Source organism: Salvia miltiorrhiza, chromosome 6, assembly GCF_028751815.1.
Source record: "Salvia miltiorrhiza cultivar Shanhuang (shh) chromosome 6, IMPLAD_Smil_shh, whole genome shotgun sequence".
In the NCBI taxonomy this organism is placed as follows: Eukaryota; Viridiplantae; Streptophyta; class Magnoliopsida; order Lamiales; family Lamiaceae; genus Salvia; species Salvia miltiorrhiza.
In genome coordinates, this window is record NC_080392.1 from 14274855 (window position 1) to 14346943 (window position 72089).

Here is a 72089-nt window from a genome sequence, read left to right on the forward strand (position 1 = left end):
CTTCTACTGATTGATGATTGTATTTATTATCTACAAACTTGACTTGGTTATGTAATGGACTTCTAATATTCTAATTTTAATGCTTTCGGGCCTGTGTGCCTATGAGTCTGCTCTTTGTGGACGATTTTCCATATCTTTCTTTTCCCCAAGTATAAGTTTGTGCTAGTTTGATAGCCAAGCTTAGACTTAGTCTATACTACTATGTAACTCGAAAATTTCCGGTTTGGCCGGGCCCCGAGATTTTGCCCTTTGTATTTAATCGAGTTGTAATCCATCTAATTGTGTAACACTTATTCCTGATATTATCTAAGTGTTGGAGCATAATAATGGTAGCAAAAGTGATAAGTGTTGGTTAATGGTGTATGTAGGGCTTTGTTAGGTCCGGAGGGTCTCAAATAGGTGTATGGAGGGGGGAGTATACACCTTTTGGCTATTTTTCAAAAGCAAGATCTCAATACAGAGATCAAAAGCGAAACTACAAGCACAAACTCAGACACCTGTTTACTGAGAAGAGTTTTGACCAAAACAGGGTTGACGACTGATACTGAAAGACTCTTCAGTAAGGAGTTATCAGTTAAGTCACAAGAACTTAACTTATGCACGTAAAGCTTCAGTCGAGTTTGATAAACAGAGATGTTATAAATCTTATTGACTATCAGAGGACAAATCAGTCAGACTGATAACACACGCAGCGGAAAACTTTTGTTTCACAATAGCCTTTTGGGTTGAGCACGTTGTTAGTCTTATGTTTCTCTTTGCGATTAATCAGTTTTCAGTTGAAGAGAGGAAGAGCATAAGTAAGAACTTAAATACTGAAAGCTGTAAATAATACAGAGATTTTTACGTGGTTCAGAAAATACTTCCTACATCCACGATCGGTTGATCAGACCAACAACTTCACTCTGCAAGTGTTTACGGGTGCACTACAAACCGATGCTCGTGCTTACAGGTGCACAGCAAATCGAATCGTGTGCTTGCGGGTGCACACAACCGAAACAACTGAAGATCCAATCTTCAGTACCAACACACCTTGTCGGATTTCTCACTCCTAGCACGAAATGGCACTAAGACCTCACGGAAACAGAGTACCTTCCTGAACTCTTTTGCAACTCAAACACTTGATTCTATCGGTCGAAGGAATGTTTGAAATCTTGCCAACTGAACTTCAAAGAACAAGTTCTTTGGAGTTAGTTTGACCTACGCTTTGGATAATCAAGGTTTGCCTAAGGTCTAAGAGAATCTATGTAATCAGCAGTGACTGATTTTTGGCTTTGGGATTCTCTTCTCCGATTCAAGCTTTGAGGAATTTGAGTTTTGGCTGAGAAGCAATTTTGACAGAGCTTCAGCTTATGTTGTTGAATCGGTGAAGATTGAAGTGATTCTCGAGCGCTACTTATAGGAGAAGTCTTGAATAGATCCGTTGGCGGAGAAGGTCTTCAAGATTTCTTCCGTTAGAGAGTAATTTGAACTTGGGCTGAGGCTTCAATCTTCGAGGTTCCTTGTTTGGTGAGAACGGCTATGTTGAAGAGCAGGAGATGTGACGTCTCTGATAAAGTAGTCACCAAATAGGAATGACCTCTGCAGAGAAAGGACGATCCTGAGATCTCTGCATTTAATGCGGCTGTACTTCTGGAGTATGTGGCTTCCATTGAATGTTGGAGGTTCAGTCCGAGGAAGAATGTTTAACTGATACTTGTCTTTAGTATTAGTCCACTGATTCCACGTGGCTCGCATTAAGTAATCAGTTCTAGACTGATTCTTCAACTCCTGCTTCAGTCGGTAACTTCAGTCTTCAGTCCTTCGTTCTTCAGTCTTCAGTCTTGAAAACAACAACTAAACTAGAAAAAGAACTTTAACACTTGAGTTCGAGCAGTTCTAGTCTATTACAAATGAAACCTATGGATTTTGGTATCATCAAAACAAGGATTAGAATATTCCATAAAGTTCCCAACAGGCTTGTTTGGTTGGTCGGGGTATGTGGTTTAAAACGAGTGTGTCCCCTGAATGTAGCATATAGCTAAATATTGCATTAGCTAGAAACTCAAAGTCGATGTTTAGTATGTATGGTAAGGATGATTGGTTGGTAGGGGTGGGGGACTACGCTCTGCCTACATACCCTTTGAAGGAATCAATCCCGAATGTAGTTCTGACCTGCATAGAAAGGTCAGTAATCGTATAGTAGGTTGAGTGGGTGTCGTGAGACCTAAAAAGTAAAGGAGTGTAGAGTTAGACGTGATACTGCTTGAGATGGATTGCATTCTAACTATTATTGATGTCGCGTCCGTCTGTCGTTTGTAACTTGTATGCCCCGTGTCCGACTACTTTAGTGATCAGGTAAGTGTAGGCGCACAAATTTTCACAGAAATAAAAAATATTTTATCAATTTTATATCTTTATTTATTTTGGAATCTTAGTTGATGATTGATGATCCAAATTTCGCGGTTGATGAAGGAAGTTCTTTAGATCGGCTCTGAATTTAGGGATTTCGACAATGGATTTTGATTTTTCCCCTTCCTCGTTGAAGATGAACTAGATCTAGAACTATTGTTTGGCTGATTATGAGAAAAGGAATTACCGCATATTCCCCAACCCTTTCTTGCTCAAGTTACCCAGACATATATCTATATTGTTTAGAATTTCTGCCCCCAAAGATCTACCATGAATTTGGGAGATATAACAGATCGAATATAGAAAAGAATGTATCCAAATTATTATCGATGAGGAATTGGATTAGAACCGAGAATTGCTACCCGCAATGGAGAAAGAATTCCTCAATTTTCATCGATGAAAATTGAGATCCGAAATTGACCTTAGAAAAAATCTTCAGCTCTTGAAGAAAACAAACTGATATCCCTAAATCCGAGAGACCCATGAATCGAGAAAAAGTTGCCGAAATCTGGAAAACCCCCCACACGATCTAATTTTTCCTAACATAAGCTCGCCGAAACTCACGACGTAGCTTCGATTCTTTCCCACAGACGTCACCAGTTGATGAAGCAGAAAATATCATCCAAAGATAAAACGTGTATGAATATAAGATAACTAGAGAATTTAACGTGGTTCGATCTTTAAAGATCTACATCCACAGAAATCACCCGAGTAATTCCACTAATTTTAGGGAGAAGTTTACAATTACAAGTGAAGTAGTCCGAATGAATCCCATTTTCCATATACAAGAGCCCTATTTATAGATGACTAATTAGGCCTAACCCTAAAGCCCATGAAACAGATAAATGAAGCCCAAGTCGGTGGCAAAGTTGGCTCTCGGCAAAGCTGGCTCTGGAAGCGCTGGAATCTGGCAAGGCTAGAATCCAGCAAGGCTGGCTCTGGAAGCGCTGGAATCTGGAGCTCGACAAGCTGGAAACCAGCAAGGCTGGAGCCCAACAAGGTTGAAAACCAGCAAGGCTGGAGCCCGACAAGCTGGAGACCGGTAAGGCTGACATTTCCACGATGTACAGCGCTGATGCATATTTTACTCCTCATCACTCTCACTCCAGCAGCCTCCACCTGCACTTTTATTGTATTTCCCTTGGTTTTGGTAGATAGAAACACGCTTAGAAACATTTGGATTCCGTTAGATAGCTTCGGATCATCATCCACATTGAACATTTGTAAGAATTCTTCATTTAGTTATTATTTAGTATGATTCTTGATTATTTACTTTTGGTTGCTTATAGATTAATTTGATTTATGTTTTTGCTAATCTCGTTGCCTAGATAATTGTTGCTTTATTGATGCTGATTTTATTACTGCTTTCTGGAGTGCTAGATTAGAACCCTAGCTCTTTATGCTTTCTTATTGTTTTCTTTGCATGCTTCCTATCTTTCGCCTAGATAAATTTATATGCTTTATTTTAATTACGCATTAGTTAATCGGAGAGAGAGTGTCAGACCCAAACTTCTAATTAGAGTGTTTTTATTTCTTATTTTCTGTGCGTAACATGATCAGAGCCCTGTTTAGCCTTCCTTGAGAGACGACTTGGGTTAGCTTATCACACTAGGATGACCTCGTACGATTGCGAGTCAATCCCTTAAGGGCCTGTTTGATATGGGTTTATAGGTAGGATAAATTAAATTAATACAGATTAGTGTGATGTTTGATATCATGTGCAGTTAATATGGTCAACTCCTACTTAATCCCACTTCTCCATGCTATTTTGTGGGAATAACCCATACTAATAATCCGCCCCTCCCCCCTTGGATAACTTTAATACTGCGAAGTTGGATAAAAATTATGCTACCCTTCCTCACGCATATCGATGCAAATGCCCAAGTAATGGTGGACACACATGGTATTTTTAAAATTATATGAGGATAGTTTTGGTATTAGATAATATAATCCAACATAATCCTATGGATATCAAACACAATATAGGATTAAGTAGCCATGATATCAAACACCCATGAAATAGTATAAATCCACACTAATCCACACTAATTTTTCAAGATAATTTTAATCCTAATCAATCCTAAACTGCAAATCAAACGGACCCTAAGTGTTTTGGGTTGAGTCAAACGTCATGACTTTGACCATATACCAAGAGTTCAGGATCGGACCACTCAAGCCAACGCGAATGGTAATTCAATTGGTGGACAGGTCAAGTGTATACGCAAAGGGCATATGGGATGACGTTCTGGTTAAAGTCCATAACCTCATTTTTTCAGCCGATTGTTACGTACTCAACATGGGAGATTCCTGGGCAAAGCCAACTGTGGTGCTTCTGGGCAGACCATCCTGAAGACGGCTTGGACCTAGATCGATTGTGTAACCGGGAATCTGACATGCTAATTCGATGGAGAGACATTGACTTTTGACTTGTTCAAGGCAACTAAGCATCCACCAGATGTTGAGAATATGGAGTTCGTTGACATAATGGATCGAGTAGTTGACAGTGTTATGCTCACAATGCACAGGCACATGGAGTATGACCCAGATTGGGAATTGGAAGACACGGAGGGAGCTCTACCCATAGCTTTGGAGTATATGCAAGCAAAGCCAGATGTCCACCGACCACTGTAGATTCAGACCCTGGATGAATGGGATAAGATGTTGCCTTCCCTTATCAGAGCACCCAAGCTCGAATTGAAACCTCTCCTAAACTGAAATATATCTTCTTGGGAGAGAACCAGACTTTGCCCGTTATCATAAGCACGGAGCTAACCCCAAAGGAGGAGGACAAAGTCCATCAGCTCATAAAGAAATGAGACTGCAACATCTAACGCAATCAATGGAACTAACTAATTAATTAGTTTGACAGGGTCATGCAATGACTCATCATCATCATCATCATTCATATTCATCTAGCCAACCTCAATCTCTTGAATTTATCATGGAAATTAATCTGCTTCTTCCACTTTCTCAACGGATCCATGCTACAAACTCTTCAACATAAATCTTCTGTGCTATTCATTTGTCAATTCTTTAGAAGCGTGTGCATAGATTTTGTCTTTACCCACCTCATCTTTATCTACGGGTAAGTATGATCGTTGACCGTGTATGACTGTCCCTTGTTGTCCCTAATCTTGATCGTGCACTGTTGCACCTTGTTATTCCCAAGTTGTCTAAGACTGTGAAACAGTGTTCTGCCACTCTTTTCCATACGCGATTGTTTGTGGTTAATCAAGTATCCTCATGGCTATGATGCAGTGTGCTGCCAATCTTGACCATTCACGAGATTTTGTTGTTAATCCTAAGGTGCCTAAGACTTTAATGCCATGGTCTGTCAAGAAATGGTATTCTGCCACCTTCTTCGCCATTAGCCAACCAATTCACCGAACCATGTCTCTGAATTGTTTTCAACCTTTCATCAATCTACTATGAAAATTGTGAATCATATCCATACCCAGAAGACTGGGGGCATTCAAATGAAGGATACAGACTTCCTATCTCGACTATTTCACGACTGTGCTCTCGTTTGGTCTTACATGTGACCCTTCAACATTATAGTGATCAACATACATAACAAGATATGGTTGAGAAATAAATAACTGCGCCAAATCCTCATCCGTGCTAATCCAATATTTCCTTAACCTACCAAACCAAGACTTTGATAGATAAAACATTTTGTAAGTTGATGATCGTTATTCTTCAGGCAATACATGATTAATGTGGTATTGCAAGCTAATATTACATCACTAAATATAGTTACCATCGGTGTGCCCCGTTAACGTAGTTACAGTCCTCAAATTCACCTAGGTATCTCACTATGACGTTTTTAGGGAGTTCAACCATCTACAAATAAGAGAAAACAAATATAAATCTACAAAATTTCAATTAATTTTACATCAGTTTTGCCGAAAAAATAGATAACCGGTGGCAACCCGCTGTCAGCTAGCTGTCTGACAGTAGAATTTCCGACCGACTACCAATTTTTATAGAGAAATTAACATATAATTTCTTTAACTTTATAATCACGACAATTATTTCTATGGACACGCTCATCAAATTATTTTGGTTACACGAGAATATCCTTGTGTTTATGACTAATTCAATAAAACAAAAACAAAAGATAAACATGTTTATCCTTTCAATAATTCAAACCTTAACATCAATTCGTTTAATTTAAGCTATAGTATGGATGATTACCTTTTTTGGAGTGAAAAATTAATGTAAAAATGAGGTGAACTCTTCTTGAATATTGTTCTCCGGTAATTGAATTTATGTTTGCGTTTGAGTGCCAATGTCCGAGTTAGTGATTTTTTGTATAAATTGTTAAAATTATTGTATAAAATTTAGATGAATAACATTGTAGGAAATGTGACTACACACTTACGTCCATTTAAAAGCCACATGCGTGCAAAAAATGTACTACTTTAATGGATTCTCAACAAAAATCGCAAAATCGCAAAAATAATTAAAAACCAAGCTAGCCTACCGGCGACTAGCTCATATCGCCGAACGACTACTTATTTTTTAGGTTGGAAATTATATTTCATTACGAAAAATGAAAATTTCAATATTTTTTTCATAAGTAATAAATTAGTTTAGAATTTTAATGCATTGTTTAATACTCCCTCCGCCCCACGAAACTTGAGCAGTATTCATTTTTAGGTTTCCACAAAACTTGAGCACTTTCCTTATATGACAAAAGTTTTTCCCTTTATTCATCTTTTCATTTTTTCTCCTACCACACTTAACACACAAAATACTAGCTCCTTAAAACCCGTGCCGAATAGAAATTGCTCAAATTTCGTGGGACGGAGGGAATAATTTAAATAAAACTCACAAATAATTCAATGGTATTGACTGAAAGTATTGTACTTCAACATTGATGAGGAGTAAATCTTTATCAGCGCTGGTTACCATCCTATTTATATTATATTATTATATTCTTTGAATGAGTTTTCCAGCATAGGTATAATTGAATATCTCATATGAATAGACGGGAAACCTACCTGCGCAGGTGAATGAGAAGTCAACATAGAAGAAATACATGTGTCAGTGAAGAAAAGTCTTATCCTCATACGTGAGTTCCGAAGTCGCTTCAGGGTACCTGCGTAGTCATAAAGGACTCATCTGCATGATAACTATATGAACACCCTAAACTGAAAAGCTGCAAGTTAGTTGATAAAGGACGAATTTCAGAAGACAAAGACATCGATCAACACCTATGCATGAGGAGTACGTGAAGAGTAGAAAAGTCTAATTTATCATTCGCCCTCGTAACCTCTATAAATACTAAGAGGATGAAATTTTAGAAATGAAAATTATGAAGTGTTTTAAAAGTTTCGCTCTGCTCTGAAATACTCTTATTAGTCTGAATCTGAAGCACTCAGGTCTGAATCCCGTTCTTATTTCATGGTTATTATGTGGTAAAGTTTTTAGTTTCATCAAATATTTTTTTTTACTTGTATTGTAATTCAACAATTATTGTACGTTTTTCTTACATAATTGTACTCCGAGTCCGCTTCCCCCGCTCCTAGTGCGCGGTTGATTTTGGTTGGACGTGTGCAATGCACGACTCAATCAACGAATTTCAATAAAAAAAAATTCAAACGGTAAAATACAACAGCTTTCTTCAAAAATATCTTCCTCCAACACCTCATCCAATAATTCTTCATCGAATTCATTCGACGAAGAAGTTCACAATCAAGATCACCTTCTTTTTCCTTATCCAAATATTAATCACGGTGTCTTTTTCATGCATCTTGCCACCAACTTCATGCAAGTGGCGAGTACTATCAATTTCGATCCTCCTAAGGAAAAAAAGAACCGGAGATACATTCTCCTTGATCGTGAAAGCGGTGGAGATCGACTTCATCGGGATTACTTCACCGACGAGCCTGTATACGGTGATTCATTTTTTTGCTGACATTTTCGTATGAGGCGGTCTCTATTTTTGCACATTGTGAGTGCTGTGGAGGTTGATCCATACTTCCAACAATGCGACGACGTAACTGGGCACCCAGACTTCACACCGATCCATAAATGTACTGCAACTATTCAGCAACTAGCGTATGCCATTGGCGCAAATCATTGCGATGAATACCTTCGTATAGCGAAATGCACGACTTTGAAGTGCTTGAAGTTTTTTTGTCGAGCTGTTGTTCGCATTTTTGGCGGACAATATCTGAGAAGACCGACCATCGCCGATTGCCAAAGGCTACTTGCATTGCACTAGGCGAAGCATGGGTTCCCAGGAATGTTGGGGGAGCCTAGATTGCATGCCTAGACTTGGAAAAATTGTCCAGTGACATGGCATGACGCTTACACTCGAGGGGATCACGGTGAGTCCACTATTATACTTGAGGAAGTGGAATCCCAAGATCTTTGGATCTGACATGCATTCTTTGACATCTCAGGCTCGAACAATGACATCAACGTCCTCGGCCAATCGACATTGTTCAACGACGTTATGTTGGAAAATGAAGCAGCGGTGCACTTTGTGGCCAACGACGCCCACCATACTAGGGGCTACTACTTTGAAATCTACCCAGAGTGACACGTGCTCGTGAAGAGCTTCACATTCCAGGCGACGAGAAGATGATGAGGTTCAAAGTGATGCAAGAAGTTGCACGGAAAGATGTAGAACTAGCTTTCGGTGTTCTCCAAGCTCGTTGGGGCATTATCAAAGGTCTGTCACATTTATGGAAGAAGGAGGTAATAAGTGATATCATGTGTGTGTGCATTATTTTGCATAACATGATAATCTAGGACAAATGAGAGCATGCCACTGATTGGGACGCTGACACATGTGGTTAAGGATCAAGCACTGGTCCTCAAACGGAGTTCAATTCCAAAGCACCACCGAAATTCGTCGCCTATATGGCCCGAAGCCAAAACCTTTGCGATAGCCGTTTACACGCTCGTCTCCGAAATGATTTGGTGGAGCATATATAGGCACAATTTGGACCAATCGAGCCGTAAATATGTTTTACATGCAATTTCCACTCCTTTATTGCGTTATTCTTTAGTGTTTTGGGCGTTTCTTATTAAGTTGTTGAGTTGTCTATGGTTTAAATTGCATATTTTTATGGAATAGACTACTCGTCCGTGCTCGTGTTGTTTTTACAGGTTTTGGACTCGATTTGAGATGATTTTGAGGATATAGAGAGAAGTACATGAAGAGACGAGTCCGTAGGCAAAAACGAAGGTCGATTCGGACACCGGACGAGGAAGAACTAGAGTCGGGAAGTTCGCAGGTCGGAGCGCACGCGCTGGAGGTCGTGCGGTCCGGGCATGCGGCTGCATGCCACGGCCGCGCGACAGAGCAGGACTCGCTGGACAGCACACGCAGGCGCGGCACGCAGCCGCGCGAGCTCACGCGGGCTAGCCATGCGACCGCGCGAGTCATGGTGTCAGTTTCAGTTTCATGAGCCTCCAAGTGTCAACGCAAATAATTTTGAGCTCAAGACTGGTTTGATCACGATGGTGCAGCAAAACCAGTATGGAGGCAAAGTCGTGGAGGACCCTAATGCGCACCTGGCACAATTCCTGGAGTTGTGCAGCACAGTTAAGATGAATGGAGCCCCTGATGACATTATACGACTCCGTCTTTTCCCATTCTCACTCAGGGATAAGGCAAAGTCGTGGTATCAAACTCTACAGCTAGGAGCTAATCCAGTATGGGGGGATTTGGCGGATCTTTTCCTGCGGAAGTTCCATCCTCTGTGGCTTACATTGAAGTTAAAGATAGATATTCTCCAATTCCAACAGTTCGATGGAGAGACACTAGCAGAAACATGGGAGAGATACCAGGAAAAGCTTAGAAAATGCCAAAACCATGGATTTGATGAAGGCACACAAGTAGTTATGTTTTATAACGCTTGTGGGGAGCGCACTAGGATGTTCATGGACACAGCTGCAGGGGGTTCCTTGCTCAAGAAGGGGAGTTCTGAAGCAATGGAGATCATTGAGAGCATGGCCACCACGAGCTATCAATAGCCATCCGAGAGAGTTCACTTGAAGAAAGTTGCTGCTACCTCCAGTTCGGACCCTATGGCGTTGATTGCTACTCAGCTGGCAGAGCTGAATTCAAAAATTACAGCCTTGGCTATTGGAAATCCTGAGCCGGCTGTAAAGATCCCGACAGGCGTAGAAGACGCTAACTACATCAATGGCAGAAACTATGGGAACTTTCAGCATGGGCAACAGGGCGGATACAATAGTGAATAACAGTTTCATCATGGAGGGCGTTCACACCCAAACTTAGCTTATGGGAATCCCTACAATGCAATTCAACCTCCACCAGGCTTCTCGGTAACCAATGGAGTGATAAATGAAGAGAAGAAGCCGAATATAGAGGAGTTGCTGATGAAGTTCATGTCCAAATCCGACGAGAGGATGGAAAAGTTAGAGTCCAATGCCGTTGCTGTGGGGACTCAAATGAAGATGTTCGAGACCCAATTGGATCAAATAGCCACCGTCGTCAACAAACTCCAACAGTAGGGTAATCTCATAAACAATGCCAAGGTGAAGCCAAAGGAGCAGTGCATGGGCATTGGATTGAAGAGTGAAGCCACCTCTGAAGGCAGCCATGGATCTCGTGAGTTGGAGAGAGAAGAGCTCTCGTGGAGAGTCCATGAGGAAGGCCGGCGACTTCCACCTCATCTGTGTCCTCCTGGGTCGATGCCGTTTCCCCAACGTCATTATAAGATCATTGATTTGCCGAGCGGGACCACACAAGAAGAGGCCAAGATGGCAGATTATGAGAGTGCACCCCCAATTAAGGAAAAAGCTGAGGAGGTCACTGTTGAGATTTCTGGCAAAAAGAAGGATGAAAAGCAGAAAGCTACTTCGCCAGCAACTGTGACTATACCATTCCCTCAGCGCCATAAGAAAGAGAAGATGAAAGAGCGGCTCTCTAAGTTTTTAGAGATCTTTAAGAAGGTGAACATCAACATTCCGTTAGTGGAGATGTTACTGGAGATATGCAATATGCCAAATTCCTCAAGGACATAGTCTCGCGTAAGAAGAAGTTGGGGGAGTTTGAGACCGTGAGGCTCAATGAAGAATGCAGCGCGATTCTGTAGAGGAAGCTACCGACGAAGGTCAAAGATCCGGGCAGTTTCACACTTTCCTGCATTATTGGAGGCCAGCATTTCGGGAGGTCACTCTACGACCTGGGGGCAAGCATTAATCTCATGCCTCTATTTGTTTTTCAGTAGCTGGCGATTGGGCAATTGAAGCATACATCTATGAGGCTGCAGATGGTGGACAGGTCGGTCACTTATCCTCGTGGAATTGTGGAGAACGTGCTCATGAAGGTGGGGGATTTTATTTTCCCTGCCGGTTTTGTGGTTTTAGACATTGAAGATGACAACAAAATTCAGCTGATTTTGGGGCGCCCGTTCCTTGCAACGAGAAGAGCTTTAATTGATGTGGAGAAAGGAGAGCTCACGCTGCGAGTTCATGATGAAAGCCAAACTTTCTATATCTATGAACCATACTGCATCCACAAGGACGAAGTGTCCAAGAAAGCAAAGGATCCGGGTAAGGTAAGTGTTGATGTTTTTAATATATTTAATGAGGATCAGTTTTCTTGGCAGGATCCAGGTGATCAGAATTCGCAGGAATGGAGCATGGCTGGCAAAAGTGAAGGAGGGAGCAGCTATTCGCAACACTGCTTGTACCAGCCTCCTTGAAGAGTTTGTTGTTCTATCGAGCTAACAACGTTAAAAATAGCTCTTATTGGGAGGCAACCCAATCTTGGTTAGTTCGTTTCTTTTTGTTTAGTTTGTTTGTTTTCGTGCCCCACAATTCCTTTGCAAACTTATTCTCCTTAGTGGTGAATAAGTTTGGGGGGATGTGTCTTTGTGGGTGTACTGTTTTTTTTTTTTTTTTGTTCTTGTCTCTGTTTTGGAGTTGAGATGTCAGTCTTGCTTTTGACAGTTTCTCTGTGATGTTACCTTGATGATGATATGAGCTGTGCAGGAATTAGTTGGATGATTGGCTTATGATGATTTCTGCTTTAAAATTGTGAAATTGCATGCGTTTGTGTTGATATTGTTGAGATTGAGCATGAGTGATGAACGATAAGCGTGGTCGCTGTGTGTTTGCAATCAATGAAATAAACTGTGAGATTTGAGCCTTGACTGTCATTATTTTACAGTCTTATTTCTTATTCTTGAGTGATTGTTCGAGCATGCATGTTTCTCACTAGAACTTGTCTTGGTTTCTCCCTCGAGGTCACATAGTGTGCTTAATAACTTTGAGATGATAGAAGGCCATCTTTGCTAGCCTATTTATCCGATGACTATATATGATCCTAGTTCACCCCCTTTGAGCCTTATTTTTCCATATTCTTTGATTTAGCTATGGGTGGGAGCTTGGAGATTATTTGATAGGAGATAATTGGGTTGTGGAGATGAATGATCATGAGTTATGTTTTGTGGTTTTAAATTGAAAATTTTAGTACCCTACAAGTTGTTGAAAAAAAAATGGTGAAGAAAAGAAAAGAAAAGAAAAAAAAAGAGTGAGAAAAGAATTGAAAAAAATGGACACATAGGATGCATTAGAGAGACATAATATTATGAGAAATAATTGTTGAGTTGTGATGGTTCTCGTATTTAAAAATCTGGTTTTATGAGAGGTGGAAGATGGTATGGATTAAGAATGCTATAAGGTTGGTGATTGTGCTACATTGAGAGTATCTATGTCACTTAGCCAAATTTATCCTACCCTACCAAATAGCCTACATTACAACCCTCAATAAAGACCTTTTTGATCTTAGTTATAAGAGCACACATTAAGTGGTGGAGAGGTGAGACGATTGACAAGCTTATGGTTGAGTACTTGTTTTGCTTGAACTGAGTGTAAAAACGTCCATATCTTTGATTGATACACTTGAGAGTTGAGAGTTCTTATATTCTTTATCTTTTTGGTGAGGATTGCAAGTCATTGAGACCACTATTTGAAGTTTGTCATGAGTGTGATATCTTGGTGATCATGTTGTTATTTTTGTTGACAAATCTGAAACCACAATGTTATCCACTTTTCTCAACACTCTTGTTGATTCATTCTTGGTTCATCTTTATTTTGTCCGAGGACGGACAATGGTATAAGTTTGGGGAGTTTGTTTTACATGCAATTTTCACTCCTTTATCGCGTTATTCTTTAGTGTTTTGGGCGTTTCTAATTGAGTTGTTGAGTTGTCTATGGTTTAAATTGCATATTTTTGTGGAATAGACTACTCGTCCGTGCTCATATTGTTTTTACAGGTTTTGGACTCGATTTGGGATGATTTTGAGAATATAGAGAGAAGTACATGAAGAGACGAGTCCGTAGGCGAAAACGAAGGTCGATTCGGACATCGGACGAGGAAGAACGAGCGTCGGGAAGTTCGCAGGTCGGAGCGCACACGCTGGAGGTCGCGCGGTCCGGGCATGCGGCCGCATGCCACGGCCGCGCGACAGAGCAGGACTCGCTGGACGGCACACGCGGGCGCGGCACGCGGCCGCGCGAGCTCACGCGGGCTAGACATGTGGCCGCGCGAGTCGCCGAGTTTCCGCCCAAAAGTCCGTTTTTCAGCTGTATACGCGATTTTGGGGTATTTTTGAGTCCTACTTGACCTAGGGACTAAAAATACTCCCCAAGAACTTATTCTCAGGACTTCTTTATCACCTTTTATCACTTTCATGAGAGCTGTGAGAGACAGAGAACGAAGCCAGAGCAAGAACTGAAGATTCTCAATTTCACTACGGTTTTATTGTTGAATGTTTTTATGTTTTATTGAGACTTTGATTCTAGTTCATATGTCTATGTGTGGCTAGAATCCCTTTTTCCCAGGGTTTAGGGAGTAGACATGATTTGAATTTCTGACTGTTTGATTCAATTAATTGAGATTGTTATTCATTTTTATGTTCTTGCTATAATTGTTTGCTTTATTGCTTGATCACCAATTTAGCATAATCATAGGTAATAATTTGAGATCAGGAGATGATGATTTTTACCTTAACTAAGAACATAAAACACATTTATTTTAATTCTAAAGGGAATTGATAAGTGTGAGGGCATTAATCCTAGGAACTTTTAGGAGTTGCATGCTAGAAGTGCGATCCAGGGATGGCAGTCTTGCGTGTAATCAACGGTTTGTATGCCACGAGAGTGGGTATGAACTAGCTTAGAGATTGCCTTAGGAATCATCTTATTAATTGAATTGAACATGTTAGTTAGGAGAATCTGTTGAAACCTCTGCCTTGGGAAATCTTCTCTAATCTGATACTCCGCATTTTCATAGTTGATTTATTTTCTTTCCAGTGTTTATTTATTTAATTTGTTTTCAGAACCAAAACTCTTAATTTCGTTTGTCCAGATAGAGTAGAATAATTTAGGATAGGAATTGGTTAATTCAGTCTCTGTGGATACGACCTTACTTGCTACTGTACACAATTGCACCCGTACACTTGCGGCGTGGCAAATAAAATAGCGAACAAAATACGCTTTTTAATTATTGAAATATTTTTTTTAATTAGTGTTTTCTTTTTATTAATGTAAGGTTTGATTTTAATTTCAATGAAAGTTTAATTATTAAATTAGATGTCAAATTTAATTGTAAACAACATTAGAATTAAATATAAAATAAAAATTTAAATTTAAGAGTCAATGTGCAAGCTCTCCCATTATGGGGAGTGAGCTCTTAAATGATGAGACCACTTTTAATAGCTCAAAGCATCTCCAAATGAGACACTAATATAGCGTTGAATGCTATTTTGCAATGGAGATGCTCTCCTGTTAGGTCCTGAGGGTCTCGAATAGGTGTATGGGGGGGGAGAATACACCTATAGGCTATTTTTCAATCAATCTACTGACCTCAATCAGAGGAATCTCAGTCAGAGATCAAGACGAAACTTTGCATGCAAACAAGGACTCCTGTTTTACTGAAATCAGTTTTGACCAACAGGATTGACGACTGATACTGAAAGCTCTTCAGTAAAGAGTTATCAGTTAAGTTGCTGGAACTTAACTGATGCAAGTAAGGGCTTCAGTCGTGTTTGCTAAAACAGAGATGATATCACTCTTCCTGACTATCAGAGGATAGTTCAGTCAGACCGATATCATACGCAGCGGAAATTAAACTTAGTTTCGAAATAGCCTCGGTGGAGCAAGTTGTTGGTTATGGTTTTTCTTTGCAGTTAGTCAGTGTTCAGTTTTATCAAATGAAATATCACAAGTAAGAATGTAAAACTGAAAGCTGTAAACAACACAGAGACTTTTACGTGGTTCGGAAAAACCCTTTCCTACATCCACGGTTGGTTGATCAGACCAACAATCCACTCCGCAAGTGCTTAACAGGTGCACTGCAAATCGAACTGTGTGCTTGCCGGGTGCACACAACCGTACACTGAAGAAAACCCTTCTCCAGTACCCGCACTTCACTCGCGTAGGATTTCCCTTGCTTAACACAACTCGTGCTAAGACTCTCAGAGTCAGAAAACCCTTCTGACCTCCGAATCGCTCAAAACACTCTTATGTGGGGGAGGTTTGAACGAGTGCCAACTATACTTGCAAAGAACAAGTTCTTTGAAGCAAGTTTGACCTTTGGCTTTGGAATTCTCTTCTTCGATTCAAGCTTTGGGGAGTTTAAGCTTAAGGCTGAGTAGCAATTTCAGCAGAGCTTCAACTTATGTTGTTGAATCGGTGAAGGTTGAAGTGATCCTCGAGCGCTATTTGTAGGAGAACTCTTGAATAGATCCGTTGGCGTAAATCGTCCTCAAGATTTCTTCCGTTGGAGAGCAATTCGAATTTGGGCTGAGGCTTCAATCTTCGAGGTTCATTGTCTGGGTGGAAACGGCTCTCTTTGATGGACATGAGATGTGACGTCTCTGAAAAGTAACCACCAGATAGGTATGACCTCTGCAGAGATAAGATCCTGAGATCTCTGCATTTAATGCGGCTGTACTTTGTGAGTACGTGGCTTCCTCTGAACGTTGGAAGATCAGTCCTAGGAAGAATGTCCAACTGATACTTGACTTTAGTATCAGTCCTTTGCGCGCATTAAGTAATCAGTCTTCAACTGATTCTTCAACTGATACTTCAGTTGGTATCTGCAGTCTTCAGTCTTCAGTCCTTCGTTCTTCAGTCTTCAGTCTTCGACACCGCAAACTAAACTAGAAACGAACTCTAACACTTGAGTTCAAAACAATTCTAGTCTATTACAATTAAGTCCTATGATTTTTGGTATCATCAAAACAAGGGTTAGGATATTCCACAAGGTTCCCAACAATTTTCCCCTTTTTGATGATGTCAAAACCACACAGCAGTTCTAGACAGCAAAAAGACTAAACTCACAGTACAAGTTCTAAAACTGGGGTGAAAACAGTTCCCCCTTAACAATAGAACCTAAAAACTTGTACTTAGAGTTAAGAACGAAAACAGTTCTAAAACAGAACAAGGAGAAGACATAAAAACATAATCAGAGCCTGGACAAAGAGTCATTGTCTTCAGGTTGAGATCAACAAGAAGTTCTTTTAATTAAAAAAAAAAGAGACTGATAAGTCATCAGTCCAAGTTACAACTTGAAAACAGAAAAGAACAATACTGAGGACATCTAAACAACTCAGGGTTTCTGATTGTAAAGATTGAAAACTGCTTCCCTGATCTCTCTGTCGTCCCTGGAGTCTGGATGAATATTCCAAATCTTGCATAAGGCTCTGACTTCTTTCTTGATCTTTTCTCTGTCGACTCCATTCTTGATCCTTGGTGGAGTCACTATTTTCTTCTGAGGGTCAGGAATCATTTTTCCATATATTCTCTGAGCGTCTTGCATTTGAAGAACTTTTTCTCATTCTTCCAGTTGCAACAGAAAATACTTCCAGGCTTCATTCCTGTATTCCCCGTCACCTTGGACGTTTGCAAAAACCATCCATTTGGTGTAGCATTCCTTGGTTTTCTCCCACCAGTCATTCAACTCTGACGGTATCCATTTGTCTGGTCGCTCAAACTTCTCCAAATATGATACAATCAGTCCATTCTTAAAGTAGTGTTCGAGCTTCTAACCTTCCTTTAGAGTTGATATGAAGTAGATTTTCTTCTTCTTCTGTTCTGGCTCATTTGAGGAGCTTTCTCTGCTTCTCTTTCTGTTGGCTTCGACTGAGGCAAAAGTAGGAGCAACCCTTGCGATGATCTCTTCAGCCCTGTTTTCAACCTCATTAAAAATAGAGGGGATCATTTTCGTTTCCCTTCGTGATCCTTCGTGATTTTGGGGAGACCTTTCTTTGGATCAAGCATTTCTGCCTTGTATTTGATCAGAGCAACTTCTTCTGCTCCCATCCGATGTTGGAGCTCATTGATCAAGCCGGCATGATAGACCATGTCTGCGGTTGCCTGTTTCTCGACTTCTTCAAGTTTCTTCACAAACTTTTTACCATATATATGCTGTAGTTCGAGCTCGTGTCGGAGTAAGTCGATTTCAAGCCGTTGATCAGCAAGCTGTTCAAGCAGTGCATCTATCGGTTTTTCAACATCATCAGAAATCCGTAGTAGGTTTCTATGTGGCCGATTGTGCTTCCAGACGGTAAGGCGCTCGTCAGTTTCTGAATCTGAATCAAATAGAACAGGTCCTTCTGAGCGAGGAAGCTCTACGTGTTCTATTGGAATGTCTGATTCGGCAGGAGAATTCTACGCTTGCTGACGATCTTCATGGGCTTTGGATGTGGATGCCTCGGCTTGATTCGTTGAGGCAGGATGCTGTGCTCTTTCTTCTGCAGGGGATTGAGAATTTGATTGCTCTTGACTGATGTTCTGGCCTTCAGTAGGAGTAAGCTCATCAGTGTTTAAGAGGGGTGTTGACGAAGGCGGAGGAGACTTGGAGAAATCTTCAACTCGTTCTTCAGAAATTAGGTGATCAGTATTGTCAGCTGATCTTTGTTCTTCTACTGATAGAGGAGCATCAACTTCAGTGATGCTAGCCTGGTCTGCTTCAGCATGAATTATTGGAGGAGTCGATGGCAAAATCGGCTGACTGATAGAATCAGTCATTGGTTGTTCAGCATCGACAAGATCAGCAGTAGATTCCGCCGGTTGAGCAGTGTCGTGTGCTGGTGAGCTGAGCACATCAGTTACTTGTTCGATGATGAGAGGCTCTTCAAGTGCTCTTGACGTTCCAGCATCGTCGTTGAGTGACATGAGACGTCTGAATTGTTTGGAAGAAAACAAATAATTCATGGCAAATTTGTCAAAGTCATGAATTACATCCCAAACACTTTCAATTTGAAAGAGGCTAATTAGGGAAGCCTCTTCCATCTCGAACGAGTCTTCGGCTTTAGGGCTGTGAAGACTGCTGATTCTTGGGCATGGCGCCGTCTTCAGGAAGGTATACGTAAGGAGTCTATGAAGGTTCCGGTAGACTCCTAATGACGTATCAACATCACCAATTATACGTCGGAGATGATTTGTGGCACTTTGTTGAGCTTCAGTCTGAAGTTCAACTGCTTCCTGAGTACCTTTTGAAATAAAGATGGAGGCTGGTTCTGGGACAGCTTCCAACACTGCTTTGCCTTTGGATTTTGGAGAGAGTTTCCAAGACATCTCTGTTGATCTTTTGGAGGGTCTTTTAGGGAGGATGGTACGAACTCGGCGTGGCACATTCGTGTGAGCAGGAGGATTTGATGGCGGTGAATCAGGTGTATCATCAGAGTCAGATGATGGTGGAGATGAGATATCAATTACCTTCGTCTTCGGAGAAGGTTTGGGATCTCTTCTTACCAGTTTGAAGAGACGAAGGCTATCTGTGAATTCGATCATCTTTGGCCATCGCACAAACTTGTGCTTCTTTGTTCCTTCTATGATGATTTGGGAGACCCTGTTTCCTTGTCGCACCATCGTCGCCTGCCTCGTGTTGTGAGCTTCATTGAAGAGAAGCTTCAGATAAGCTTCTTCCCAGTTGTAGGACTCATTCTCCATAAGAGCTGCCATGACATTCTTCTGTGGTTGAGAAGCTTTGTCAGGAGTTCCGGTTGCACCTATCCAGCACTTCTGGATAATTTTGCCCAGCATGGCAAACTCCAGATGAAGATGGGAAAGAGTAACTTGACTCTCCGTTGATTCGGATTCATCCTTCATTGAAGACTTGAGAGTTTGGTTTGCGTCCTTATCAGTCAGTCTGGAGAGGGAAGACCCACTGTTCGGGAGATTGAACAGTTTTCTGACAATCATAGAGACATTGAGAGTTTCTTCGATGCAGTTTGGCCCGTCGATGATACTGACTTTTGAGATCAGTTCTTCGGAATCGTTGAACTCGAGATCCCTGTAGAATTCTCTGACAGCGTCGTCGAGTAGATACTTTGGTTCACTTGTGATAAACGACGTCCATCCGTTCCGGTGAAGTATTTTTGAGACCTTTGCAAATTCCGGCTTCTTTTCGAATGATTCCTTGTGCACAGACTGCTCATATCTGACTTATTTCTCTCTCGATGCCTCCTTCTTGTTGTTATATTTCTTCATGTTGGTCTTGGCCATTTCGAATAATAAATCTGTGAAGAAAATTTTACAGGAAGGGATCTCACAGTAGAGTGCTGTGGATTTTGAAAGTTAGAGAGAATGCAAAAGTGATGGAAGATTGAGGAGTGGTCGTAATGGAGAAAGTGTGATCGTGGGAGATGAACAGTTTCCTAGGGCAATCGAAAAGACGTGGGCGGTTTGAAATCTGCGCGCCAAATCAATTTTAATGAAATTTGACGTCCATAATTAATGCCCGTCAGATGAGTGCCTTGAAATAAGAGATATAAAAACAGATATGGAATATTTGGCATTATCTCTTACTGAAAATAGCAGCGCACAAAGCGTGCTATGATTTGAAAAGATATGCATAAAAAGGGTTTTTTAGAATTTGAAAGTCCAATGCAAAACGCAATGTCGACAGTTAATCATTATCACTCATATGCCCTATTTTCTTTAATAGTCAAATCAAAAAGTGAATACGAATAAGTTCCCAACAATCAGTCAGGACAACAGTCAAGTACTGAATAAGCATAAACAGAGTTCCCCCTAAATAGATAATCCATACTTAACTCAAGTAAATATAGGCAAAGAGAACAAAGACTGAATGATCATAAATCAGCTTGAGATCAGTAAAAGACAATGTATCAAAAGTTGTGCAGAAGAACATAATAAGGAAGGATGAAGAACATAATAAGGAAGGATGAACTAAGACAATCTAAGAACATCATATACAAAATAAAGAGTTTCTGATTAGATGACATTCCTTGATCTTCCTTAGTCCTCAGTTGATGCGGAGTTGTTTGCTTGGCTTCCTTGGAGGACTTCTTTTTGGTTCTTCAGTCATCTTTCCTTTTCCTTTCTTGTCTTCTTCTCGTTTGTCTTTGTCATCAGACTCAGGAGCCTCACTGAATTTGTTTTGAATTTCCAGTTGCTGTTGAAGATGAGTGACTGTTGATTCAAGAATCGCTATTTTGACTCTCAGCTCATAAGATGCTTCTTCTTGAATGACCAGCCTCTCTACCAGCATTTCAAAACTTTCATCAGCGCTAGGTCTTGCAGATCTTTGCTCTTCAGCTGGTGTTTCTTCATCTCTTGCGTCGGCTGGAGCCGTCTGAGGCGGTGGAGATTCATGGTGGACTTCGGTGTCCTCAGCATCATCTTCTTTGAGGAGACCTCTGGAAGTGAGGTACAGTCTGAAGTTGGGTGCCCAGTCGTGAATAGCATCCCAAACATTGGTGACTCTGAATTTCTCAAAGATGTTGTTCTCCAATGCTTCCATTTCCCCTTCAGTGAGAACTTCATCAATCTCCCTGTATTGAGATTTGAGCAGGGTTTTGACGAAGATGAAGAAGAAGTAACTGACAAGAGCCTGGAACTCTTCAGGATTCAGGGAAGCTAAGACTGAGGGAAAAAGGGTTGTGACACAGTGTTCGGACAGTTGTGTCACGAAGTTTTTGAGAAGGGCAGTTTGATTGACAGTGTCTGAGGATGAGGATGCGGCATTGATGTCAGCAGGTTCATCAAACTTTGCCTTCTTGTTGAACCCTTCAAGACAGTAGTGAAAGAAACCTCTGAGAGGAAGTTCTTCAGAATCAGTTTCTCTGTCATTGGTTGCTTGCGTCTCCTCTGGCTGTTGATTTCCTTCATCTTGTGGAGGAACAGTGAGAGCCTGTTGCTGAGTCGTTTCAGTGCTTGGAATTAGCACTTCTTCTGAAGCTTTTGGTGCAGCTTCTTCATGATCCTTAATGAGATTCCTCTGAGGAGTGTCAAGTGAGATCTTGACTGGAGATGACAAGCTGTCGAACTTTCTTTTGATTGAGCCTCGAGTTTTGTATCGTGGCTCTGAAGTGAGGAGAGGGATTTCAGTTGAAATACTGACACTTCCCTTTGACTGAACTTATCTGTCCTTCAAACAGGTGGATGGTGGAAGACACTTGAGTGGTGTTCTTCCAGAAACATGGTGTCTCCTTTGCACTATAAAGTATGAGAGCCAAGACTCTGGTTCCTTGTCGTAGATGCTTGGTGGAATGGGATTCCTTCTTCTCTTCAGCAAGAATCTGAAGGTAGGCCTTCTCCCAGTTGAATGGGCCTTTCTGAAGCAGGGCGATCAACACCAGCTTGTGTGGTCTTGAGAGATGACCAGGGGATCCAAGAGTGCCAAACCAGCATTTCTTGATCATTTTGGCAATGGGTCTGAGATGATGATGTATTCTTGAAATGCTCAGAACATTGGTGATGATGCGGCCGGCAGATGTATTGCTCATCAGAGCTTCTCTCATGAGCTCTGTGGCTTCATCGTTGGTGAAGAATGGGGCTGGTCCATCAGTTGGGAGGCTGAACACTTCTCTTGCCGCTTGAGAGATGTTGATGGAAATCGTTGTTGAGTCTGAGAAGTCTTCATTAGTGAAAACAGAAATCTCTGTTTTGAGTTCACCAGTCGATTCATCAGTCTTGATGTTGTCGTAGAATTCTCTGATGATCAACTCGTTGAGAAGAAACTCCGGAGAACATTGAATGAACTTCATCCATCCATGTCGTTCTAAGATCTCGTTGATCTTGTTGAAATCAGCAAGATTCTGGAATGACTCCAGTGTTACAAAAGATTCGTAACAGACAGCTTGTTGAGATGCTGATTTTCTCATTTGAATTTTTGAGAGATTTTCTGCAAAAGTTTGTAAATTGGTTCTCACAGAGATTGAACTGTGGATTCTAAATGTTAGTCTTGCAGAGAAAGATACACTCAAAGAATTTTTGCACAAAAGATTTCTCTGAGATTGAGTAAATCTTTAGTCGAAGATGAAATATTTTTGAAGAGAGTGAGAGAGTTCGTGCATGAGGCGGTTTCAATAAACGTTTGAAATCCGTGCAAATGGAGTCGTGACACGTGGATCACTCCGCTTGTTAGTAAAAAGGGCGGGATCGTGTGATCGTGTGTCAACCGTTTTAAAATAAGTTTGCACGTGTCAATAAAAAAAAATTAAGAGAGTAAAAAGAGTGACACGTCAGACTAAGCACAATTCAGCCGAAAAAGAATAAAGAAAAGCAGTCATAGATACAAGTGAAATCGTTCAGAGAAGCTTACACAGTGATTATCACTAGTTACATCGTTGTTTGAAGTGCAAGTTCCCCCTGAGTTTTATGACTGATTCTCCTTTGATTTCAAGTCCGTTGGCTGTTGCTGCACGTTCCTTTCACGTTTCATCTTTCTTCTGTGCTGAAATGATTCTTCACGAATCACTCCTTCAAAAACTTCTGACGCCTGTTTGAATTCTGTCTCTGTTTTCTTGAGACGTTGTAGAAGTTCTTGTTTCTGAGACTGAAGAAGTTTCAGTCTGTTGACCAGTCTGCGCTCCTGTACATCTCTTTTGTTTGCTTCGTCTTCATCCGAAATGAAGTGGCGCATGACGATCCTTCGAGCATCTTGCACAAGATCAATCTCTTTGATGATCTGTTTGTGCTCCCTAAGGAGATTTTCAAATCTCATTCTTAGGTGTTGATACTCTAGTCGTGTTTGATCATATCTGCTCGTTCCTTCTGATTGTGAGTGGGTTGGACTCTGGTTTTCTTCTGGAAAGATGAATATTTCTTCTTCATCAGAATCCAATGAACCCATCTCAAGTCCGCTGATTCCTCGAAAATATGTATGAACATAATCGCTGGACGAGTCTTTCTTGTTCCTGTACATTGTTAGTGAAAACAGGGAGAAGCACACAGGAAACAGGAAACGAACACGGAGCAAGCAATCTCAAGAGGAATAAAAAAAAAATTGATCAAAAACAACAATTCCCTCAATAGGATCTAGTTCAATTAGAACCTAGTCAGATACAGGTAGTTCTTGCGAACAACCCGCTCTGATACCAATTGTTAGGTCCTGAGGGTCTCGAATAGGTGTATGGGGGGGAATACACCTATAGGCTATTTTTCAATCAATCTACCGACCTCAATCAGAGGAATCTCAGTCAGAGATCAAGACGAAACTTTGCATGCAAACAAGGACTCCTGTTTTACTGAAATCAGTTTTGACCAACAGGATTGACGACTGATATTGAAAGCTCTTCAGTAAAGAGTTATCAGTTAAGTTGCTGGAACTTAACTTATGCAAGTAAGGGCTTCAGTCGTGTTTGCTAAAATAGAGATGATATCACTCTTCCTAACTATCAGAGGATAGTTCAGTCAGACCGATATCATACGCAGCGGAAATTAAACTTAGTTTCGAAATAGCCTTGGTGGAGCAAGTTGTTGGTTATGGTTTCTCTTTGCAGTTAGTCAGTGTTCAGTTTTATCAAATGAAATATCACAAGTAAGAATGTAAAACTGAAAGCTGTAAACAACACAGAGATTTTTACGTGGTTCGGAAAAACCCTTTCCTACATCCACGGTTGGTTGATCAGACCAACAATCCACTCCGCAAGTGCTTAACAGGTGCACTGCAAACCGAACCGTGTGCTTGCCGGGTGCACACAACTCGTGCACCCGCGCTTCACTCGCGTAGGATTTCCCTTGCTTAACACAACTCGTGTTAAGACTCTTAGAGTCAGAAAACCCTTCTGACCTCCGAATCACTCAAAACACTCTTAGGGGGGGAGGTTTGAACGAGTGCCAACTATACTTACAAAGAACAAGTTCTTTGAAACAAGTTTGACCTTTGGCTTCTGGGTAAACAGATATATGCCTAGGGTCTAAGAGAATGTGTGTAATCAGCAGTGACTGATTTTGGCTTTGGAATTCTCTTCTTCGATTCAAGCTTTGGGGAGTTTAAGCTTAAGGCTGAGTAACAATTTCGACAGAGCTTCGGCTTATGTTGTTGAATCGGTGAAGGTTGAAGTGATCCTCGAGCGCTATTTGTAGGAGAACTCTTGAATAGATCCGTTGGCGTAAATCGTCCTCAAGATTTCTTCCGTTGGAGAGCAATTCGAATTTGGGCTGAGGCTTCAATCTTCGAGGTTCCTTGTTTGGGTGGAAACGACTCTCTTTGATGGACAGGAGATGTGACGTCTCTGAAAAGTAACCACCAGATAGGTATGACCTCTGCAGAGATAAGATCTTGAGATCTCTGCATTTAATGCGACTGTACTTTGTGAGTACGTGGCTTCCTCTGAACGTTGGAAGATCAGTCCTAGGAGGAATGTCCAACTGATACTTGACTTTAGTATCAGTCCTTTGCGCGCATTAAGTAATCAGTCTTCAACTGATACTTCAGTTGGTATCTGCAGTCCTTCGTTCTTCAGTCTTCAGTCTTCGACACCGCAAACTAAACTAGAAACGAACTCTAACACTTGAGTTCAAAACAATTCTAGTCTATTACAATTAAGTCCTATGATTTTTGGTATCATCAAAACAAGGGTTAGGATATTTCACAAGGTTCCCAACATCTCCAATCATCTCCTGTCCGCTACTCTAAATTGAAGTTTGTGAACAGTGTCCCGCCTCATGTAGCGGGCACTGTTCACTCCTTTATTTTTTTGTTTTGTTTTTCATTTTCTTTTTTTTGCTTTATTGTATTTGTTTTTCCTTTTATCTTTAAAAAATACTTATCTTTACTTGATTTAATTTGTAGAATGTAATTTATTAGTTTTTATATTATTTATATTTTTAAATTAACATAAATATGTATAATATTTAAAATATATTATATAAAATTTAAAAATACAATAACATGAAATATAATATAAAAGTATATTAACATAAAATTACAACAACATAAATTAAACATAAATTACAACATAAAAACACTAGAGCATAAAATTACAACCACATAAAAATACAAGAACATTAAACTAATAATACAATAAATGCTTTTTTAACGAGTACTCTTTTTCCTCGTCTTGAGGTTTTAATGAGGCTCGGCCCTTAGTTTGCTCTCTTGTGCTTTCAAGGGTTTTTTGTTTTTTGTTTTTCTTTCTCTTCTAATAAAATCCTAATTTACTTAATAATACAATAAATGCTAGTAAGGTCCAAGATCACTTCCAGATCCTCCAATGTCGCTTCCTGATCCTCCAAAATCTTGAAAATTTCCTCCAAACGTCGCTTCTACAATATTTAAATATAGCACTTTATTAATTAATTTTTCTCAAAAATATTTAAATTAATTTATATTTGAATTTGAATTTTAATTATATTTAATTGAATATAAATATAATTATTTATAAATATATATGATATATAATAATTAAATTAACAAAATAATTTAATAATAAAGAGCATAAAAATGAAATATTCCATTGTAGAGGGAAATGTAGAGTTGATTGTTGGAGATAAAAATCCAAAAACTCTACATTTCAACTCTATAATAGATTGAAGGGCCCTCTAAAATAGAGGAACCCTTGGAGTTGCTCTCACATTGGCTCTCCACTCTAAATGCTCTTAGACCATTCGCTTAAATTGGAATACAAAATTAGTGTTTTTATAAAAAACACTTTTCATTATAATAACTTAACTATTTTTTTAGGTTCTTTAATAATCACTTTTACTTATTAGCACCTTTTAATTTAGAATTTAGACACACATTAGATACTCCTACAAATTGTAATGCACATACATGATACATATGTAATTAAGTAGATCAATCAAATTTCTCCTTAAGTAAAGTTACTTTTTGGGCTCTGCTAATTAATTAATGGTATGAAGTCACGTGTAATTTAGTTTAACTTATAGTATTGCTATTTGGATGGTTCCAATTTATATCAACATCGACGATAATACATTAAGTCATGTATGATCGTGCAAATTAAAATCACAAAATAATTGTGGCATTTTATAATTAAAAATTAATTATATGATGAAAGTAAAAGTAATATATTTTTTTAATAAATTACATAAATAAATAAAGAAAGACGCGACGGAAGACTCAAACTCAACACTTGAAGTCTTGGACATTAACATTCTATCCCTAGACCAACGCACACACATATAGTAATATCACTATTAATTGATCGTTACTTGAAGAATATTATTAGAATTTTCTAAATTATGATTCGTAAATTGAACTTCATAGTCTAAAACAAGATATTACAAATTTATTGAACTTTAAGAAATACTAATAATATATTGAGATAAAGAATGGGGAAATTTAATACGCATTGAATAAAAATGCACTTAATATTTGGAACCAGTTAAAAAAGAAATACTATATTTATGAATGCGGAGGAGTTTGCCTTAATGAATTATAACTCACATTCAAATTAAGTAAACTTGCCCTCAAAGAAAAAAAAGTAAACTTACACTACAATATAAATATTCACAAATATCAATAATGAATATATACTCTTTTAAAATTAAGGATACAAAGTATCTTACTGTATTATTTCCTATATTTTCCAACACATTTAAAATCTAAGATAAATTTTATTACATGACTAAACCCAAACACAAACGATAAGCCTCGACGCGAGATACACGGAGCCGGCACGTGCGACATCCCGACCAAAGTCCTGGCACGCGTGACGTGGGCCCCACAGTAAAAGAGAGAGAACAAATTACACACACTCAGAAAGTACAAACACACCCACATATACATACATTCCCACTCCTGAGCAATAAAAATAAACATAAAATAAATAAATTTCACACAGTACACACACAGTTGGGTTCGGTGGCATTGATAAAGCAGATTCATCAGATCTCGCCCAGTGTCCCCCACCACCCTCTTTATTTTTTTTTCCTCCCCTTTTTTAATTTGTGTGAAAGAGAGCAAGAAAATATCAAAAAAAAAAAAAAAAACCAAAAAAAACAAATTGCTCTTAGGAGCTCTCTGGTTTTGTGTAATTGCTTTTTCTTTTCTCCTTGATTCAAAAAGGCAACAAAGAACAAAACCCCTTCTCTCCTTTATTCCCTTGCTTTTTCTTTTTCTTTCTTCTTCTGCCCTCAGTTGTTTCAATCCATCTGCTGAAGAACCTTATCATGAACCTCAAGGTATATTCATACATCTCTCTCTTTCTTTTCACCTTTAGCTGTATCTTTATTTAAAGCCCTTTGGTTATTTGACTGTAAAACCACAAAACCATTGATGGTCTGAGGAGAGAAATATGAGCTTTGGATGTTTCACTGTTTAGGTTGTTAGCTGCATTTATTGAGCTTGGCGTTTCATATGGTTTTTCTTTTTCTTTTTTTTCTTTCTTTCTTTGTTTTGGTAGGTGGGTGGGGGTGGGGAATGTTGCTGTGGTTTTTATTTTTAAGATCTGGGTCAAAAGTTTTTTTTTTTTTTTTTTTTTTGGGAAGTGGACTGCAAAGACTAAATTATGGGTAGATAATGAGTTGTTGTTTAGAATGATTTTTAGGCATTCTACATTTGTGCTTCAGATGTTCTACTCATGTGTCTTAGAGAGATGGTGTGTGTGTGTGTTTTACTTTTTAAGTTTTTTCTTAGTTGTTTACTTCTGTTATCTATTGCTGATCGGCTTCTGTGTTTGATCTTGAGTTTCTTTCTTGTTGTTCCACAGGTTTTATTAACTCAGATCTGAAGCTTTGAGTATATGTTTTGGGCTTTCCAGAATCTTCTTCACAAGGTTCTGTACTTATCCAACTTTTGAAAAGATACTGATTTTGAGGTTGTTGTTCTTTGTTTCATATGATTATCTGGAAAAATTGCTATTTTTGATGCTTCAATGAGGACTGTATTTACTTGTGAAATGTTAATGATTGTGCGATTCCATCATAGCTTACAATTGTATTGCTGAGATCTATTGATTTCGGGAATGGGAGGGTTTCACATTTGGGTAAAAGGCTTTATGTGTGTGTTCGTTTACGTTTTAAGCTTTGTGTATGCTGATACTTGCTTTCTCCTTTGTGTTGGTTGCGCTTATGCAGCGTGCTAATTTCTATTTACAGTATCCCCGTTTGTTCTTGCTTTCGTTCCACAGGTTTGTTGAAGCACTCACAGAATCATTATTTCAAGTTTTTTGTCTTACACAATTTTTCTATATCATGTTTCCTTTCTAAACTAAAAGAATAGTCTTAAGGTGTTGTGTTTGAATTTATACTTTGTCATTTCAGTTTGCTCTTTGAGATTAGCTCTATCTGTTATATTCGAAGGACTTATCAGTAATTTCTGCTATGATCTGAACTTGAATTTACTATCTGTAACCTGATTCCGGATTCTGTACTATTACAGGTATAAAGAAGGTTGAAAAAAATGCAGAGGCCGCCGCAGGAAGATTTCTCGTTGAAGGAAACCAACCCCCACCTTGGTGGGGGGAAGGTTACCGGAGATAAGCTGACGAGCACCTATGACCTCGTTGAGCAGATGCAGTATCTCTATGTCCGTGTTGTGAAAGCAAAAGATTTACCCGGAAAGGATGTTTCTGGTAGTTGTGACCCATATGTTGAGGTTAGGCTCGGAAATTATAAGGGCACAACACGTCATTTTGAGAAAAAGTCAAACCCCGAATGGAATCAGGTGTTTGCCTTCTCGAAGGAGCGGATCCAGGCCTCTGTCCTTGAGGTTTCTGTGAAAGATAAGGATGTTGTGAAGGATGATTTTATAGGCCGGGTTATATTCGATTTGAATGAGATCCCGAAAAGGGTTCCTCCCGACAGTCCCTTGGCCCCGCAGTGGTATAGGTTGGAGGACAGGAAGAGTGAGAAGGCCAAGGGCGAGCTCATGCTGGCTGTCTGGATGGGTACACAAGCTGACGAGGCATTCCCTGAGGCGTGGCATTCGGATGCAGCGACAGTCAGTGGTGCTGATGGTCTTGCAAATATTAGGTCGAAGGTCTATCTCTCGCCTAAGCTTTGGTACCTGAGAGTAAACGTGATTGAAGCGCAGGACTTGCAGCCAAGTGACAAAAGTCGGTTTCCCGAAGTTTATGTGAAGGCCATTCTGGGAAACCAAGCACTAAGAACTAGAGTTTCAATGAGCAAAAGTATCAATCCTTTGTGGAACGAGGATTTGATGTTCGTGGCTGCGGAACCATTCGAGGAGCCACTGATTTTAAGTGTGGAAGACCGTGTTGCTCCCAACAAAGACGAAGTTCTGGGAAGATGTGGTATCCCGTTGCAGTATGTGGACCGGAGGTTGGATCACAAGCCTGTTAATACGAGGTGGTTTAATCTGGAGAAACATATAATAGTCGAAGGTGAAAAGAAAAAGGACATGAAGTTCGCCAGCAAGATTCATATGAGAGTTTGTCTGGAAGGCGGTTATCACGTCTTGGATGAGTCCACTCACTATAGCAGTGATCTTAGGCCGACTGCTAAAGTGCTATGGAAGTCGAGCATTGGTGTTCTTGAGTTGGGGATTTTAAATGCACAGGGGCTTTCTCCGATGAAAACAAAGGATGGACGGGCGACAACTGATGCCTATTGTGTTGCCAAATACGGACAGAAGTGGGTTAGGACAAGGACAATCATCGACAGTTTTTCTCCAAAGTGGAACGAGCAGTACACTTGGGAGGTGTACGATCCTTGCACTGTCGTAACTATCGGTGTATTTGACAATTGTCATTTGCAAGGAGGGGATAAGGCCGGAAGGGATTCAAGAATCGGGAAGGTCAGAATTCGCCTTTCCACTCTGGAAACGGATCGTGTATACACTCATTCCTATCCTCTTCTAGTCTTGCATCCTTCGGGGGTGAAAAAGATGGGAGAAATTCATTTAGCCGTGCGGTTCACTTGCTCATCTCTGGTAAATATGATGCATCTCTACTCCCAGCCGCTGCTGCCCAAAATGCACTACATTCACCCATTAACTGTCAGTCAGCTCGACAGCTTGAGGCATCAGGCCACTCAGATCGTCTCCATGAGGCTGAGTCGTGCCGAGCCACCTCTCAGGAAGGAGGTGGTCGAGTATATGCTCGACGTGGGCTCTCACATGTGGAGCATGAGAAGAAGCAAGGCTAATTTCTTCCGGATCATGGGCGTGCTGAGCGGGTTGATAGCTGTTGGGAAATGGTTCGATCAGATATGCAACTGGAAGAACCCCATCACCACCGTTCTCATCCACATCTTGTTTCTAATACTCGTCATGTATCCAGAGCTGATCTTGCCGACGATCTTCCTCTACTTGTTCTTGATCGGGGTTTGGTACTACCGATGGAGACCGAGGCATCCGCCCCACATGGACACTCGCCTCTCCTGCGCCGACAACGCCCATCCTGACGAGCTTGATGAGGAGTTTGACACGTTCCCGACTTCCCGCCCCGCGGATATCGTGCGGATGAGGTACGACCGTCTGAGAAGCATTGCGGGGAGGATCCAGACCGTTGTTGGCGACCTGGCGACGCAAGGGGAGAGGCTGCAGAACCTGCTGAGCTGGCGGGACCCTCGGGCGACGGCTCTGTTTGTTATCTTCTGCTTGATCGCGGCCGTCGTCCTCTATGTGACGCCGTTTCAAGTCGTGGCCCTCCTTGCTGGATTCTACGTCTTGAGACATCCCAGGTTCCGGTACAAGCTCCCGTCTGTGCCCCTCAACTTCTTCAGGAGGCTGCCGGCGAGAACGGACTGTATGTTGTGAGCAGCTTAGTTCTGGGGCCGGTTCCGGACTGTCGCCGGTGTAGAATATGCCGACGAGAAAGCTTGTTTGCTGTTTTGACGAAGGGCGGGAGATGGAGTTGCTGCTGCTGCTGCTGCTGCCGCTGCCGCTGCCTGTGGTGGTTATGTAAGTTATATCCGATGAGAACTTGAATATTTCTGGATTTTTTAGGTTTATTTATTTTTAAGGATCTGTGGCTTGAAAATGTGGTTATTTTGAGACAGATCCATGCTAATCTCTTCTTCCTAGGTTATTTAATTCAATCTGTTCTTGAACCCTAAATATCCTTCATCTTTATATATGAATTTGGAGTGAGATAAATGTCAAATTCTGCTAAATTTTGATCCTATTTCTTTCTCTCTATTTTGTACAAGTTGTGTGCCAACTTCCTTGTAAATTCTTGCAATTATTTTGTTCTTTCGAATTCGAGTTTATACTATAGGCTCGCAACTATATCTGTTTCTGGTCCATCAGCTACCATATAAATTTTAGGGGCTTTTATTTTTAAGGGTTAATTTAGATAAATAAAAATAGTAAAGATTATTTTTTTAATACTCCCTCCGTCCACAATTTAATGCCCTACTTGCCTTTAAAAATCTGTCCATAATTTAATGTTCTATTATGCTTTTTGTACCCATTTACTCTTCTTCTTTTCCTATAAACTATTCCCTCCATTCCATTGGGCTTGTCCCATTTGGTTTCGGCACGGTTATTAAGGAGAGTATTAATAGTGTTAAGTGTGTAGATAAAGTAGGAAAGAGAATGAGAGAAGGTGATAAAGTAGGAGAGAGAAAGTGATAAAATGATAAAGTAGGAGTGTTATTTATAGAAATGAGACAAGATCAATGAGACAAACAAAAAAGGAATACGGGACAAGATTAATGGGACGGGGGAATATCATTTACCACTAATGGACCCACCTTAAAATACTTTTATCATTTTTATATTCTATATTTACTACTCCCTCCGTCCGCCAAAAGTAGACCATTTTTACTATATTGGGCGTTCGCAAAAAGTAGACCACTTTCCTTTTATGGAAATGGTTCCACCACCCACTTTAATCTTTTATCCTTACAAACATTCTTTATTTATAAAACAATTCACCCCAAATTCAATCTCAACCACACATCTCATAAAGTGGTGGGACCCTTTCTCCACTACATCAAAATCATCAACAATTTTATTAAATCTCGTGCCCAACCAAAGTAGTCTACTTTTGGCGGACGGAGGGAGTACATTTTATCACTAGTGGACCCACTCACAATACCTATATCATTATTACTTTAGTCAATTATCTTTATCACTTTAGTCAACTACCCTTATATTTCATCCACATCAGCTTTTTCAGCTTTATTAGTTTCCGTGTCCACACCAAAGTGAGGCATTAAATCGTGGGGCGGAGGGAATAACATGTAAGGCTAATTCTTATTTAGTTTAATAGATTAGGAATAAAGGTTTTGAATTGAGTTTATCGCGATATTTAATTTTTTTTATTTAATACTTCCTTCGTTCCTCAAATATCTTTCTCTCTTTTTATTTTGGGTCATTCCCATAATATTTTCATAACTTATTTTTGAAAATATTTATTACTCTCTCTGTCCCACTTCAATACTCATTTTTCTTTTTAGGTAAAAATGTTGTACTTAATTGGTGTGACCGCACCACTTTTCTATTAAAAAGTAAGTTTTTTTAATTTTCGTGCCCAAAAGAAGTGAGCCTATTGGAGTGGGACGGATGAAGTATTATTCTTACCATCTTCATTTTTTGTTAGATTCATTCTTCACTTATAAAATATACAATTAATTTTTATTAAAATTCGTGTCATTATCCTTTAGGAAGATGAGAAGATGTTTGGAGGACGAGGGGTATTATTAATTTATAAAAAAAATTATTTTATCAATTTATTTGTTAGTATTTTTTTCCTAGTGAAGTTGGCATTAGAATAAAGGGACTGGAGACATAAAAACATGTTTCCTGGAGCATTGGCGCCACATGCTGTTTCCAGTTATCAGTTTTTGGACATTCATTAAACAACAAATAAATAAAATAATACTAATAAAAATCCAACTTCCTGTATGATGGAGGACTAGGTGTTGCATTAATCTACTAATATTGTAATGAACCAATTGACTATACATTCATATATTACCAGTGAATTTTATTTTGTTGTACTTTACAAAATTAATGAATAAATACACGAATTTTGATGATTTTTAAATTTTTTAAAAATTGGGACTAGGGTTTTTAAAAATTTCAATGCTATATTAATTTTGATTTGGTTGGAATTTTAATTTCGAGAAAATTTGAAAATTAATAAAAAAATTATATATTTATTCATTAATTTTATAAAATATGAGAAGAAAATTAAAATATATTAATAATTTATAAACTTATAGCTAATTAACCTTATTATAAAAGTCAGTATGAATTTATCTATTGTTATTATAAAATCACAAAAACTTGGATACAATTGATTGTATCGTACAAGCGGGTTGCACCCTAACCTGACCCAAGCTTGCATCTTGATCCAACTGTGTAAATACACATACAAATAACACTGCATATAATTGACATTATTCAGTTATACAAATTACACTGTCTATAATTGATACTATTCGGTTATACAAATGACACTGCATATAAATGACACTATAACATTGTAAATGACACTATTTGATTATACAAATGACACTATGATATTTTAAAATGATATAGTGTCAATTGCATAACTGAATAGTGTCAATTATAGGCAGCGTCATTTGTATAACCAAATAGTATCATTTACATGGTTAGTGTCATTTGTATAACCGAATAGTGTCAATTATACACAGTTTTATTTACAATGTTATGGTATAATTTGTATAATAGAATAGTGTCAATTACAAATAAATTAGATAATATTAATTATATAATTGAATAATGTCATTTACACGATTTGAATTAGAATTTAAATTTAAATTAAAATATAAATCAAGATACAGATTAATGTACAATGCAAGTATACGGTACAATCAATCGTGATCAAGACCACTTCTTATAAAATAGTGTAATTCAGATGTCCTCATATTTCAACCACCGAACAATATTGATGAAATAACTGTAAATATAGTAGCCATGTCGAATAAGTGGAGATAATATGAAAATTCATATTTAATATTTGATTGTTGGTTTTTGCGGTAACGTTTAGACTTTTTTTTTTTTTTTTTCGAACTCTTTTAGAGTCTCTGTTCCTTGCTTGCGTCTTGTGCATTCAAGGGTTTTTTTTTCTTCTTTTTATATTAAACTTCCATTTCAACAGAATCAGCCCAAGCGTCAGAGAAGTTGGTCCAAATCATGTGCTACACTCTGACAAATTTCTATAGTTTCGATGTTATTATTACTTTTTTGACTGTGAATAAATAGGTCAAAGATGTAATAAAGTTTTACATTAGTAGAGAAGGGTAAATATTCTTGCTCAACAGCTATGAACCAAACCTTCACAATTTCTTTCTTGATATCAGAGAAATTCATGTACCAACTCTTCTAAAGGACTAAGAGTGTTTGGCTAAGCTTATTTTAAAGAGCCTATAAGCTCTTAGAGCTTATAAAATATTTCAAGAGCTTATAAGATGTAATTTTTAAAAGTTTATAAGTTGTCAAAGTGTTTGGATAATTGAGCTTGTAAGCTAGAGAGAAAATTTTTTTGCTAGGGAGAGATAATTTTTTTGCTAAAGAGAAAATCGAAGAAAAATAAACTTGAATGATATATGATGAAAATAATAAATTATAATTGAAAAATATTTGTAAAAAGATTGTTGCATATGCGATTATAAAAAATAAGTTGGAATAGTTGAACTTATTTTTTGGGGAGCTTATAAGCGATTGGACCTTATTTTTGGAGCTTATAAGTTGTTTAGGAACTTATTTTGCCAAACACTTTGAAGGAGCTTATAAGCTGTTTTGAGGAGCTAATAAGCTCAACCAAACACCCTCTTATTCACGTTAGATATCTCATACTCATTTCGTTTCATCTGTATAATAGTACTACTCCCGTCCTATTATAAGTGGTTCAAAACTTTTCGATATAAAAATTAAAAAAAAGATGTAAATTTATTAAAAGTGATAGAATCAATTCTTTTTTAAGGATTAAAATTTTTCCGTTCATAGAAACATGTCACTTTGAGTGGAATTAATAGCCCAAAATAGTATATACGTGCTACTTTTAGTGCGACGGATGGAGTAAGTTTCTTCCCTCCAATTTGCCCCCTTTTTTTTCTCAGTCTTCTCTCATTAATCTTTTTCACCATTTTCTCTTCATTCTTTTATAATTTTAACTCTTTTGCAAATATCGTCAAATTTCATTTATGAAGAAATATTCAACATACATCTTAAATTTAAGTTCGTGACAAGATTTGTAATATAATACTATAAAATCTTCAAAAATAAATTTAAAACGAATAAATTATGAGAAAAATCAAAATACTTAATTTTCTCTCTTTTCGTTAAAATTTTACAACTTTTTATTTATGTTTGTGTGTTAAGATATTTATTTATTTATTATGACGTGTTATACTCTTAATAATGTGTAATGTCATTATCAAATGATTTAAAACTATTTAATTGCTATAATTACAATTACACTTTATACAAAGTTAAAAATTTATGTTTTTAAATTCGAGATTTTATTGAGTAGTTGATGTGAATTATTTTATTTTATTTTGAAAATATCTTTTGTATCTATTTATATTTTAATTTTATTTAATATTTATATTTATTTATTTAAGTATGTCGTTTAATTTCGATGTTCGTCTTGCATTGCACAAATGAACGTATTAGTTTACATTAAAGTCAAACTTAAGTGAAAATTACAACAAAAATATAAATTTATGTATTTTTTGGCTTAATTGAAAGTTCAGGTGAAAATTACAACTTTTTCAAAGTTAATGTATTTTTTTATCATAGTTCTAATGATAAAAATAACTCTTGAGAATATAGTAACTCCTGTCAATATAATAATTTATAATTCTGAATTGACTTTATTTTACCTATAATTTACAATCACAATACTTCTTGGTTGTAAATTGGCTTCATTATATCTATAATTTAGAATCGAGATGCTTCTTAGTCACGAAGACTTTGATTTAGCAGTGAATTGACTATATAATTCACATACGAACTTTCTCAATTGTGAATTTAATTCACATTACTTTAAACCAAATAAATGACTATTTTTTTGATATACAAACTCTAAATACAATTATCTACTTTTTTTTTTAGTTGGAGAAGCTGGGGAAGGGGAGCAGTGAGACTTAAACCTGAGACCTCACTGTTCAAAGAAAGGATGTCGCACCGCTTGGTGTCCCGTTGGGAACTACAATTATCTACTTGTACCGTCAAGAAGCTGTCAAACAAGACGTATACTAATGTACGTGATTTTAATAGTGCAAGTGTTGAAAAAAAAAAGTATTTCTATAAGTAAGAGTATTAATGACGGTCAAAGTGAATTTAAGTTTGAATTTCTTTAAAATGCGATTTGACGCAAGAAGTTAACATAGATGATGATAAACTTAGAAAGAAAGGAACTAGAGCATGGTATCTACTCGAGCGGGCAATCGGCGGAAGAAGCTGCTTGGAGCACAAGGCATCTTGCTCCTAAATCTTGGATGCCTAAGCAAAAACAAGCCCAACAAAAGAGTCACAATCTTGAAAGGAGTAACAAAGAGAACAACAGCTGCACAGAGGCAAAACAGTAGGAAAATGGTGGTTGCTCTTGGATCCCTCCAGCTTAGCAACGCAAGAAACCTCTCTCCCTGCGTCGCCATATCCCCGACCACGCTCTGTATCCTCCCGGCAACACTCCTAAGCCGATCATACCTCATACGCACCACGTCCTGAGGCCGCGACGTCGGGAACGTGTCGAATTCCTCATCAAGCTCGTCCGGGTGCACCCCCTCCGCCCACGACATCTTGGTGTCCACGTGCGCAGGCTGGCTGTCCCGGAGCCTCAAGTTCCACACCGCCATGAGAAACATGTAGAGGAAGCCCGTGGGGAGCACGAGCTCCGGGTAGCACACGAGGATGCACAACAGGACGTGGACGAGCACCGTGGTGATCGGGTTCTTCCACTCGCACACTTGCCGCACCCATCTGCCCGTGCCCACTAGGCCCGAGAAGAAGGAGGCTATTCGGAAGAAATTCGCCTTGCTCCGCCGCATGCTCCACATGTGCGACTCCACATCTAGCATGTATTCTACCACTTCCTTTCTCAGAGGAGGCTCTGCTCTCCCCAATCTCGATGCCACAATGTTCATTGCCTCGTACCTCAGTTTATCTAACTGACTTATTGTGAATGCTTGAATGTAGTGCGTTTTAGGCAGCAATGGCCTACTGTATAAGTATATCATCTGTGTTAAGGAAATGCAGGTAAATCGAAATGCCAGCTGCAGCTCTCCCATTTTCTTCAATCCCGAGGGGTGCAACACTAGTAGTGGATACGAATGTGTGTAGATTTTATCAGTCTCCAACGTGGATAGCCGGATTCGAACCTTGCCAATTCTGGAATCCCTTCCGGAGAGATGGCAGTTATCGAAGACAGCAAGCGTGAGGAGCGTGCAGGGGTCGTACACCTCCCACGTGTACTGCTCGTTCCACGTGGGACTGAAGCTCTCGACTATGGTCCTCGTCCGGACCCACTTGTGGCCGTACTTGGCCACGCAGTAGGCGTCGGTGGTGCCCCGCGCTTTCATAGGGAGGAGGGCGTTGGCGCTGAGTATCCCGACCTCCACAATCCCGATGGGCTGCTTCCATAGCTGGCGGGCGGTGGGCCTCTGATCGCTGATGTACAGTGTGGACTCATCCAACACGTGGTACCCGCCTTCCAGACACGCCCTCAGATGGACCCTGGTCGAGAACTTCCGCTCCGTGCCCAACCGGTCCAGATTGAACCACCGCGAGTGGACCGGCCGGTGGTCCATCCGCCTCTCCAACACGTGCATCGGGATGCTCATCCTCCCGACCACCTCGTCCCTCGTCGGACCCACCTTGCTCTCCACCGTCAACACCAACGCCTCCTCGAAAGGCTCCGCGATCACGAACAACAGATCCTCGTTCCAGACCGGGTTCGCGGTCCGGTTCGGGAACAGCTTGGTTTTACAAACCTGGTTCCCGACCTGCCCCTTCACGAACACCGGCGCTGCCTCTGCCGCCTCCACGTCCTGCGCCTCGATCACGTTGACCCGAAGGTACCACAGCTTGGGCGAGACGTACACCTTGGACCGCACGCTAAACACACCGTCGCCATGCACGGCGGCGGCGTCCGAGTGCCATGCCTCGGGAAACGCCTCATCCGCCTGCGATCCGATCCACACCGCGAGCATGACTTCGCCTCTCAGCCTGCTCTCGGCGGCGGGGCGGCGGCGCTCCTCGAGGCGGTACCACTGCGGGGCGAGGGGGCTATCCGGCGGGAGCCTCGTGGGAACCTCGTTAAGGTCGAAGTCGACCCTCCCGAGGTAGTCGTCTCTCCCGACCATCTCCTTCTCTCGCACGAAAATCTCGACGACGGAAGACTGAATCTTGTCCTTGGAGAAGGCGAAGACCTGGTTCCACTCGGGGCTGCTTTTCTTCTCGAAACGCTGCGTTTTGCCCTTGTAGTTGCCGAGCTTGACCTCGACGTAGGGGTCGCAGCCGCCGGTGACTGCGTTGGTGGGGAGATCGCGAGCCTTGACCACGCGGACGTAGAGGTAGAACATCTGTTCCACTAGGTCGTAGGTGGTCGTGATCTTGTCGCCCCCGATCCAGCTGCGCCCGCCGCCGTGCGGCCACCGCTCGCCCAGCCGCGGCTTCGTGTCCTTGATTCTGTACTCATCCAGGGGATTCATTTTCTTTGGAAAATATTTGAGGTTTGAAATGATCTTGATCAGCTGCTTTTTTCTATGCCTGGCCAAATTGTGAAGTAGTTTAATTATTCATTTGAGGTTTGGATCAAGCTGGTTATGTGTAAAGCATTTCGCTTTGTGTAAAAGCATGATTTAAAGCTGGCCAGCATATGCATAATGCAAATATAATCAATATAAACATAAAAGGAAGCAAAGGGTGTGTGTGGTGCAACCGTTAATGCCTGAGTTCAAGTTCCGATTTTTCAAAATAATTATTTCTTTTATATATAAAAAAAGGTCCTACCAATGCCTTTTAGCATGAGATTATACGATAATGGTCATCGATGAATCAAGTTTGATTAGTTGAATGAGATATGAAGGCGATATATATGTCGAGAAGGAGAAAAAGAGGAGGAAATTAAGGGAGGGAAATTTGAATGAGACTATTGAGAATTTGTTTTGAGGAAGTTGGATGAATTAATCAGAATTAGTTGAACGAAATATGGAGATGTTATATCGGAGGGTAACTGAGAAATATTTACCAAAAAAGTGTTGCAATGGCACAATCCATGATGACAAAGGTTGCTTTACACTTAAAAATCTGTTGCAGGTTTTGCTTTTTCCTGAGATTCTTACATTAGTCTAGCTTAGTGGAGTAATATAATGCAACAAATTTAGATGCCCTTCTTTCCCAATTTTATAAAGTAACTTACTCCCGCAATTTACGTGGACGAATATATAATCAAAGATTTTGACATATGCACGCACGATGCTCATGCATATATATGTAGGCCAAAATCAAATTGGTTTATCGTTTCAAAACTTGAATTCAGTTCGAAAAAAAGAAATTAATGGTCACTTATTATGAGAACTACATTTTTTGTGCGAACGTGAGAACAATGCATTGAACGTACAAAGTTATTGTATTCGTAGTTACTGCTTTAGAAAAAATTGAAATTTTCGCCCCTTGCATGTGGAATCCAAATACGGGTGATGCATTCATCCAACAATATGATTTATTCAACATAGATTTTCATGGTTGATGAGAATGATTCTATGTTTTCACAACAATTAAGGGTTTCGTTTGAACGTTTTCCTTATAAGATCGAATAATATATACATATTTTAGATGAGATAATATCCCCTCTTAACCTTTCTCATATAACAAAAGGAAATTATAGTCATGTACACAAAAATATGAAAATAATAGTCATTTTAATTTGTGAAAATCGTGTAAGTGTATAAGAGGTAAAATATAATACTCCCTCCGTCCCACTCTAATATGCTCGTTTTCTATTTTAGGTTGTCCAACTCCAATAGGCCCAGTCTTAATATGAAAATGTTTATGGCTTTATTAAATAATAATAAGTAGTACTATTTAGTCTTTTCATAAGAGAGTACTCTTAAAAGGTGAATTGTTGGCGAACCACACACCATTTAACTAACAAAAAGTGAGTTTCTTAATCTCCGTGTCAAAAAGAAATGAGCCTATTAACCTGGGACAGAGAGAGTACTTTTTATATTTATTGTTACATGCTTTTGGCTAGAATAAGGTGTTGCCACTATTTTAGATTATATTATTGTAGAAATAAAACAGTGGATCATTTAGAAAAGTGCAGAAGTAGTAAAGAATAAGGTTCATGCTTCATACCATGACCACGTTCGCAGAAACGCCTTTTGAACTTTTTTTCTGCACCTTTGTTCTTTTTGCTATCATTTTTTTTTGAACAATTCTTTTTGCTATCTTTAACCTGCCATTAATATATGTTTCTTCACAAGCCACGTAATAAGGAATAGAAAAAGAAGAAAAAAAAAAAAACTTTTCTTCATCAAAATCTATAAGTAGGGATGTCAATCTAATCCGAAATCCGTGAGCTGATCCGATTAACCCACCATCCGAGAGGGTTAGATTTGAATATTTTCAACCCGATAAAAATTACAATTCGATTAGCCCGTAACTGAATAGCCCGACACATAGAGTCGGCCCGACTAACCCGATGGGCTAGTCCGAAACCCAAATACTTAATATTAAATATTTAGATAAAAAAAATAAAAAAATGACAAAATATTATAAAGTCTCATTATTTCACTTTTATGTATTTTTGAGATGCTTTGATTCTATGAATTGAAACTATTGTTGGATATTTTATTATTTTTTGGTTAACAAAGTTGAACATTTTATTGTTACCAACTTATTTTATATGTTATGTAATCTTGATGTTTTTTTCAATAACTTATATTTTTGCATTTCATGCTTGCTATATACAAAATACAAAATACAATAACTTATAATTTATATCTTTGATTTCTATGTATATTTTGTAGATTATACATTAGATCATTGAAAATAATAAAATACAAATGATTATTTTATTTTTACGCATTTAAGCCGACTAGCCCGATGGGCTAGCCCGAAATCCGAATGTTTAGGGTTAAGGTTGAAAATTTATAACCCGACAAAATCTCCAGCTCGATTAGCCCGCACCCGATTAACCTGAAACCCGATAAAGCTGGCCCAAAATCTGGTGGGCTTGCCCGATTGACATCCCGGTCTATAAGTGGTTCCTTTTGTTTCATCTTTAGAAATTAGTTACGTGGTAGTTTGTTTCTGAAATTTACTTGAACAAAATCAATTATGCGTAGAGCGTTTGTCCATTTTAGTGCTATTTAATTATATACCTTACAACTCTCATAATAATTAATTTTTATTGTTTGGGGAATGAACTCATCTTGATCAACGTATTGAAATAAAATAAGAGTTCGAATTTCACTAATATTGCTAGTTTGGCTTTGTCGAGCAAGATTTTCCTTAGGAAAAAAAAAAAAAAAAAAAACCAAAGAAATTAAACTCCAATCACACATACCAACTCTGGGTAACAATTAGGTTGTACATTATGATTCTATTTTATTGTGGGTCTTAAAAATGAACCAAATGTATATAAATTGGCCAAAGTTAGTAGAGTATTACGGAATAATGGCCCAAAGTTGTGTTAATAGGGCCCAATTAAATGGCTTAGTATTTAACGAATTTCTTCACATTTTTTTAAGGGTAATTTTAAACACTGCCCCCAATTTTCTCACTATAGCCACTTATTTAAAAAAATAATTAAATTAATTATGATTGTACTATTACGCCCTTATACTATTTTAAATATATAATAAATTATAAGTTATAAAAATTAATTTGAAAGTATGTATAATTTTTTCACAGAAATCATATAACCCCATCCTTATCTAATACAGATAAATCATATAGCCCCCAATTTAAATTTTACTTAAATACGTGATTTTGACATATAATAAACGCAGAGAACAGAAAACAGAAAAAAGAAGAAGAACGTTAACATGAGAAATAACATATGAATTCACAATGACTACAAACTGGCAGAATGAAACACTTTCCACTCGCGAGACTCAGTAATACATCATGTGTATTTTTCCTTGTATTTTGAGAGAATCCATAATCCATCATGTGTAGCCATATATCTAAAATCAAGTCAAAACTGAATAATGCAAGACCATAGTCGATGTCACATTAATCAATCTATAACTATTACATAGATGAATAACTAAAATACAAACTCTATCTCTGGCTATAACTAATGAATCGACTGAACAAAGCCTATATATATAGTAGTGTTATATATCTAACCAACAAAACTTTGCAATTCATGTCGACAAAATCTTCCTCCCTACACTCCTGCAGGAATGGTGAAACTAACTGGATAATGCTGCCTCGGCTTCTTCATCGCCATTGATGATCTCTTCTTCCTTGAGGTTCATCCCAAGAGATTGAGACGTAACCTCATCCTCGTAATCCTCCTCCTCCTCATGCCCTCTTCGCCAGCCTTGTTCATCAGTATATATGTCTTATTCATTACCAATTTTTTAAATTTTATTTTTCATCAGTATATACATTTTGTTCGTTAGATAGACGTCTTTTTCATTAGTATTATATATCTTATTCATTGTCCTCATGCTACACGAAAAATAGGGGGTCTCACTGGAGCGTGCCCCTATATATATATATATATATATATATATATATATATTATGAATAGCTCATATTTTACACAATATATACCTCGACACATTTGAAAATGTGGATTCATGTCTTTAATGGATAAATTTATAGTCTAGTGTTCGAATCTTATATATAACGATTTTTTTTATTTAATTATTTTCACTACAAATCGATAATATTTTATAACGAATTCATAATGAACTTATTTTGCATAAGTTCCAAGCAAAAAAGTAACTTTTTCTAATCTGTGCATGTTATTTTTACATAATTGAAAGGGTTAATTACCCCTAAATACACAAAGTTTCACCAAATTTTGGAATGACACACTACCTTTAAAATCTGCTTCATAATACATCATCTTTCATTACTTTCTGATTTTTTCCACAGCAACTAATTTCTCCAATCGGGAAATTTACATGGCCATTGGAATAGCCACGTAGACATGTCGGATGACAAAATAAAATGACGTCGTCCTTACTTAATGTAAACAACGTCATTTTATGAAAATCTAACCTTAATTATAGTATTTTTCCCCCAAATATGTTGAATCTCTAATTTCTCCAACTCTTCTCTCTCGTCTCGTCTAGTCATTTCTGTTCCAACTCTTTCTTTTTAAAGTGATTTTAAAAAAAATGACATTGTTTGAATTTAGGAAGGACGACGTCGTTTGGCATATCCACGTGGCTATTCCGGTGGCTAGGGGTGTAAAATCGGGTTGCGGGTAACGGGTATACCCACACCCGCTCTGATACCCGTGCGGGTATCTGGTACCCGATACCCGCAAAATCTAGGAAGAGGGTCGGGTGCGGGTATTATTTTTCCGAACACTGCGGGTATCGGGTACCCGCATACCCGCATGTAACTGTTAATTAAATAAATAATTTTTATAATTATTAATTAATTTTTAGGAAATATGAAATATAAAGGATATTTTCAATTTTTTTCTAATTAATAATTAATTTATTATTTCTTTGTCACATGTTTTATGGATAATTGATAAAATAAAAAAGATATTTTCAATTTTTTTCTAAAATGAGGGACCAAATATTCGTGGGTAAAGAGGGTACCCGCACATTAAGGGACAAGAATACCCTCTGGCGGGACAAAATACCCTCCTGCGTGACAAAAAAACCCGCAAAATTAAAAACAATCAAGAACTTGCGGGAAATGAGGGTACCCTCATACCCGCAGCAGGTATCCGCTACGGGTATTCGGGTACCCGCAACATGTAGGCGGGACGGGTGAGGGTGGGGGTTTCGGATGATTTTGTCCCGCGGGTACCCGAATTTACACCCCTACCGGTGGCCACGTCGATTTTACGATTGGAAAAATCAGTTGTCGTGGAAAAAATTAGAAACTATGGAAAGGTGATGTATTATGAAGTAGATTTTGAAGGTGGTGTGCAATTTTAGTATTTGGTGAAACTTTGTGCATACAGGCAATTGACTCTATTTAAAAATAAATCTATGCGCCACTATTCATTTTGTAGGTAGCCTAAAGATAAGATGTTCTAATAGAAAAATCAATTAGTTAAATGTCATAGAGTTAGTAGTTTACAACAAATAAATTTATAAATTGTATTATAGGTTTGGAATAATCCATAGTTTTACACAATCTCCCTATTCATTCCTTAGATTCATAAAAACATCCCTCCTTTATATAAAAATATGGTAAATAAGAGATAAAGGATTTATAATTTTATACAATTAATCTATTTAAAACTGTACTTTTTTTTCTTTGTGTTGGAATCATTTTTCACTGACCTTATAAATTAAAATATCAAAACCAATTAATTTAATTGAAATAATAGATATAGTATTATACATTTTAATCTTTTTTTGGTCAGTGATTATGTGAATTAATATTTTTATTTTAAACATTATAATAAATTGCCAAAACCAAATTCATTTCTTTTCTCTAAAAAAAATAAAAATGAGAATTTTTGGTAAAAAAAAAGTAAAAAATAAGCAACAACAAAAAATCACTCGCAACCTACAAAATGATTGTTATCTTTTGTCAAATTCATTTGTTTTTCAATCTCAATTACAAAATCATTTTTGCAAATAATAAAGACAAATAAATAAATTTAAATAAAAATGTGAAATCTATTGTGACATATGTAAGAAGAATTATATTACAAAAAATAATGTTGCACTACTATACGTGCATGGCTCATCGAACATTACATATTTTATTGAATGTGGAAGGACAATGACTTTCAAGATACTTATAAGCTACGTATCATTTACCCTCGAACTTGATAATTGCAACCTTTATTTTAGATTGCTACAATTATTGTGGGTTCTCTTCAATCTACATTGAAATATGTAATATGTCTATTTTTTTACGAACATCATATGATATTATACTATTACTCTGAGAAATCTTGATAAGCAATACATGATTATACCATAATATACCCCCAAGTCTAATAAGATAAATATTACAATAAGTTTACTCACTCGTTCGCGTGGATAAGTAATTATGCATATTTTTTTTTTGTGAAAAAATGAATTAATTAGTTGAATTGAGAATAGATGAGACGGGTAGATGGAGATAAAGATTTCGGGTGAATGAAAATAAAGAACAAAACATCCGATATAGGCGATTCATGGCAGGAAGAATTGACAAAAGAAAATTGAAGTATTGACGGAAATAGCATATTTGTAAAAAAAGTCATAGTTATGTGACCATAAAAATATTCTTTTAGAATTAATTTATAATTTGAAACTAACTTATATATCTATAATTGATATAGACTTTTAAAACTTTCATGTATCTCATATAAATTCACATTGATTGATTTTTGTAACGGTTAAATATATAAGGAAAATAATTGACTCTGTATATAATAAAAAAATGGTTAGAAACAATGAATAATTAAAAGAACAAAAAATTGAGGTTATTATTTACGGCAATCCGATTTCGTTATTATATATTATATAGATATAGATTTTGTACTTCTATTTTCATTTCGAATATATGGTAGTACTGTTTTTTTATTTTTTATTTTTCTTTTGTAGCTGCTAAAAAATAAATGTAGTAACCGACACGATTTCATGTCCCATTGGACACATTTAAGCGATAATAACCTTCTGTGTTAATAGTGAAATTTAGAATTCAAATTTCACCGTTTGTCATAAGTGCAAAAAAAAAAAAAAAAAAAAAAAGAGCAGCCACATTATTTAAAGAGGGAAATATTATTATAGCCCTCTTTCATAAAAACATAAGTTTTATAGCCGTAGTTTATAATAGATAAGTTATATAGTCATTTTAAGTTTAAAAGACTATAACACCCTTTGACTTTTTTGTACTCGATGGTGTACTCGATGGCGCCATCGTGTACACCATCGAGTACTCGTGGTGCCATCGTGTATACCATCGAGTACTTCGATTACTCGATAATTTTGTAGAAAATCTTCATTTTTTTCATTACTCGATGGTGTACACGATGGTGCCATCGAGTACACCATCGAGTACTCGAAGTTTCAAAAAAGTCAAAGGGTGTTATAGTCTTTTAAGCCTAAAATAGCTATATAACTTATCTATTATAAATTAGGGCTATAAAACTTATGTTTTTAACAAAAATGGCTATATGTGATAATTCCCACTTATTTAAATTTCATATTATTAGATGTAATCTACACTAAATATTAAATTTGAAACATTAAGCAATTATGTGTTCCTCCATTTGGCTTTTCTACCAATCTTGTTGTATCACTAATTTTGTTAACAATTACTATTTTCCTTAGTCTATAAAACATAATCTTAGAAAAGAACAATACAGGTTTTAATAAAAATGATTGAGTATATTATGAGTGATAGTATTAATAATAATAATAATAATTAATTGTATTGTAGGTGGAGAAAAGAGCTAATTGTTAAAATAGGATCGTAATTTTCAGTGTTTCACAAAAATAGGACGACTATATGTTATGGAATTTAAATATGAGGACTATATGTTACAGAATTTGAAAATGGAGACTATAACTTCCAATTTTTACATTTACACTACTATATATATCCTCATTTATAGGTGTGTAAATGTAAAAAATGAAAGTTATAGTCCTCATTTTGAAATTTTGAAAAATATAATCCTTATTTTCAAATTTTGTATATATAGTCCTATTTTTGAAAACATTGAAAGTTACAGTCATGTTTTAACAATTAGCTCGTGGAGAAAATGGTCCACCCATGTGATAAAAAGTTTCTTAAACTGAAAATAGACTAATTTTTTGGGACATTTTAAATGACAAAAATTAACTAATTTTTTGGAACGAACATCATAATATTATTAATCATAATAATCATTCATGTTATATATATATATATATAATAGAAAAATATGAAATTTAAACACGATTAGTAGGAGACCCCCTGTGTTTAGTTAGCAACATATATTATGACTTAGTCTATTCAAGTCATTGGTTTCATTTCATTTACTTAGAAACGTTCTAGAGAGAGAAGCCAAAAACACACACGTTTCTAGTGAGAGAAACAAGAGAAATGTGGCTTCTACTTCTGGGACTGCTTTATCTGCAAACTCACCAAATAAATAAACTTAAAACCAAATTCTTTTTAGAGAGAGAGAAATTAATAGAGTTGTATGATAGTTGATTTTGGTAGTGAAAGTCGTCTTGGGTTTGCAGAGAAAGATGGGAAGGCTTAAAATAGGGTTTGTCTTTTGCCTCTTTTGCATTCAATTCCTTCTCCCCATGTTTTGTATCCTCCCCCATCATATCCGCTCTCTTTCAATTACTCCATAACCGCCTCTCTCTTTGTCTGTATCTACACTATGCTCATCTCCAATTTCTCTATAAACCATTCTAGCTTCAAACCTTAATCTCATTTCATTATATAGGTTTTGAGCAACCAAGAAAAAAAAAAGCTCTCTCTCTCTCTCATGGCTTCTAACAAAGTCAGCAGCAGCAGCAGCGACCATCATCACTCTACACAATTAGCTCAACATCATGAGATGCAGCACAATGATCAAATCAATCATCATCAAAATAATAATCACATGATGTTTTCGTTTGGGATGATGCAATCATCCTCATCATCCATACCCGTACCCTTCAATATGTAGTAACAATTTTCACCTTTTTTAAATTATTTATTTTTCTCCTAATTAAATCTGATTGGGAATTGAATTTCGCAGAAGCAAAGAATCTGGCGCTTACGACTTAGGCGACTTGGATCAAGCTCTCTTTCTATACCTCGACGGCCAAGATCACTCTGCAGCTCAAGACCAACGACGTATCTTTCTATAAATTAATTTTCCATCGGAATTTTAGAAAAACAGCAATTTTTTTCTTGATTCTGATTCTTTTCTCGGTCAGTCATGAGAGAAGTATGTTATAATTTGGCAGATTGAAACCAGTGGTGGGATTTGTACTGTCTTTGACCAGATCCTCAAAAAGATTTTCATTTTTACTAGCGGAAAAAAAAAAGAATATATGTTTTTTTTAAGGATCCTTGTTTTCTCAAAATTTGGACAGACATGTAACAAACTCCTGAAATATGAATTTGCTGCTAACTTTTTCATGTACGAACCACTATTTGGTTTTAATTTCCTTTTTCTTATAAAAGTTATTGTCCGATTTTAATTTACTCGAGCAAATTTACATTCAAATATATTTGTGTGTCTGAATTTCTGCAGAGAATTCTGGGATGAGGCCACACACTCTAAACATTTTCCCCTCTGAGCCCATGCATGTAGAGCCATCACCAAAGGTAATTATAATTTTAAAAAGGAAAAACGAAAAAACATTTTCTTGATTTCATCATCTTGAATAATTAAGTTTCTATGATATTTTTTCTTGTTTAAATGATAATGGGTTTGTTGGATATTCTTGTCTTTTGGTAGGGAGGCAGTGGTTCGAAGAAATTATCTGAGCCATCTAACCCTAGAAATGATGTTCAAGAACCGGCCAAAGTAGTTAAGGTTAGGACATTAAATTATTGCAATTAAATACTAAACAAATGCCCATTTGTAATAAATCTAATCATGTCCCATTAACTAAATGATGAGATTCATGTAACTGGGATTTTTTTTTCTTTTTAAATTACTTAATTGCAGCGTGAGGGAAACCGTAAAGGGCCTACCTCAAGTTCAGAGCAAGATGGTCCAAAAACACCTGATCCAAAGGTTTTTAATTTTATTTTATCTTTTTCACTAATTAAATAAACAAAATACTCACACACAACACACATACGTGGGGGTGTGTGTATTTTTTCTTGAAATTCTATGTTTTTGGAAACATTTCCTTATACTAAAAAATGCATGCAGACTTTAAGGAGGCTTGCTCAGAATAGAGAAGCAGCTAGGAAAAGCAGGCTTAGGAAAAAGGCAAGTTTTAATTTAGATTAAAAAAAATCAATAATTTCTTTAATCTTCGTTAATTGATGCAGGCTTATGTTCAGCAGCTGGAGACAAGTAGAATGAAGCTTACTCAATTAGAACATGAAATCCAAAGAGCTAGAGCACAGGTATTAATTAATCTCCATTAATTTAATTATTTCAATTAATTGCGGATGCCCTAATTAAAAAGTTTCTCAAAATTTTAAATTTATTTCTTCCTTTAGGGATTTTTCTTAGGTGGAAATGCTAATGCAGCAGGAGAGCAAGGCCTTCCTTGTACCAACATAACTTCAGGTATAAATAAACTCACTTTTTGTTTTTGTTTTAATTTCTATCTCAACTCAAAAAAAAAAAAAAAAAACTAAAAAAATACGAGAAACTTATCCCGCCCACGTGGTCTGGTTGGTGGAGTGACGATTCCACGACTTAAAAAAGTCGTGGGGCGTGAATCTCGAAGTTAATAAATTAAATAATCGATTTCACGTGGTCCAAGATGCCGCGTGGTTCGACATGGAGTATGCACGGTGGCTGGAGGAGCACCACCGCCTGACGGTGGAACTGAGGAGTGCCGTCCACGAGCACCGGCCGGAAGACGAGCTCGGCATTCTGATAGACAACTGCCTAGCACACTACGATCAGATCATCAGCCTCAAGAACGTGATCGTCAAGTCGGACGTCTTCCACATCGTCTCCGGCATGTGGCGGACCCCAGCGGAGCGCTGCTTCTTGTGGATTGGCGGTTTCCGGCCGTCGGAGCTCATTAAGGTTCGTTTGCTTACGTAAGTAAAACCCTAGCTAGTTCAATTAATATGTCTATATATCCAAAAATAACAAAACCTAAATTAAAGGGCAATTATCATATTAACTCCTATATATATATATACACTATTTGCTTAGTTCCAAAAATATTTTAAACTTTCAATGATCACAATAATTAAAATATTTTAAAGGATTTTTTGTTGATTTATTGAGAGCTTAATTAGAATGTTTTTTAGACTAAGCAAAAAATTTAATATTTAATTAGATAATTACCCAAAATTAAAAGGTGGAAACAAATTTTTGATGAAAATTAATTATGTGTGGGTGTGTGTGTAGATAATCTTGAACCAGGTGGAGCCATTGACGGAGCAGCAAATGGTGGGGATATATGGACTGCAGCAATCAACACAGGAAGCAGAAGAGGCTCTCACTCATGGGCTGGACGCATTGAATCAATCTCTCACTGAAACCATAGTTTGCGACACTCTCACTCTTCCACCAAACATGAACACATACATGGCGCAGATGGCTGTCGCCATTAACAAACTCACAACTCTCGAGGGTTTTGTTACACAGGTAATTAATTCAACTCAATTTTTACCTTTTTTATTTTATTTTAATCTAGTCATTTATACATACTTATATATATTGAATTATCGTAAAAACTTACTTTTTTTGTAAAAATTACGAATCTCTTACACTTAGGTGAGTTTGTTTTGAGGTATAAGGAAGAGTATAAGCTTCATTTAATTACCACTTTATTCCTAGTTTGTTTTGACGTAATTAAATTTCAGGTAAGCCGTATAAAATTCGGGCAACACATTTTCCTTTGAACAAGGTATAATTTTGTACTTAAAAAGAGGGTGATATAAATTTATACCACCTTATATAAAGAGTGATAAATATATTAACATTTAAAACAAACAAAATATAAAAAATATGGTTCATACCTTATGATATTATTCTTCTATTTAGATGGATAAAAAGCAAAGACACTCTTAATATATAAAGTAATTTGCGCCCCTTATGAGATTTGAACCCAAGACCACGAGCCACGGCAGTTGCTTTATAGGTCACTATAATAAATTTGTAGGTTAAATGCAACCGTTTCTTAGTTTTTACATTATACTACTCCTTCCATCTCACGAATCTTGACACATTTGGGTTCGGCACGGGAATTAAGGAATTGTAGATTAGTGTTTTAAGTGTGTAGGTAATAAAGTATAAAAGTGATAAAGTAGGAAAGAGAATGTAATAAAGTGATAAAGTAGGAGAGAGAATGTAATTAAGAAAAAGGATTAATTATTACCTTATTTGGAAATATGTCAAGATTCGTGAGACGGCCAAAAAAAAAAAACACGTGTCAAAATTCGTGGGACAGAGGGAGTATAAGATTTTTATTTTATTCTAATTCTCTCTATATATGTATGTAGATATGACGTAATATGCATGTCTCTTTTTTTTTTTTTTCATGTCTCTTGAAATGTTGTTGATGTAAATGTGGCTTAATTAGCATTAAAAAAAAAGGTGTGGCTAAACTAGGGCATCATAATGAATTAATGATGTATGCATCATATCGTTGCATGCATGCATATAAAAATTAATGTTGCTTTGTTTCAATGTGTATGTGCGTGTATTTATGTTCATATATTCTAACACAGGATCCTCCGAAAACGAAATTCAGCGAAGCTCTAGAATTAATAAGGATGGACTAAAATTATATCTATATGAAATATATATATATAATTAAGGACATATTTGCTTGGTGTCACTGTCACAACTCTTTGACTTGAAAATACCATGAAAGAAACTACCCACCGTAATTTTTGAAGAAAGAAACTGATTTCTTTTTATGGAATTAGTTTTCTTAGTTTTTCTTGCTGGATATATCTATGAATTAGCACGCGCACACGTATAATGATTTTCTAGTAATTAGCCTACTTTTCCTTTAAATAAGTATATTTTTGTGAAGCACAACCAACATCCATAAGTTTTCCATGAGTACGAAAAGTTGCCTATTTAATTTGGTGTGTGGATGAATTAAATCTCTCTCTCTCGATCCAAACGTATGTGTGTTCAACACGTGTAATAACATGTCAATATGTTCTAAATTAGTAGTAACATATAGTAAACCGAGTTAATAACCGGTTTTTTTTTTTACCGCATATGTCTTCTAGCTAGTCAAGAATCTTAATTAATTACTAGCTAGAAGCATGCAAATTGCTTAAACCTAAAGTGATCTTACACCAAACTACAAAATAAAATACTACTAATACACTACTTTGAGTTTTGATTTCAAATAAAATGGATATATGTACATATAATACACATCAAATTCTTGTACATCATGCATTTATTTCTTGATATTTCGTAGGCACTAACCTAGCTTTATCTTGAAATGTTAATATGTTATATTTATGTTTGAGCATTATTTGAGATCATATATTCTTTTTTTTACTGCATATAAGATCTCTTCAATTCCATATTAATGTCAAGCTAGAGTATGAAAATTTGACGTTTTATATATAACTTGACACATATTTGGTGGGCGACTAATTGAATTAAAATTTTCTTTTGACTGATACAGATTATACTGCATGCATATTCGACAGATGTCAATATAATATTAATGTAACGTACAGTGTATCGAGTCGAGTCATAATTTTGTTTTTCTATATTAATTTGTCTTCTAGTCATAAATCTTGCTAGAAACATGCAAAAGCTAATTAGAAAGTCATTTGCCGCCCCCTTCATAATATGCAAATTAAAAACTCACAAGAAAAAGAAAAAGAAAAATAAATAAAGATATAATTCCACCACATCTTGATTATTTATCTAAACTTAATTATGAAACTCACACCAAAGAGTTCTATTTAATTTTGATTCAAGTGGGGGTATATGTTATAGTTTTTGTTTGATTCATTACTTGTTATAGGGATTGACCTACTTTTTTAATGTTATAGTTTTTGTTTGATTCATTACTTGTGATCTTCCTTCACTCGTTGATTTATGTTATATATATACAGTTTAATAGGCCATTGTTAAAATAAAAATTATTCTTAATCTATAAAGTAAAAAATTATTTTTATCTTTTTAGATTATGAATATTTAGACTGAATGCTTCAATTTTCAAAATGAGTTTGTGTTCTTGAATTTGAACCCTACAAAGGATAAAAAAATACGAATTTATTATTTTTTACAAGAATTGATTAATTCGTAATTTAGAAGTTAAGAATGGTTCGTATTATAATCGCACCTTAGCTCGTTATATAGTTAAAGTGAATTTGTTCTTTTTTTTTAAAAAAAAACGAGTGAATTTGTTTACTTTTAAGTTAATATAGATTAAATTAATTAATATAGATTGCGTCTGTGCATGTTATACACGTGTTGGCGGGTAATAAAGTTGTATGGTATAAGTTAGTTGAGTCGGATAACACTCATTTTCTCCTTAGTCAAGAATCTTACTAGAGGCATGCCAACAAATAAAATTAAAATAAATCCACCATCCCCCATTCAAAATATTATTATTATTATTATTATCTAAAAGCCAAAACGGTCATACACCAAACACATTACAATTCCTTGTCTCTAGATATTCTAATCAATCAAGAATGACCTTTCACATATAATTCAAGGGATGACACTACATGTAAATATCTAAAATACTTCTGCATTTATAAAAATGTATTTTAATATTTTTCTATATTTTAATTGGTATATATATATATAGGGTTGGGATCTATGAAGAAGTAATTATATTTCGTTCTGAATAAGTCAATAAATTTACCGAATAAATCACGCGACCGCACGAATAGTTATTTTACTGAATAAACACGTACATTTTTCGTTCATACGCTCGCGTGATTTATTCAGTAAATGTATTGAGTTATTCAACCTTCGTTGTTTCCTTCTACATTTAGCATTCTTTATTGATCCATTCCCTATATATATATATATCACCTCAACTTCCACATAGCAATGGATCTAATTAAAGACGCATTAAAAGTCAACATTCATGCATGATTAGTTGTACATGTAATAAACTCTCGTCATCAATAATAATAATAATTATTATTATTATTATTATTATTATTATTATTATTATTATTGTTGTTGTTGTTACTTTTATATATATATAATTAGTTATAAAAAATAAATGGTTGAGTTGGTGCAGGCTGATAACCTGAGGCAACAAACCCTTCACCGGCTTCAGCAAGTTCTGACGACCCGGCAAGCGGCGCGGTGTTTTCTAGCGATCGGCGAGTACTTCCACCGGCTCCGCGCCCTCAGCTCCCTCTGGCTGAGCCGGCCCCGCCAGGACTAATGGCGCCGCTGCAGGAAAACCCTACCTAGCTAGTTTAGTTTAAAACATAGTAATATATATACTTTAATTTTCTAGGTAGTTCGCTTTTTAATTTCTTTTTATCCTAGGTATGTATAGCAGATTCTAAGAGTAGAAGTAGCTCAAACTCTCTCTCTCTCTCTCTCTCTCTCTCTCTCTCTCTCTTCACTTATCCTGCTCGACAATTTTGTTGGAAATTTTACAAAGATGTGGTTGAAATATTAATTATTAATTACATGCAGAAAGAAAGCATATACAAATTAAGGAATAGAACTGAAATATAATTATTAGACCAAAATTGTTATTTTTGTGAGATAGAAATTAAATTAAACATCAGTAGGTGTAGGGGTGCTTCAATGGGCGTGATATGGGGGAAAGAACTCAAATAGTCAAAAGAGACCATATATTTAAATAATTTGAGTTTATTGACACACACAGACACAATATATATATATATATATATATATATATATATATATATATATATATATATATATATATAAAATAGGAAAATTTGATGTGTAAAATTCTCGGAAGTGTAGTTGGTACTTGGTAGTAGATAGACTAATTCAACTGATATTTTGTTTTATTTTATTTGTTTCTTTCTTCTTTTACAACCACTTTCTCTCCCTCTCAAACACACATTTTTTGTTATCAAATGAGTTTTAGATTGTGTGTGAGTCGGTCAAGCGGTAAAGGGGTTAATATTTAAGGCCAAAGGTCTTGGATTCAAGTCTCCTATGACGCGGTTTTTAATTTTTTTTATTTAATACTGTTAATTTATCAAAAAATGTTAAGTTAAAAAATTAGCATATTCTAAGCTCATTCGGGTTTTTGAATACTTTAAGCTCATTCGAGCTAATTGAACCCATTCGGATTTTAGAATGCTTTGAGCTTATTCGAGTTTGTTGGACCTATTCCAGCTTTGACATTATTAGAGAAACTGAAATGAGGAGAATTTTGTATTTTTCATTATGAAACTTACAATTGAGAGATTACAAGAGTACAACACTTATATATACACTCTATTTCTACGTTATCCTATAGATACAGAATACACACAAATAGGGCTGTCTAAATGGATATCGAGTATTGGTTAACCCGATATCCAAACCGAACCGAAGCGGGTTCGGTTATCCGATAACCGATTTCGGTTACTGGATTCATAAAAATTTTGGTTATCGGTTAACCCGATAACCGAATCGGGTTAACCGAATAACCGAATTTAAATAAAATATATTTAATATATAATTATTTTAATTATAATTTCTATTTTTAATTCTTAATTCTAACATATTTCCTAAACCTAACTTACGCACGCAACACACTATCAGCCACCACTCACGCACACAACACACATTATCACCCACTCACGCACACTCACACAACAACCATTCAAGCCAACGCCGCCCTCAGATGTCGGTCGCCGTCGACCGCGCTGCTGCTTGATGCTCGTCGTCGCACGCCACCAACAAACAACACAGCAGCTTCAACAGTCCAGCCGTCTCCACCCGTCCGCCTCACCATCGGTATCTCCAACCGTCTCCACCCGTTCGCCACACCGCTCCGCCTCCAGTAGCTACCTCCAGCCCGGACGAGCAGTCTGTATACAAATTCAAAGTTTACTCACGGATCTAATATTTGCGTAATTAATTGTTGTTTGTAATTGAATTTCTAGCTTTGAAATGTTGAATTTGTGATTGAGATTTGAATTTGATGTTTGTAATTGCAGCTGGAACGAGCATATGCATTATTAGATCTGTGAGTTTTTTAATTTCTGAAATTGAATATATTATTTTTTAGGATTTAAATTGAAAAAATGCAGATTTTTTTTCTTTTTCGGTTATTTTGGATTAACCGAATAACCGAATCGGTTCCGATTCGGTTATTGGTTAACCGAACATTCAAAATGGTTCGGGTTTGGTTATTAATTTTAGGGAAATTTCGGTTCGGGTAACCGAAAATTTCGGTACGGGTAACTAACTATTCAACCGCATATCTGTTGCAACAATATTGTTGTGCTATTGTTGAGCCACTGCTGACGTGGAAGATACACCAATACACCCCCGTGAATCCCAACCAGGGGAAAAAGCATGTAGATTGAGACGGTCGCGAAGCAACCGAAAACGCGAGTCAGCTAAAGGTTTTGTAAAAATATCTGCCAATTGTTCAAGTGAAGGCACATGCCCTACATCAATAGAGCCATCAGCAATTTTTTTCACGTATAAAGTAAATATCCACCTCCACATGCTTAGTACGTGCATGAAAAATAGGGTTGTTGGCTAGAGCAATTGCACTGTTATTATCACACCAAATCTTTGAAGGACCAGAAACATGAATGCCAGGCTCCAAACACAACGCTCGAACCCAGAGACCATCAGTGGTAGCGGAAGCCAAACTTCTATATTCTGATTCCGCGCTACTACGTGAAACGACATCTTGTGTCTTGGCCAACCAGGTAAGAAGATTCGGTCCAAGAAAGATAGAATTACCTCCTGTAGAACGTCGGTCATCTAGGCAACTGGCCCAATCGGCATCGGAGTAGCTAGTCAGTTGAAACGACGATGCTGGATGGAAATAGAGCTTCAAATCAATGGTGCATTTTAGATAACAGAGGAGGCGCTTACAAGCACTCCAATGATGATCAGTAGGGGATTGCAAGAACTGACTTAGCTTATTGACAGAATAAGCAATATCGGGCCGAGTAAGTGTCAAATATTGCAACGCCCCAACAGTGCTTCTATAAAGCGTATGATCAGCAAATGAAGTACCAATTGCTCTAGAAAGCTTTGAAGCAGGAGATATAGGAGTAGGACATGGATTGAAGTCTATCATCTTTGTCTGTAAGAAGTTCATGGATGTATTTTTGCTGACAAAGACTAAAAGCTTCCTACAGAATGTTGCACCTCAACACCCAAGAAATAGTTGACAGTACCCATGTGTTTTACAGAGAACTTTTGATGCAAATGATCAATTATAGGCTTTACCAATATAGAATCATCCCCAGTGATGAGGATACCATCAACATACACCAATATGATAATAAGGGAAGTACCTTTAGACTGGAAAAACATGAAGAAATCAGAGGCAGACCTAGAGAACCCAAAAGAGCAAATTTCAGAACGCAAAGTGTCATACCAAGCGCGAGGGGCTTGCTTTAGCCCATATATGGCTTTGTTGAGCTTACACACGTAGTCAGGATGCACTGAATCCTCAAAACCTACAGGTTGAGCCACATATATAGCATCTGTGAGTTCTCCATTTAAAAATGCGTTATTAACATCAATCTGCTGAATTTGCCACCCTTTAGTTGCTGCCAAGGAGAAGATTAGACGAATAGTAGCTGGCTTTACTACCGAACTAAACGTCTCTAAGAAATCCACCCCTGCCAATTTCTCAAATCCCCTTGCTACTAAGCGTGCTTTCAACTTGTCAAGAGTATAGTCTGGGTTGAGTTTGACTCGAAAAACCCATTTATTGCTTATGACTTTCTGAGAGAAATCTGGAGGTACCAGCTCCCAAGTACCTTTGCCAAGAATAGCATCAAATTCTTTACTCATAGCTGCTAACCACCCTGGATGTACTAAATCTTCTTCTAGTGATAATGGTAAGGAGAGAATGGACGAGGTGTTGATGGTGGTTAGATGACAGGTGGCTGAGGAAGTATGAGAGAAAGAATGATCACTTGTTGGTTCACTTTCTGGTTCACAGCTGATAATGTACATTTTGGGTTGCCTGATACCATTCTTAGATCTAGTTATCATGGAGTGTTTATTGGTGATAACAGGAGGAGAAGATGAAGGGGAAGATGAGGGAGGAGATGGAGGAGAAGATGAGGAATTAGGAGTAGAGGAGCTTAACTGTGGAGATTGAGTGGGAGATCGAGGAATATGAGGTGAGTGTGGAATGGAAGCTGAAGAGGAAGAAGATTGAGTTGAAGCTTGAGGTAATGGAGGTGTCAAATCTAGTAAAGGTGATGAAATAGGAAGAAAGGTGAATAGTGCTGCTAGAAGATGGGTCAGATGTAAGAAATAAAGTGAGATAGGGAAACTCACATTCATTGACATGAACTATATCTGCTATATAGAGCCTACCATCTGTACTGAGACACTTGTAGCCCTTATGGTTGGTGCTATAGCCTAGGAAAACACATTTGGTTGACCTAAATTGTAGTTTATGTGTGTTGTATGGCTTTAGGTAGGGAAAGCAGGAGCAATCAAACACTTTAAGGTACGCATAGTAAGGAGTTATTTATACAAGACATAATAGGGAGAGTTCATGTGCAATGTAGCAGTAGGGAGCCTATTAATAAGATAAACTGCAGACTCAAAAGTAGACCATCAAAATTGAAGATGAAGTGAAGCTTGAGACAGTAGAGTAAAACCTATGTCAACTATATGTTGATGCTTACGTTCAACTCTACCATTTTGTGTATGTATATGAGGGCAGGGATGTTGGAATAGGACTCCTAGAGTTTTGAGAAGTGGTTCTAACTTCCTATACTCCCCACCCCAATCTGACTTGAAGACCTTAATGGTAGTATTGAATTGACACTTAACCATTTGAAAAAATTGAGTAACAACATTAAATGCTTCAGACTTTAAAGTGAGAGGATAAATCCACGTAAATCGACTAAAGTCATCAATGAAATGTATATAATATCTATATCCTTGTGATGAAGGTGTATATGCTGGTCCCCAGAGGTCAGAATGAATAAGATTAAAAGGTTTGGTAGATTTGAGAGGTTGAGAGAGATGGGGCTTCTGATGGATTTTGCCTATGCTACAAGCATCACATAACTTAAGTGTAGATGTATTAGCAGATACATTCATTAATTTGAGAACATGAGTTAAGACAGAGAGGTGAGGGCGACCCAATTTTTTGTGCCAAATATCAATTTTATTGAAAGTCATGCTAGTATTATTACAGAGTGGAGTTGAAGTTGTACATGGTAAACTAGCAGCAGAAGTAGTACATGGTAAAGTTGCAGTACAAGTGAAAGCAATAACATCAGTAGAAGAAACAGTACTAGATGTTGATGAAGGAAGTCTAGGGTTGATGCAGAGTTTGGAGAGATCCATCTGGTACAGTCCCTTGTGGAGAGTGCCTTTGAGGAGGATTTGCAATGTTTTCTTGTCCTTGACAAGGCAACAGTTATGGTGAAATTCAAAGATAACATCATTATCTTTGGTGAACTGTGATATACTGATCAATTTTTTTGTAATTTGAGGCACAAACAGTATATGATTGAGAAGTAAAGAATGAGAGGAAGAGGAAGGTGTAGAGATAGTATTGTGGCCAACAGAGGTTATAGGGACAGACTTACCATTACCAACTATCAAAGCTTCATTTCCAGAGTAGGGAGCAGCTACTTGCAAGTTTTGCATAGAGTTGGTCATGTGGTTGGTAGGTCCACTGTCAACATACCACATACTTTCACCATCCTCATATTCATATTCAGAAGACTATTGCAAATCTGTAACATAAGCTTGAGGATTAGTAGGAATAGTAGAGGTTTCTGGTCCTGTAAAGTGAACATCAAATCGTTTGTAGCACTTGAGTGCTACATGCCCTGTGCGAGAGCATAGTTGACAGACCACCGAAGATCTACCAGATTTAAACTGAGAGCCTCTGCCAATCATACCACGACCACGAGAGCTGCCTCAACCGCGTTGAACATAGTGTGCCATTGGATCAGTAATAGAGAAAGAGTTTTGCTGAGTCATGCGAATTTCATGTGATTGCAGCGCATACTGCAATTCCTGAAGATTTGGAGGATCATTTCGGTGAAGAAGATTCACCACCACAGCTTCATACTCAACAGCAAAACCACTTAAGATATAATCACCAAGCTCAGCATCAGATATTGTATGACCAACTGCACTCAATTGATCAGCCAGACTTCGTATTTTTAGGAAAAAATCATCCACCGATAGAGAACCTTTTTTCTGTGAATGTAGTTGTGCTTTCAACTGAAGAACTCGAGCGCGCGACTGAGAATGAAAAAGCTGTTCAAGAACATTCCAGATTTCACATGTCGTAGTACACCTAACCACATAGCCAAGCATTGACTCACTGATAGAAGCTAATAACCAACTCATTAAGAACTGATCTTTGCGCATCCACTGATTGAATGTAGGATTCGGAATAGGACGATCATCAGATGTAGAAGGAAGATATGGAGATGGCGGTGTGACTGTTGATGATATGAGATCATCAAAGCTGTGAGTGCGGATTGTGGTGAGAACGCGCCAGAACGCATAATTCGTGCGATCTAATCGCAGCAGCATAGGATGAAGGTTGGGAAGAGGAGATGGAGTAGAAGCCATGGAAGAAAGCTGGATCGAAAAAAAAAACTTTTGGAATCAACAAGGGAGAGCAATCAACTAATCTACAGATTGAGATAGAAACTCAAGATCTGGTAGTGATGCTTCTCCAAAAAAAATGCTCTGATACCATATTAGAGAAACTGAAATGAGGAGAATAGTACAACGCTTATATATACACTCTATTTCTACGTTATCCTATAGATACAGAATACATATAAAGTAGCTCAACTGCACTATTGATTTCCCAATTCTCTAACTAACTATTCAATCGCCTATCTGTTGCAACAATATTGCTGTGATGTTGCTCAGTCACTGCTGCCGTGGAAAATACACCAATAGACATACATGGAGCTCATTCGAGCTTCTTGGACCCATTCGGATTTTTGAATACTTTGAGCTCATTCGAACTAGTTGAACCCATTCGGGTTGTTAAACACTTTGAGCTCATTCGAGCTAGTTGAACCCATTCGGGTTTTGACATACATCGAGCTCATTCGAGCTTCTTGGACTCATTCGGATTTTAGAATACTTTGAGCTTATTCGAGCTAGTTGAACCCATTCAAGTTTTAAAATATTTCTAGTTGAACTCATTCGGGTTTCAGAATGCTTTGAGCTCATTCAAGTTTGTTGGACCCATTCGGGTTTTGATATACATAGAGCTAATTCGAGCTTGTTGGACCCATTCGAGTTTTAGAATACTTTGAGCTCATTCGAGCTAGTTAAACCCATTCAGGTTTCAGAATGCTTTGAGCTCATTCGAGCTAGTTGAACCCATTCTAGTTTTATAATACTGTAAGCTCATTCGAGCTTGTTGAATCCATTCGGGTATTAGAATACTTTGAGCTCATTCGAGCTAGTTGAACCCATTCGAGTTTTTGAATACTTTGAGCTCATTCGAACTAGTTGGACCGATTCAGGTTCTAAGAATACTTTGAGCTCATTCGAGCTTGTTGGACCCATTCGGATTTTAGAATACATTGAACTCATTCGAGAGCTCATTCGAACTTGTTGGACCCATTCTGGTTTTGACATCCACGGAGCTCATTCGAGCTCCTTAGACCCATTGGAGTTGTAGAATACTTTGAGCTTATTCGAACTAGTTGAACCCATTCGGGTTTCTGAATACTTTGAGCTCATTCAAGCTAGTTGAACCCATTCGAGTTTTAGAATGCTTTTAGCTCATTCGATCTTTTTAGACCCATTAGGGTTTTGACATACATGGAGCTCATTTGAGCTTGTTGGACCCATTCGAGTTTTCCGATACTTTAAGCTTATTCGAGCTAGTTGAACCCATTCGGGTTTTAGAATGCTTTGAGCTCATTCGAGTTTGTTGGACCTATTCCGGCTTTGACATGCATGGAGCTCATTCGAGCTTCTTAGACCCATTCAGATTTTAGAATACTTTGAGCTCATTCGAGCTAGTTGAACCCATTCGGGTTTTTAAATACTTTGAGCTAATTCGAGCTAGTTGAACCCATTCTGGTTTTAGAATACTTTAAGCTTATTCGACCTAGTTGAATCCATTCGGATAGGGATGGCAATGGGCCAGATCTGGATCGGATCCTGCTTGGTCCAGATCCAGATCCATGTTTTTTACTTAGATCCAGATCCGGTCCAGATCCATTGGATCCAAAAAAATGAGATCCAGACCCAGATCCACTGGATCTCGGGTCCAGACCCGGATCCACCTCTCTCTCTCTCTCTAAGCTCAATCACAATTCACAAACTGCAGAACTTTTGAGTTTATACAAACTAATTCGAATTTCACAAGAAATTTGCACTGCACCTCTCTTTCCAATCAAGTCAAACCTCTATCAGTTCCATCCGAAGTTTGATACCGGAGGTGGGCGGAGGTGCGGCGTGCGCTGCTCTGCTCAAGGACGGAGACTTCAGGTGCGCTCTGCGCTGCTGCTCACGCTGCTATACTCTGCAACAGACCGGATGTGGGGAAGGCCGGAGGGACTGATACCGGAGGTGGACGGAGGTGCGGCGTGCGCTGCTCTGCTCAAGGACGGAGATTTCAGGTGCGCTGCTCCTGCTCACGCTGCACCGCTCTGCAGCAGACCGGAGGTGGGGAAGGCCGGAGGGGCTGATACCGGATCTGGACGGCAGTCGGCCGGAAGTTGGGTGAGCGGCGCAGGTGGAGGATAGGCGAGCGGCGCAGGTGGGATGGAAGTAGGGTTTTCAAATCTCAAATGGAATTTTAAATTGTATTGTAGAAGTTTATGTTTTAGGGTTGGATAAAAATAAAATAATAAAAATATTATATATTTAATATTACCGGGTCCAGATTCAGATCTGGACCGGATCTGGGCTTTATATCTTCTACTCCAGATCTGGATCCGGTTTTTTTTAGAGTGGTCCAGATCCGGTGGGTCCAAATTTTGCAAGGTCCAGATCCGGAAAAAAGGGTCTAGATCCGCGGATCTGGACCGGGTCTTGGATCCATTGCCATCTCTACATTCGGATTTTAGAATACTTTGAGCTCATTCGAGCTAGTTGAACCCATTTGGGTTTTTGAATACTTTGAGCTCATACGAGCTACTTGAACCCATTCGGGTTCTTAGAATACTTTGAGCTCATTCGAGCTTGTTGGACCCATTCGGGTTTTGACATACATCGAGCTTCTTGGACCCATTTGGGTTTTAGAATACTTTGAGCTCATTTGAGCTAGTTGAACCCATTCGAATTTTTGAATACTTTGAGCTCATTCAAGCTTGTTGGAACCATTTTGGTTTTAACATACATCAAGCTCATTCGAGCTTCTTGGACCCATTCGGATTTTAGAATATGTAGAGCTTATTCGAGCTTGTTGCACCCATTCGGGTATTGACATATATGGAGCTCCTTGGACCCATTGGGGTTGTAGAATACATTGAGCTCATTCGAACTAGTTGAACCCATTCGGATTTTTAAATACTTTGAGCTCATTCGAGCTAGTTGAACCCATTCGAGTTTTATAATGCTTTTAACTCATTCGAGCTTTTTGGACCCATTAGGGTTTTGACATAAATGGAGCTCATTCGAGCTGATTGGATCCATTCGGATTTTTGAATACTTTGAGCTTATTCGAGCTAGTTGAACCCATTCGGGTTTTAGAATGCTTTGAGCTCATTCGAGTTTGTTGGACCTATTCCAGCTTTGACATACATGGAGCTCATTCGAGCTTCTTGGACCCATTCGAATTTTTGAATACTTTGAGCTCATTCGAGCTACTTGAACCCATTCGGGTTGTTAAATACTTTGAGCTCATTCGAGCTAGTTGAACCCATTCTGGTTTTAGAATACTTTAAGCTCAGTCGAGCTAGTTGAATCCATTCGGATTTTAGAATACTTTGAGCTCATTCGAGCTACTTGAACCCATTCGAGCTACTTGAACCCATTCGAGTTTTTGAATACTTTGAGTTCATTCGAACTAGTTGGACCGATTCGGGTTCTTAGAATACTTTGAGCTCATTCGAGCTTGTTGGACCCATTCGGATTTTAGAATACATTGAGCTCATTCGAGAACTCATTCGAACTTGTTGGACCCATTCAGGTTTTGACATACATCGACTCATTCGAGCTTCTTGGATCCATTCGAACATTAGAATACATTGAGCTCATTCCAACTAGTAACCTTAACCCATTTGTTAAGGTTACTAGTTACACAAATACTCTTTTTTATTGTTGCACATATACCTGTTAACTGTTAAGGTTAAAGTGAATGATATAAGAGATTCCTTAAAAATCTCTCAGTACCATAATTAAAAATAACCGAAATTACATTACTAGCCTTTAAAGTATAAAAATAAGAGAAAAAAAAGGTTTCATTAACTTACAAAAAAATAAACGGCTGATTTTGAGAAAAGATACTAATCGCTATATATGTAAAATAAAAGACCAAGATTAGTTCCAAGTTCTCATTTTAATAGAGGTTTTATTAGAACCTCTCTCTATGTTAGTATCTTTTATGTTTTATCTTTTGGTTTTATTTTATTTTATTTTTATATTTCTTTTTCACATTTTGTTTACTTAATTTGCTTTATTTTCATTTATTTTCTTTATTTTGTTTTCTTTTCTTTATAGAAAAAATATGACAACAATTATCTATATTTATATAATATATAAATTCATAATTTTAATGTGATATCTTTTCACCATTTTTTCTCTCCATTATCTTATATTTCTTGTGTTTTGATTTTTTTCTAAAAATTTTCAAAGATGATAGTATTACTTTGGTATAAAGATTATCCAAAATAAATTTGTAACAAATAAATTATGATAAAATTAAAATTTTAATGATTTTTTCCTCTTTCCTCATAAAAATTATAAGTAATTTTGTTTTCCTCTCTCCTCCCTCCAAAATTTAACATACATTTTTTTTACCTCTCTTTGCTTTCTATTTTTATATTAAATTAATTTACTTTTCTAATTTTTTGTTAGATGTCAATCTTTGTATTTTTTTTTTGCACACTTTTTAATTATAATACTCCCTCAGTGGACGATAAGTGTGGTGTGGATGACAAAACACACGTTTTAAGAAAATATTATGTAATAACCCGCTCTTTTAATTTATTAAAACCAGTAATGCAATAATTAGTTATTGCGTCTTTCAGAAATTATCTATGTTTTGACTTGATTTCAACTTATGTTTTTGAATTGAAATATATATATATATATATATATATATATATATATATATATATATATCATTGGAAGTAGAGTTATTATTTTTTTTGTCTATTAGCTTCGCGTGAGAAAGATAAGGATTATTGAGACAATCAATAATCTTTATTTTAGATTTATAACTGACTTAGTAAAGTCAAGTTATTTATTAGAAATGTTATTTCTATTATTATTATTTTTAATTACTTTTATTATTTTACTTAAATCGGGGATTATTTCCGACTTGTGAAGTTAATTAAATCTACGGATTTAATTTAGATTATTTTAGCAAAGCAAGAAATAGATATCGAGCAGATACACAAACACATGTACAATATTACAGATTTAGAATTCCCAACACTGAAGGATTTCCTAGTATATCCACCAAATCTTCTATTCCTACATCCTGCAACTCTATTACAGAACCTACTCTAGTACACAATCTGCCAACAAGCCAATGAAAGAAAAGAAGAGAGGGATATGAAATGTGTGGGGCTGTGTAAAATCTGCAACAACCTCCAATTCCCTCCAATCCCCTTCTCCCTACCTCTACACCTATTTTCTTAGCACACTCAAGTGCACCAGCAACCTTTGCCCTCTTAGCCTCAACTTCAGCCAACAAACCACATTCATTCTCTTCCATTTTTCATGTAGAATCCACCAAGGAGCAAGAGGAAAACCGTTCATTGCTCTGCCAGCAAAGCTCAAGGGGTAAGCTCTGATTCAATCCCTCCACCTTCTTCATTTCCCACCTGCATTAATGCAAGAACAACAACCGGGTTATTTTCAGATTCCATCTCCTCCCATTTATTCAACAACAACAGCCAACCAACAAGCTAGATACTCAAGGTATTTATGCGACCTCAGTTGTTTAATCCAGTTTGCATTCATACCATCAAACATGATCAGATTCAAATGATAGAGGACCTATATAAGCATAATGGACTTAGCAGCGAAGTTACACTTCATAATGCAGAACACCAGTTACATTTTTTTTATGTAAGAATTAGTGTGTAGAACTCGAGCAACTCAACTTACTAAGCACAACAAGGAAAACCAAGCTTTACAGTAGGGTAGAGGAGAACTTAGCTTTTAGAAAAGAGGGGCGCTGCCCTGCTTAGTCAGGCTGAGAAACGACGTCTGGGCGGCGACTCGCGGGGGCAGCAGCGTCGACGGCGTCGAGCGGTGAAGGGCAGGCGACTCCTGACCTCGGCGATGGCCCCTCGCCGATTCTGGAATAGCAGCATTCGGCGGCGTACCCTTCGCCCGAATCCAGCAGCAGCAGCGTGGCGTGGCTCGAACCGTCGACCCTGGAGAAAACAGCAACAGCGGGCTTTCCCCTACTAGCCGGAAACCGCGGAGCAGCAACGGCGGAGACGATATCAGACTGAGGAAATTATGCTTCCTCCCTCCATTCTTTGCACTCGATTTTGAAAGGGAGGTAGTGAGACGAAGAGGGGGCAGCCGAGGATCGGCGCCCGAGGCGGCCTGACGACCAGCGGACGTCGCCGCGAGCGCAGCGGCGCGGCGAAGCCGGCCTTCCAGTTGCAGCGGCGGGGGTATCCTTGTCTCCGGCAGAAATTAAGGCTTCTTCTTCGTTCCTTCAATAGATTCGAGGGAGAGAAGGACGATTGAAGACGAGAGGAGATGGGCGAAGGAAGCGTCCGAGTCAGGCAGATCAACGACCAGCGACGTTCGCCGTTCTTCCATAGGTGGCGGCGACGGCGATTTCTAATTTGGGAGAGCTAGGGCTCGATTTTGGAAGGGGGGGAATTAGGGCTCAATTTTGGGTGGCCTCCTCTAAATCTGAGAGACAGCAGCAGAAGCTCGGCCGGCACGGCCTCGCCGGAGCCGTTCGCGGCGGAACCGGCTGGAGGCGGAGCGAGGGAGAGAGAGAGAAAGGGGAAGAGAGTGGCGTTCTGATTTTTTTGAGAGAGAGGAGTTTCGAGAGGAGAGAGTGAGATGGACGAGAGGCGCCGCCCTCGACCTGGCGCGGCCGCGCCGGAGCCGCGGCGGCGGACGCCTCGGCTGAAGGCGGGTCGAGGGAGAGAGAGAGGACCGAGAGAGAGGATGTTTGAGAAGAGAGATAGACCGAGTGGGAGAGATAAGGAAGGGTTGGGCCATTCCTTGGGCCTCCTCATTATTTTACTGGGCCATTGTATTTGATTTATTGAGCCCAACTATTTTATTCAGTATTTGGGCCTATTTCATTCACTGACTGCGCCTTGCATATTATTTCAGTTGGGCTGCTATTATATTATTTGGGCCCAGATTTATTAATTATTCAGTCCAATTACCTGATTCATTCACTCAAGCCATTTATTATTTTATTTGGGCTGCAGATGTTAATAGTAGCGGGCTGCAATTATTTATTTATTCAAGCCCACTTTTATTTATCTAATTATTAGGTTATCTTATGTTGAGCCTTTTAATTATTTGACTTATATTATTACTTCAATTCATATTTGTTTAGCCCGGTTAATTAGACGCAGCTACCCAATTACGATTAATTTTTTTTGAGGTTATCTTATCAAGCGGATGTTCGATTTAGCTACTTTCTTTTATCGATTAAATAGGGCGACTTCTATTTATTATCAAGTGGATTAAAACACTATAAGATGAGCAGATTAATTATAGTTATGATTCGATTTCATGAAGCGAGACTTAGTTTGTAGGGGCTAAAATCTATAATTGAAGTTGACGTCTGTACGTCCGGATAGATTGGGCACTAGCAACCTGTCAACACAAGAACACGTAAGAGCCCTAGGTTGAGCACCGGGTGGGGGTGTCGACCGTAGAGCCTCCGACGCTCAAGTCAGTATCAGAATAGCAAAATAGAATGATAAGCAAATTGAAATAGAGAGAAATGCAGGCTGGAGTGTGCGGTTATTCCAGGCTGTAAGCGGCGTCGGAGGGTGGAAACGGTGACAGTGTGTTGTGATAATAGAATATGGGAGGCGACGGTAGGCCAAGTTGGCTAGGCGGCGGAGTAGAGAGAATTCAAGGAGTCAATAGCAAGTAAGATTTTTTCGTGTCCTTGATGACCTAGTCGGGCTGTTTATATAGTGGACATCCAGCCGCTAGGGTCTCTACAGTCTGGCTTCGTCAAGGCCCTTATCTCTCAGGTCGTTGCGATTTGGACGGGATCGTAAAGATTCACCATTTGACTATGTCAGCTTGGCGAAAGATATTTCTTAGGGTTGATGGCTAGGTCATGTGACTTCGTCAACAAGGTGGGCGGTAACCCTTGGGCCGGATGTGATACCTCCGGCCTGGTTATCGATTCAAGTTGATCTATAGCTTTTTGGGCTAGATAGACCAATATTTTTGACTGACTGGGCCTTTTAAGGTCATGCCAGATTGGCGAGCTAGCTTGGCGGATTGACTTGATGGGCCAGGCTGAGTGTGAATTATTCAGCCTGACGGTTCAGACGGGTTGGTCTTGAAGTGACGTATTCAACCTGGGTCAATCCAATTAGGCCTTTCTAATTCGACTTATCGGGCTGGGCTAACAAGTTTTCTTAAGTAATTGGACTATCATCGTTATCGACCCAAGTTGGTTCGAAGCTTGTTGGACTGGATGGACCGGGTTGCTTGACTCATTGGGTCAGCTTGAGATGTTAATTGGGCTTGAGCCAAGTTGACGGATTTTTTCCACTACAGTTAGCCCCCCACTCTTCAATTAGAATTGTCTAATTGAAGAGTTATTCGATTATAGCTATTCCGTATAGGTGAACTTCGGACTGTCTCAGTTGGTAGAGCCAATCGGTTTGTAAAAAGACAATGATTCAAGTTGACATTGACCAGCTATTCAAATTGCCAAGCTGAAATGAATTGTGATATTTTCCTCGAATCGGAGGAATGCTAACGTGGGTTGATACCAGCCGTGAAGGTAAATGGTGTGGACCAATTCGAAATTAATTGACAGCTTGTAAATAAGTGAGCCATGTTGGATCGATTTGCCAGCATGGGATTTGATACTCTATTAATTTGGAGTGCTTAACCAGCTTGAGGATTATTTGAAGAAAAAATACAGCCTGTGGAGCTTAGAGTGCTTTGTCAGCTTGTATTGCTTTACCGGCTTGAGGTTTATCTGAAAAAAGAATATAACTTGTAGAGACGTGAAATTCACAAGTTGAGTTCTTTTTTTTTTTTTAAATATATACGTATATATAATTTGGCTTGCCAGCCTGGAAATTGTTGTGACAGTAGATGACGCGATTCTATTTGGAATTAAATGATAGCCGGTGTATGTGAGTCAGGTTGAGTCTGTATGTCAATTTGGAGTTTGGTGCATCACCAACTTGGAAATTTTCAAAGAAATAATACAGCTTGTAGCCGTTTGCCAACATGGTTTTTTTCAAAGAAATAATCGTCAGCCTGTAAATACGTGAGCCAAGCTGAACCCATTTGTTAACGTGGGATAGAAGTGCCAGCATGTAAATATGCGAGTCAGGCTGAACCTGTCTGCCAACGTGGGATGAAAGTGTCAGCCTGTAAATATGCGGGTCAGGCTGAACCTGTCTGCCAACGTGGGATGAAAGTGTCAGCCTGTAAATATGTGGGCCAAGCATCCTGAGATTTGTTACGACGTAGATGATGCGAGCCTATTTGGAATTGAATGACAGTCCGTACAAGATGAATCTGTTTGCCAACATAAATTTTAATTGTTTTGTCAGGTTGAATTTTTTTCGAAGAAAACGTACAGCTTTTAACGTTTAGGTTTCTTCATCAGCTTGGAATTTCTTTTCCCTTGTTCTATCGGAATTTGCCGCTTGAAATTTTGAAATAGGCAAGTTGAGATTGGCGGATATCTCTTAGTTTGGAAACTTGAAGTGGCGAATTTTTATAACTACTCCGGCTAACCTTATTTGTCGAAATACAACTTGTAATTGTTGTCGATATGAATTATCAGCTTGGAGTTAGAGAAAATAATATAATTTGTAAAGCTTGGAGTGCTTCATCAGCTTGGGGGTTTCTTTTCCCCCTGTTCTATTGAAATTTGGAGTTTGATAATTTGAAATAGGTGAATATCTTCCAGCTTGGATTTTTTTTTTTTACGGTCCCAACTTGAAATTTTGAAATGGAGCAAGTTTCCAATGCTCCAGCTTGGCTCATTGTCGACATAACTATTTGCTCCAGCCTGTCTAAAACATTTTGAGTCCAATTGGGTAAAATTCTTCAGATTGATTATTCTCGCGGCTGGCTCGAAAATTGAACAAAGGAAATAAAGAAAATATGTGTGACGTATCAGCCTGGTTCTGAAAAGTAAAATATGTTATAAATAAATAAATCCAGCTTGGTTCGAAAAATAGAAAAGAGGGGCATCCAGCCTGGCCTATTTGTTGAAATAGTTAACTACTCCAGCATGTATGCAGTCGAATTCAATTTTCAATTTGGCTAATCTCCAATTTGGCCCAAATTTGAGATAAGCACATTATTCTTAGTTTGGATATTTGGTATCGGATTTTTCTAATTTCTCTGGCCTGACTTTGTTCTGTCAAAATTCGCAACCTGATTGCTCCAGTCGAAATTTGTTCAACCGAAAATAGGCAAATGGTTCTAATTATTGCAGCCTGGCTCATTTATCGAGACAACTAATTGCTTCAGCCTGGTTTCCAAAATTTGAAGGAAAGGAGTTCTCTTTCTTGGTTTCTCCGTCTGGTCCAAAAGAAAAGAAAATGGGGATATTTCATTTTTCTTTCTCATCCCATTCTCTCTCTTTCTCGCCTCTGTCCTCGTATCTAGCATAAACAGCTCAGGTCGCCGAACGAAGGGAAATCGAGCGGCGATTGGTGCCTAGTGTTTCCGTGGGGTAAGAGTCGGCCAGGAGGCGGCGCCCCTCTGCCGGATACTTCGAAGGAGGCGAAGTTTGTTGGTTGTAGATCGAGCGATTTTGGGAGAGATCTGAGGTTCAGAGGTGGCGCCGCCGTTCAATCGACGACGGCGGTAATTGAGACGGAAAGGGAGTCGAGAGAGAGGGGTGAGACCGAGCGGCGATTTTGCCGGAGGTTGAAGCTTGGAGGGGATGGCTCCCTTTTTCTCTTTGCATATTATGAATACTCGAGGTGGCTCGAGTTTGCGTGCGACGTCACCGGAGTTCAGAGGGAAATTAATCGAAAATGGAAATGGGGGATTTCGGGTTCGAAACTTATTGACTGTTGAATTGGAGATTTTCAGGTGTAGGTGGCGGCGCCTCTGCTCAATTTATGGCGGAGGTAGCTGAGTTTGAAAGGGAGACGAGAGGGAGGAGCGAGACAGTTGGGCGATGTCGTCGGAGGTCGAAAACTTGGAGGAGAGCAGCCTGCAGCAGTGTTGTCATTGGGATTCAGAGTAGAGGGGTAAGGGTGGCGAGCCCGACGAGCAATTACAACCTAGGAGAGAAGGTTTGGATGAGGTCAGTGAGTCCGACGTGTAGCCAGACGCAGC

General features: G+C 38.1%; 3 protein-coding genes across 12 annotated transcripts; 2 read left to right on the forward strand and 1 right to left on the reverse strand.

Moving 5' to 3' along the window:
- The first annotated feature begins 27389 nt into the window (after positions 1 to 27389).
- On the forward strand, positions 27390 to 31692 carry LOC130988861 (FT-interacting protein 3). Of its 5 annotated transcripts, none has more exons than XM_057912821.1 (4): positions 27527 to 27789; positions 28317 to 28382; positions 28737 to 28802; positions 28988 to 31692. In XM_057912821.1, exon 4 carries the CDS (start codon positions 29009 to 29011, stop codon positions 31325 to 31327), a length of 2319 nt encoding a protein of 772 aa, XP_057768804.1. In that variant the 5' UTR covers positions 27527 to 27789; positions 28317 to 28382; positions 28737 to 28802; positions 28988 to 29008; the 3' UTR covers positions 31328 to 31692. The 5 variants fall into 5 exon arrangements, with proteins under 5 accessions (XP_057768801.1, XP_057768804.1, XP_057768803.1 ...); XM_057912822.1 differs by lacking the exon at positions 27527 to 27789 and adding an exon at positions 27877 to 27929; XM_057912818.1 differs by lacking the exon at positions 28737 to 28802 and having other exon boundaries at positions 27390 to 27789.
- Positions 31693 to 36812: 5120 nt separating this feature from the next.
- Positions 36813 to 39792, reverse strand: LOC130988863 (FT-interacting protein 1-like). 2 transcript variants are annotated; one of them, XM_057912823.1, is made up of 2 exons: positions 39741 to 39792; positions 36813 to 39259 (listed from the first exon to the last, which is right to left on the reverse strand). In XM_057912823.1, the coding sequence occupies exons 1-2, from the start codon at positions 39767 to 39769 to the stop codon at positions 36907 to 36909; spliced, it is 2382 nt and encodes a 793-aa protein (XP_057768806.1). In that variant the 5' UTR covers positions 39770 to 39792; the 3' UTR covers positions 36813 to 36906. The 2 variants fall into 2 exon arrangements, with proteins under 2 accessions (XP_057768806.1, XP_057768807.1); XM_057912824.1 differs by lacking the exon at positions 39741 to 39792 and adding an exon at positions 39503 to 39656.
- A 7880-nt stretch (positions 39793 to 47672) lies between these two features.
- On the forward strand, positions 47673 to 54933 carry LOC130988864 (bZIP transcription factor TGA10-like). Of its 5 annotated transcripts, none has more exons than XM_057912829.1 (12): positions 47673 to 47897; positions 48084 to 48304; positions 48381 to 48478; positions 48882 to 48955; positions 49089 to 49166; positions 49302 to 49370; positions 49512 to 49571; positions 49634 to 49711; positions 49808 to 49877; positions 50077 to 50348; positions 50679 to 50918; positions 51137 to 51624. In XM_057912829.1, exons 2-12 carry the CDS (start codon positions 48126 to 48128, stop codon positions 51173 to 51175), a joined length of 1257 nt encoding a protein of 418 aa, XP_057768812.1. In that variant the 5' UTR covers positions 47673 to 47897; positions 48084 to 48125; the 3' UTR covers positions 51176 to 51624. The 5 variants fall into 5 exon arrangements, with proteins under 5 accessions (XP_057768812.1, XP_057768809.1, XP_057768810.1 ...); XM_057912826.1 differs by lacking the exon at positions 51137 to 51624 and adding an exon at positions 54517 to 54933 and having other exon boundaries at positions 47675 to 47897; XM_057912827.1 differs by lacking the exon at positions 51137 to 51624 and adding an exon at positions 54517 to 54933 and having other exon boundaries at positions 47675 to 47897; positions 48146 to 48304.
- The last annotated feature ends 17156 nt before the right edge of the window (positions 54934 to 72089 follow it).

Excerpts from the sequence above, each read along its gene's own strand:
- LOC130988864 (XM_057912826.1), top strand. The coding sequence starts at position 48,126 with ATGGCTTCTAACAAAGTCAGCAGCAGCAGCAGCGACCATCATCACTCT. Across the intron at positions 48,956-49,088 it reads ATGTAGAGCCATCACCAAAG|GGAGGCAGTGGTTCGAAGAA; the intron begins GTAATTATAATT and ends GTCTTTTGGTAG. Across the intron at positions 49,371-49,511 it reads CAAAAACACCTGATCCAAAG|ACTTTAAGGAGGCTTGCTCA; the intron begins GTTTTTAATTTT and ends AAATGCATGCAG.
- LOC130988863 (XM_057912823.1), bottom strand. The coding sequence starts at position 39,769 with ATGGATTGTGCCATTGCAACACTTTTTTG. Across the intron at positions 39,260-39,740 it reads GCCATTGCAACACTTTTTTG|GCATAGAAAAAAGCAGCTGA; the intron begins GTAAATATTTCT and ends CAATTTGGCCAG.
- LOC130988861 (XM_057912818.1), top strand. The coding sequence starts at position 29,009 with ATGCAGAGGCCGCCGCAGGAAGATTTCTCGTTGAAGGAAACCAACCCC.